The sequence below is a fragment of the Sphaerodactylus townsendi genome, linkage group LG05, assembly GCF_021028975.2.
Source record: "Sphaerodactylus townsendi isolate TG3544 linkage group LG05, MPM_Stown_v2.3, whole genome shotgun sequence".
NCBI classification, from domain to species: Eukaryota; Metazoa; Chordata; class Lepidosauria; order Squamata; family Sphaerodactylidae; genus Sphaerodactylus; species Sphaerodactylus townsendi.
In genome coordinates, this window is record NC_059429.1 from 126240976 (window position 1) to 126303335 (window position 62360).

Sequence of the window (62360 nt, forward strand, 5' to 3'; positions counted from 1 at the left end):
CGTGGAGGGCAGAAAAAAGATGCTTCCTATTCCAGAATCTCAAAAACTTAAAAATCATTGCAATCTACTATGGGGGATTTCTTGATAGTGAATGCCAGTAACTTTCATCCCTAGATATCATATCACCATGGAGGGCAGAAAAAAAGATGCTTCCTATTCCAGAATCTCAAAACTGAAAAATCATTGCAATCTACTATGAGGGGTTTCTTGATGAGTAGATGCCGAAGTAACTCATCCCTAGATATCCCAGCCTTATTGCTTATCACCGTGGAGACGAAAAGATGCTTCCCTGTCAAGTCAAAGGCGAAATCGTACATCTACTATGAGGGGTTTCTTGACAGTGAATCCCAGTAACTTCAGCCTCCTTCCTCATGGAAAAGAAAAAGGCCCAGTAGTCAAAGCTCCCAATGTTTTACACAAAACACCCTTGGGTGCCAAAGCCTTCTCTTGCTTGTGCTTTCTAGGAACTTTTCTCCCAAGTCCCTCCTTTCAAGGCGACTTAGAAATCCTTCACTGACCTGCTGTTATTTGATTTTGAGTCATGTGCGCTTTTCTTCCCCTTTTTACTTTTACTTATTTTTTCGTTGTTCATTATTGTTATTACAAGCAGATTGAACATTCTCCCTCTCCAACTGTGCGGTCTTCTCTTCTGCTTGGAGCGATGCCTGATTTGATCCAAAAGTTATTTTTCCCCTTCCTTTGTGAGAAAAGTGTTCACTTGAAACACAGACACAGCAGATGTGCTGGAAGCATAAAGTAATTGTGTCCACGATCAGTTGTGTTGGTGGATCTTATTAAGAAAAGGCAAACCTTACTCTAGATCAGTGATTCCCAACCAGGGTTCCGAGGTACCCTGGGGTGCCGTGGTAATGCTACCCCTCACTTTAGGCAGCTGTGTCCTTGGGCCTGCCTTCAGACTAACAAAAGAGACTCGTGGCACCTTTAAAGCTAATGAATTTATTGTGGTATAAGCTTCCTTAAGCCGGAGCAGTCTTGTCAGATGCACGTCTTCAGGCAGTGATTGGACCACTCCCTAAAGCTACCAGATGCAATCTCCCCTTTGGCAGAAATGCCTTATCAATAATGTCAAAGGGTGAGATCAATTGTGAATGTCTTTTCTGCGTTTAGGAGGGCCGCCTCTCCTTTTCGAGATCACCTTTGTGTGTCTGCCTCTCACCCCTCCACTTTTTTGAAATATCTGGACATACTTCCAGGCTGTGCCAGCCTCCTTCTCCCTTGCAGAGATACCTTATGTTGTTTCTGCCCTTTATTAATTATTTCTGTGATTAGCCCACCTCACCCTGAGGTCTCAGGATAGGTGGCAATACTTTATTCTATAATTTATACTACTGAGTCTTTTAAAGCAGTGAAAATTTGGGAGGGGAATGGATGACAAAGTCTGCAAAGGATGGATGATTTTAACAAACCGACAAATATGAAAGTCTTTGACCTATAAAATGCTGGATTTGTGATTGATTGAGCCTAGTCCTAGTTTGGTGGAAGGACTGAGGAGGAAATAAAGGGAAGTTATGTAGGGGGTTTTTTCCCTCTCTTCTGTTTCATCCAGATAATTTTATATAGCAGTTATTATCCTAAGCTTTCTCATTGCCATTGGTAAGTGTCAATTCACAGCAGGGATTTCAGGTGCCTGTCTGGGTAGCTGGGAGGGGGTCTCTGCTGCTTGCAGCAGGTAACTGATTTAGGGTCCAATTAAGGATTGGCTGAGGGGATAAATATAGAAAAGCATAAAGGAAATGTGCTGTGCATTTGTCATTTAATTTTTGCAGCCTTTATTGGATTTGGGTTTAAGGTGCTTGACCCTGCAAACAGACAACCCTATGCTATAAGCAAGCTTTGTAAATGTGTGTGTGGAGAAGGGGTGGGAGATAAAACAAATCTGGGGAAAGGAGCTATTTGAACTGCTGTGCTCCCCGAAGTTCATGGGGACAAAAAACAGAAATGATTCCTTTGAAATGTCATGATGACTTAACCCTTCATGTCCCAGTGATAGCTGTAAACAATTAAGCAAGAGGTGCTTCACACTTTGAATAGCCTCTACACAGAGAGTGAGAGACACCATGTTTTTTTATTTCAAGTACCATCACAAAAATGCCCATATGATATATAAGCTCTGATAATGCTACTATCACTCTATCATTGGCATTCCTTTTTATTTGATGATTTTGCACTCCATCCAGCCCTACCCCATATACTAATTGCTGCCCTCACAACAGTTACTAGAGATCTCCCTTATGTCATCTTGAACAAATCAAAAAGAAGGAAGTTTAGTTGTTGCAGAAACAACAACGGTGATAAGAGGCATCATGCTGCTTACCAAAGTCCAGTTTGACTGGTAACAATAATTAGAAGAGAGCAATTATTCCCGCCTATTATGTTGTTATGTTGCTGCTTCCTTGTACCTTTGTCCTGTGCGTGCCTCTCACAGCAGAATTACTAGAGCCATAATTGCAAAAAAAAACAACCCATGCTTCGCTTATTATCGGTACAAATAGTACAGTTAGCTCTGAAAGCCAAAATAGTTCTTCAAGGCAGAGAGAACTACATGATGTAAACTTAAACAAACAGTCCAGCCTTAACAGTATTTACTCAGTGGAATTTCTTTCCATGTTAAAATTGCCGCCCCAAAGGATGCAGATGCAATCCAAAGTTGGCATAGTTTAGGAGCAGATTTCAAGTCAGTTGTCTAGTGTACTACCCTGTTAAGATTCTTGCAAAGAGTTCTGCACTAGCTGAGTTGCGATCTTTCTGGAAAAGGCGTACACACACACACACACACACACATATATACATATGTGGGAGGAGCGTTGGATCAGTCCCTGACATCTCCAGTTAAAAAAATATCAACCAGTAGGTCTTGAGAGACACGTTTCTCTGCCAGTCAGAGTAGTCAAATGATTTTACTTGTTATAACAATGTTCGTAGGTTCATGTTTACAAAAGTTTTGTCCCGCCTTCCCAACAGGAAACACACACCCTTTTATTATTCCCAGTCCTTATGCTGGGTTTGTGATTGTGGCTGGGGAAGAACTTGAACCCAGACCTTCCCAGTTTAAGCCCAACACTCTCCACTACACCGGACCTATACATCTTAATATTCACTTCTGATTTTTAAATTTAAAAAGACGTTGGGTGTATGAAAAGCCTCCCAAGATTCGAATTGCATCATCCTTAGCTTTGTCGTATTCTAGGCAGTTATTTAAAAAGTAAGAGTAGGTTGTTTGGGGTCGTTCACAGCAGGGATGCTAGATCTGTTGCTGTCTCCAGTTTGCAGCCTACTCAAAGGTAGCAGTCATTGGAGCCAAATGTTAAACATTCTGCCCAGATGTAGCCAGACAACTAAAATGTGTCCAATTGCCGAAAGCTAAATATGCATGTGATATTGCATACTGCTTTGCCTGAACATTGAGAGGTGCTATATCTTAGTGTGTAAATGTTATCTCTTGGCAGGATGTACCTCCCGTTGTTTGTACCTGGGAGCTGCCTTCTGACCCCACCCCCTTCTCTCTAAGTAGCCATTGTTCTTTGTCTCACTTTTCACATGGACCTGTATGGAGTCAGACACTTCTACAGGTCCCTCCTGTAGAACCAAATATTCCATGCTTGCACTCACATGACACCAGAATAGTTGGCCAGTTGTACAGGGAAGCGTATTCTTTAGATTAGGATTTCTATCTTTCTTTCAACTGCATCAAGAATGTGAACGGAATCTACTTGAATAAATATAAATTTTACCTTTTTGCTTCTGGGGAGGACTGATTTTTACTGCACTCGATATCAAGCTTTCATGGCTGGGCAAACTTTGCTGTTTTAACTAATGTATCTAACATCTGGAGGAAACTTCTGAAGGTTGATGATTCTTTGAAAGCTGAACAAGAAGTTTAAATAAATGCTTGGGGAGGATGTGCTAGATGGAATCAGGTCATGAGGGATTTACATGTTCTTTGTGAGGTTGAGGATACATGTGCCTACTCGGAGCCATAGGGAGGGGGAACTGCGCCTGGTCCACGCATGTGCCCTATGCCCCTGCCACGCCCACACCATGCCCCCACATTGGCCACACCCCCACGCCCCCTTGGCGCTATGCCACTGTGCCTACTTGAGGCCAAACTGTTGTTATCAGGGGCATACCACCCAGAGGGACATATGGGACCAAATGTCCCCTGGCTATGGCCATTAAGTCATGTGGGGGTGGAAAATTGCCCCACACAACCCTCCTTCTCCCCCCAGGTCCATTCTCTGACTCAATACCCCACACACTGGTAGGGGAGGGAGGCCATTCATATGGAGAGGTACGTGAAAAACTCAGATTTTGAACAGGCTACATTTTTCCTAGATATGCCTCTGGTTGTTATTCAGATCCAAGGGGCTGAACCTTCAGAAAAGTCACTGTCTGCTGCCATGCATACTTGATTGGGAGTGGAAAAGTATGTATCAAGCAAAAGCCCTCTTAGTATCAGAGTCCATTAATTAAGATAGGTCATCTTAGTCTGAACTGTCTATGATAGGAAGAGATGACTGGCAGGGCATTTTAGAAAACTCCTATCCCCACTGTACTTCAATGGCCTTGCATGCCAACATGTGTGGCCATCATAGTTATTGTGGTGCCAAAGAGCTGATAGGCACATAAAGTTGGCAAAACTACAGAACACTGATGGACATTTTTAAATGTCCCCCCAATAAATGTTCCTATGTATAGTACACTAGCACATCAGAGAGAGAGAGAGAGAGACAGCGTGAAACCTCCCTGTGCTAGTTTCTAACATAGAGATTTTTTTAAAGTAGGAGAGCTTTAAAAAGTGCCCTTCCTCACTGCAGCCTGAAATTATACTGTCCAAAAGAGTACAACTTCATTCTCTTTAATATATCGGAGACATAAGTGCTTATGTGGAACTGCCGCTAAAAAATTACAAATGAGTCCAAGTGTTCGGTTTGATTTCAACTAGTATTTCTGCGCACTCAAGGAATTCTCATGAACATGATTTTCCAGACTCTCCCTTCCCATCCGAAAGTAACAGAATTTATGGACATTTTAGGTTTCTCTAGCAAAGGGAAGAGGGAAGATTGCACTCTGTGAGTGGAAGTCCTTGTTCCCACAGAAATTCTACTTGAGATCCAAGTTCTTGTCTCCTGCTTTTTTCCTATATTTTGATTTGTATGTGTATGCATTTATATGCCGCCTCACTCATTAATATTGGCAGTAAGGATAAGAAAATAATTAGTTTAACGTTCATGGGTGTAATGGAAGACAGAAGGGTGGACAAACAATATAGTTATATGTATAAAATAATGATCAAAGCAGCCCATGCAACAATAGCCTTGGGCTGGAAAGGAAAGAAAAAATGGACACTACAGAGATGGCTAGAACATATCTGGGAACAAGTGTCACTTGATATTTTCGATATACTAACCAAAAACAAGACGTGGCAAGATAAACAGAACGAAATTTTGAAGATATGGAAAATATACGTGGACTGGATGAAAGACGCTCGAGTCGACGAAGAAATATGGGAAAAGAGGTGACAGAGAATGAACTTACTGCTGTTTGTGTGACAAAATTATGAAGAAGAAGCAATGGGGGGAGGGAGAAAAGTGGGGAAAGTATTGTTTGAAAATGTATGAAGAAGAAAATTACTATAAACTGTAAAATTCAAATGATACAATAAAAATATTTTTTAAAGAAAATAATTAGTTTGCTTTATCTTTCCAAAACCATGGTTGCACAGTAACAAAAAATGGGAGGAATTGTTCATTGTTCAAATGTATTTCTGCTAGTTTTAAAATATGAGAACTGCTCCAAACTTAACCTATACAGAGTTTCGTAATCCTGTTAAAATTAGGGAATTTAAGTGTGCTTTACTTTGTGCTGGATTGTGGCTCTTACTTTTTGCACTTTCTTTCACGGAAGTGGTCTGCTTGCGTGAGTAGCATCAAATGTCCTTTGGGAACTCATAGATCTTAGTTGTGGTGTTAGATACATTTTTCTGCTTCCGAAATGCTTCAGAAATATTGTTGCAGCCATGCATGAAGTGACTACAAGTAACATGTAAATAACCTGTACCTCTTATCTCAGGAGTCCCTGACTTCTGAAATTTGCCTGCCTGACTGCGTGTTGTTTTTCAAGTAGACGATACCCAGACATGGAAGTCCTTTACCAAACAGGAATGTCAGAGTTCAGCTTTAATTGTGAAGTCATTAAAAAAAACAACCCTTTTTGGATTAGGTGAGTGTAGAGTTTTAATCCTGCCCCCACACCCATCATTTGGTTGCCATTTGGTGGATATTAGCTTTTTAAACAGCTGCATGGCTTAGCTGAAGTGTTAATAGCTGTTAACCCTCTTGAGCTTCTAGAAAGGCAGTTTAGAAATTTAATAAATGAATGCTTAATAAGCCAACCAGTTAGGCGTTCCCCCTTTTGTAGGATTGATTACAAATTGGAAGTCCTTCTAATACATCCTTATTTTTTTCTTATAAATCAGGTGTCATTACAAAAAAAATGAAAAGTTGCTTTATTAAAAAGAAAAATGGGCTGGATCCAAGTGCAAGCAGCAATTATTTGTTTATTTAATATTCTGTCCCTCACTTAATATTCTCCACCTCGTAAAGGTAGAGAAAAATGGAGTACGAAAACCAACTTTTCTCTTCCTTCCCCAGGGAGATCTATCAGCATCTTTTTCCAGCAAATGAAGACTTTTTTGATTCATTGGTCATACTTCCAATCAACGTTCCCTGGAAGCCACGCGGCCCGTATTGGTGATGCGCAGATCGGGCAGCTGTCACCAGGGGGTGTCCTAAATTGATAGGGTTGCCAACTCTGGGTTGGGAAATTCCTAAAAAATTGCTTTCAACTGCAGAGGAATCTTGTGTCAAAAGATGTTGTGCAAAACCTATTGACTCTTGAGTCTAATGACTCTGTGTTGTAAGATGTAGATCTGAATGAAGAATTCTTGTAGATCTAACTTTGTTGCCAACATGAACAGCTTACTTTTGTGGCTGTAATCTAATACAAGCTTCTGAAAGTTGTCATGAAATAGACGAACCCAAACAAGCCCGAGTTAGTGCTCACAACAGCCCACAGAAAGAATACAGATAACCAGAGGCGTAGCTAGGGAAAATGGAGCCTGGTGCAAAATCTTTTTGCGCCACCCCCCAACCCCATGGGCAGCCGCTGTGATACTGGAATCCACCCCCAAACAGTGTCACTTTCAATGGAGCCCATATTCTCCTTTTAAATCCACCTTAAAGGGAGAATCTGGGGTCCCCAGTTAAAACAACATTGAAAGTGACACTGTTTTGGGGTGGACTCTCCCCCACCCTGAAACAGCATCACATTCAATATTTAAACTGGGGACGCCAGGTTCTCCCTTTAAGTTCATGCCAAGGAGGGTTTAAAAGGAGGGTCGCCATGCCCAGGGGTGCAATTTGTTAATGCTTGAAGTAACATCTCAACATTCTCCAGAGGATAGTCTTTTTTTAGGAGACTCTTCCTGAGTATTACCACTTGGGTTTGGTGAAGTTTGGTTCAGGGGGTCCAAAGTTATCGACCCTCAAAGGTGTAGCCCCCATCTCCTATTAGCTCTCATTGGAAACAATGGGGGATGGGGCACCCACATTGGGAGTCCACAACTTTGGACCCCCTGAACCAAACCACACCAAACCTGGGTGGTATCATGAGGAGAGTCTCCCAAAACATCCCTGAATTTTTTGGTATGCCAAGCTAGCCTTAAAACTACTAATACCCCTACAGGCCAGGTAGAAACTGGAAAAACGTAGATCTAACCTAAATTCCACTGCTTCCCCCAGGCACGCGCCCAGTGCAACACGCACCCCCTGTGCCCTTGGTAGCTATGCCTCTGCAGACAACTATTAACCAAGCAATGCCACAACGGTTATATAATCATTTGATTAAGCGTGACTTCTCTGACATCCTCAAATATCTCTAACATCCTCAAAAAACACAAGGAGGAGGAGGAGGAGGAGGAGGAGTTTGGATTTATATCCCAGTTTTCTCTCCTGTAAAAAGTTTCAAAGTAATTTACATTCCAACCCCATGTGTATTAACTGCAACTGACACAATAGAAACATATCCCCTTAAGATTAACATAACTGCCATAGCTATACAAAAGTATGTGGTTATAAAGCCACAAAAATGTCAACCCCAAGCATATTGACAATAATATTTGCATAAACACTGTATAATCATATAGTTTTGTATAACACTAGTGCCTATGTTACTCTGCTACAATCCTTCTATTGATTTTTAAAGGGATATGTTTATAGTGTGATATTATTGTGTTAATTGTAGTTAATACACACAGGGTTGGAATTCTTATCTGTATTTATTATATTTTTTACCATTAGTAATAATGTAAATAATAATTCAAGCCTAGTGGTGCAGTATTTGGTTGTTTTGTGTCTATTGTTATCCTTAGACATAATTGCCTAAGGGTTGGAATGAGTCTATGACTTTATGAATCTATGAGTCTGTGACTCTTGCAGGGCTCACCACTGGTTGGAAATGCGTCCCTCACATTCCACCCAGGCCCCTGCCCGCCTTCTCCCCGACCCAGAAGCAACTTGGCCCGAGTGGGAGGATGGCAGAAAGTGGTCCTCCCCTCTGGGCTCCCCAGCAGCTTTCCCATTGCCCCAAACAACAAGCTAAGCCTGACGGGGAGGGTGCCAAGAAGCCAGCCTTCCCACTAGGCCAAGGGTAGGGAACCTTTAACACTCAAAGAGCCAATTGGACCCATTTTCCACAGGAAAAGAAAACACCTGGAGCCGCAAATAATTTTTGACATTTAAAATTAAGATAACACTATATATAGGGGTTTTTTTTACCTTTTACTCCTCTCATTCTGAGAAGCGCATGGATGCGCCCGCCCTGCTGCCTGCAGGGCGGGCAAGGATGGGTTTCACGCGGCTTCGGGTCCTCCGCCAGCTGCCGGAGAAAGCACCCGCCTCTTACTCCAATAGGAGGCGGGCAAAGGGGATCGCCTGACATGGCTTACGACCCAGCCAGGCCATCATGGGCAGTTGGTATGCGCCTGCCCTACTGCACCTGCAGGGCGAGTAAGTGATGGAACCAATGCGACTTCCATTTCGTGGAGCCACAGTGCAAGGGCAGAAGAGCCGCATGTGGCTCTCGAGCCACAGGTTCCCTACCCCTGCACTAGGCCCACCAGCACCCTTTCCACTGCCCCACCACTAACCCCCCCCCCCGACCCAAACAAAAAGCAGGCAAGGACAAGGATCAGTGATCAGTGATCCCTTTTTAATGGGAAAGGTTTATATTTTATTTTTTAGAGCCTGTACTATGTAACTTATTGAATTTTAACTTGATTTATTATATTGTGCTCTACTTATGTTGTTCACCGCCCTGAGCCCTTAGGGGGAGGGCGGTTTATAAACCGAATATATAAATAAATATATATAAATAAGACTGCGTGGGGCAGAAGCTGGTGTTGAGGTGCACTCCTGGGGAAGGGGGAGAGGGTCCCCCTCCCTCCCCGCCCCCCAGAGCCCATTTTATTTCATTTTAAAATGGGCTTTACGGCTAGTATACTATAGCCCTCTATTTTTGCATTGGATCACTACCATCCCGCCAATAGGTAAGACATTTTATCAACAGACACACCCCAATTTCATATTTGATCAGCAATCTGGGGAAGTAATCGGAAATGTACCAGGCTGTCCACCACCAGGTGGGTGAACATGGGAAAATGTCTTGCCTCCAGCAATATTCTCTAATGCTTAGCCCCCACTCCCCCCCCCCATTATAATTTGCCATTAGGGGAATTCCCACAAAGAACAATGTACTCACGACAGTGATTGGGCCAAATTCCTAGATACTTGTACATCCTAGACATGAAAGATTCATGTGCTACTGGAATAAGTTATTCACTTTTTACACATTTCAGGTGAAAAACACTAGTGTGTATGCAGCAAACATGTTACCATGTAAAATGCATTCAGCGAAAAGCAGTAGAAACCAGCTCTCTAGGAAGCACAGAAATTAATCCAACTTCTAAAGAAATTTTTTAATAGAACTGTCATGGAATTAAGACCTCCTGCAATGAAAATGAGTGTTTGGTTCAGCATGTTTTCTCATAGAAGATTTTACATTTTACCTAGCAACAAAAGAGCACAGAAGTATGGAAAATATTTTCCCCACTGAATTGAATTCTGGCTCTATAATGCAGAGAGGATCTCTGACAATAAACTTATCTCTCCCATAATGCATTGCTTAAGAGTTCAGGGATCTGATCTTCAGCATGTCTATTCTGAATTCAAGAAAGTGGGCTTACTCACAGATCAGTGTGCATAGTAAGTTAATTTATTGCATTTGCTATAAAACGACTACCCTGCCCTTTTTTAAAAAGGGAAAACATTCTTTTTTTAAAAAAATTAATTGATATTTTGGATCGATATATTTACATTAATTTTACAACCTTTTATTACAACCTTAATATCTTGTTACCCTCTTTTTTATCCTCCCTCCCACCCTCCACATTCTTTCTTCTCTTCTTCAAATGTACAGCAGCAGGTTCATTCTTTCAACTCTTCTTTTCCATTTATCTTCCGTAATTCCAACTTCAGTCATCCAATCTGTGAATTCCGTCCAAATTATCATCATGTCCATTTGTTTATCTTGCCATATCTGGTTTCTTGACATTATTCAAAAATGTTCTAGTTGTACTTGTTCCCATACATTGTAGTCGACCCACGCGGTCAAAGTAAAGAGCCAGAGGCAGAGGCCAGCCCGGAGATAACATCTGGGTGGAGATGGCTTGTGGCCCAGGAGACCGGAGGGTCCGTGTTTCCTATTGTGAATCTCCCGTCTGCCGGTTCCTGGCACCTTTTATTGTTATTCTATTGGGGGCGTGTAGGAGGGAGGACTGGGGGGAGTTCCGGGAGAGCGGGAGTGGGAGGTGGGGAGATCATCATATGATGTATGATCTCATCCCCAGCTCACGTCACGGAGAGAAGCTGTCTAGCCGTCTGAGCCTAATCCCTCACCTAGAGGGCAAGACCATTTATCCCTAAGCCCGGTGGTTAAACCAGACAGTTCGCACGACCAGTGACTCCTTGGGGGGGGATGATGAAAGTGGGGGGTGCGATGCGACCGGCAAGGCCGCAGGTCCGTTGGCGTCCCAACGTTCTACTACGGCGCTGCTGGGTCGGCAGTGCACTACTACAATACATATTCCAGCCATTTCTGTATAGGCCATATATTGTTATCTTTTCATCCCAACGCTATTACAGCATGAACTGCTCTTATCATTAATTTAAACATTAACCTCGGTCTTTGTTCTATTTCTTTATTATCAATTATTCCTAGAAACGGTAGGTCTATATTTATCCTTATTTGTACTTTGGCATATTTTTCTTTATACGGCAAGACACATTTCCACCATTGTTTAACCTCCTCACATTACATCCACATATGTAGATATATTGCATTTTTATCCCCACAATGCCAACACTATTTACATTACTGTTACATTATTTTATTTTATTTTATGATTTTACATTTTATGTTTTCATTACTACTGATTGTTTCCTGATTGCTTACTAGACCTATATGACAATCATTAAGTGCTGTACCTTATGATTCTTGACAAATGTATTTTTCTTTTATGTACACTGAGAGCATATGCACCGGAGACAAATTCCTTGTGTGTCCAATCACACTTGGCCAATAAAGATTCTATTCTATTCTATTCTATTCTATTCTATTCTATTCTTTGGACTGAGTCCTTTTATCATATATGGCAATTGCTTCGGGGTTCTGTACCATTTTAACATTAATTTTTTTCTCCAACTCTGCATATTTCTCAATGTTTATCTTATTTATATTATCTATTGTTTTTTGAATAGTATCTTTATCTTTTACACCATCTTGTTTCCATTTTTCCGTAATGGCTCTTACTATGAATTCTTTATCGTCAACCATCAATTTGTATACATCCCCCAAAATTCTCCCTGCCGTCTTATCATATTTAATTATACATTTCTGCATTAAACTTTCGCCTGTAATCCTTGAGACCTTTACCTTTTCCCATATGCCTCTTAACACCAACCAATTCTCTAAATCTCCCAATTCTGTAAGTGTTGACAAAGATATTATTTCACCTCTTTCATTAGATTAGCTACTATATGTATACCTTTGTAGCGATCTTATTGCATTTCTCCTTCATTACCGACCATGCTCCCCAATGGCGCCGTGTCCAGAATGCCTGGCATCCATAAACCTTTCCATTTCTCCCAGATTTCTAATATCACTTTTCGGACTCCAATTAATTTTTGTTTTTCTGTTTTTGAATAATTTGTATATATCCCAAAACTACCTATCTTCTCATTTATCTCATTTTCAAATTTAATCCATCTTTCGCTTTTGTATTCTTGAATTCCCATTAAACTTTTTATTTGGAAAGCCTCATAATACTCTTGCAATTTTGGAATCCCCCAGCCCATAAGTTTCTTTGTCGTATAAACTATTTTGTTCATTACTCTTGGCCTTTTTTGATTAAACACTCAAGATTTAATTTTATTATCCCAAACCTCAAACTGCTTCTTTTTAATCTTGATTGGTAAAGTACAGAATAGGTAAAACATTTTTGGTTTAACACACATTTTTAATGCCATTCTTCTTCTTGTGATGGATAGGTTCTTCTCTTGCCATTCTTTTAGTTGCTTCTCAATTTTCTTTCACATCGTTTCATAATTATATTTAAACATCTTTTCCTTTCTGTTTGTTATAGTTATACCTAAATATTTTATTCTCTTCTTCACCAGTTCCTTTCCTAATATTTTCTTTTCTATATTTATTCCCAAAATTTCAGTTTTGTCCATATTTACCTGCAACCTTGAATATTTCTGAAAATCGTTTAATATTATTTTCAGTTCTTTCAATGTTTCCACTGGGTTGATTGTTATTAATAATATATCATCAGCAAATAAGTTTAACCTTATTTCTTCTTGATTAATTTTGTAACCGTTAATTCTTCCGTTATTTCTAATCCTATCTGCTAAATATTCCATTGCAACCACAAATAGTGATGGTGATAGAAGGCATCCTTGTTTTACTCCTCTTTCTATTTTTAATTCCTCTGACCATCCATCATTTATTCGAATCGTTGCTTTATTATTCCTATACGTTTCTATTATTACCTCTATTAAAAGGGAAAACATTCTTGTAACTTCTAAAATCAAAGTCATAATGAGCTAATTACACCAAACAAACCAGTCTGTTGGTTGTTGTGGGCTTTCCAGGCTGTGTGGCCGTGGTCTGGTAGATCTTGTTCCTAACGTTTCGCCTGCATCTGTGGCCGACATCTTCAGAGGTGTATCACAGAGAGAAGTGTGTTACACACTGTGTCCAGTGAAAAGGGAATGTTTAGTGGGGTATATATTGTCCATGTCCCAGGGTGAGGAACAAATCAGTAAGTGTTTTGGGTGGAACTTGCTATGCAAAGGTATGGGTTACTGCATTGTATTGCAGGTGGGGTTTCAGTCCATTTACACTGGTATTCACATTTGCATTCCCTGCAGTAGCAACAGTATTAGTGAATGCAAATCCTGTGTTTGGGTGGAGTTCATTGTCCATGAACCTAGCATGCCCTTTTGCTTTAGCTTTTCTGACTTTCTCCCTACACATCCTGCTTATTTGTTTGAATTCCTCTTTGGCGATTTCCCCCCTCTTCCATTTCTTGTACATGTCCTTTTAAAATCTTAGTTCAATTGAAAGTTCTTTAGTCAGCCATCCTCGTTTCCTGAGACATCTCCCATTTTTCCTCCTCAGTGTAACTGTTTGAAATTGTGCCCTCGACATCTCACTTTTAAGAAACTCCCAGCCATCATGCACCCCTATCTCTTTTAGTATTTTTGACCACGGAATCTCACCCAGTAGATTCCTAAGCTTACTGAAATCTGCTTTCTTAAAATCTAGAATGCGTGTATGACTATGCTTAGTATCCCCTTTCCACTGTATAACAAACTCCAGGAAAGCATGATCACTCCCACCTAAAGATCCTACCACTTCCACTCCACTCATCAGGTCATCATTATTGGTTAAGAGCAGATCTAAAATAGCCATTTCCTTTGTTGCTCTTATACCTTCTGGACCATGAAATTGTCTGCAAGGCAAGTGAGAAATTTGTTGGACCTGATTGTCAAGGAAGAGTTTGACTCCCAGCAAATATCCTTTATTTATTTATTTATTTATTTATTTATTTATTTATTTATTTATTTATTTATTTATTTATTTATTTTTATTTATTTATTTATTGTTTAGGCTTTTATACCGCCCCATCCTCAAGGGCTCTTGTTTGTCCAGTACTTGATGAGAAATTGCAATATTTCTTCCACCATGTGACAGATGTATAAGCAAGAATGTTTGCATTGTATTGTTGAAGGCTTTCACGGCTGGAATCACTGGGGTGCTGTGTGGTTTCCGGGCTGTATGGCCGTGTTCTAGCAGCATTCTCTCCTGACGTTTCGCCTGCATCTGTGGCTGACATCTTCAGAGGATCTGATAGTAGGAAAGCAAGTGGAATATATATACCTGTTGGAGTGTCCAGGGTGGGGGAAAGAACCATTGTCTGTTAACAAGTGAAGGGTGCAATTAGCAAGCTAGATTTACATGTGTTGGGTGGTATCCACCCATGGGTTGAATGCACTGTATTGCAAATATACTCCAAATATACTCCATACATTGCATTGTATTGCAAATATACTCCACAATGTTTGCATTGGTTTTGATATGACCCATCCACCCAGTTAGATTAATTCAGAACTTGATAATTTTTTAAAAAAATTATACTATAATCTTTAGATCTATATTCTGGACTGGCCTTAAATCAAAAATCCATACCACGTCAGGGATAGACACGGCAAATGTGTATATAATGCTGATAGAACCCCAAAGTTTGAAGGTAGGGTTGACAGCTTTGGGTTGGGAAATATCTGGAGATTTTGGGGTGGGGGTGGGGAGGGTTTAGGAAAAGGAGTGACATCAATGGGGTACAATTCCATCCAAAGGGGAACTGATCTTGGTTGCCTAGAGATTGTAATAGCAGGAGATCCCCAGATGCTCCCTGAAGGATGCTACTCGATTTACATGAAAATCTGAAACACAAAAAGAAACAAATAATGAGGTATGTGATAACAATTGTTTAGACAACAGAAGTGAAGCCTGTAGCTTTCAAAGACATAAAGATCAACTAAGATGCAACAAGAGAATACTCTAATATATTGGCCATTTTCAGGGTTGCTAGGCAACCACATCAATATTGCCCATCTTGGTGTTTTTTTCCAATCAGTTTTGTGAGAGGCTAAAGGGTAAAAGATGGAGGGGAAGGAAGAAAGTAGGAAAGGGCAGAGGAGAAGCAGAAGGGAGGGGGGAGAATAGGAAAAATGGTCAATGAGAGGGAAGAAAGGAGGGAGAGACAGCCAGGGAAGAGTGGCGGATTGGGTGGTGGATAGATTGTTTAGTGAGTCGGAGGGAGAGAAGAAAGAGAAATGGGGGAGGCTATGAAATTGTCAGTAGAAATAAAAGATAGTGTGGGGAGATTATTTTTTTTACTACCATTAATCTGCTGTATTCTCCCCACCACTCAGGGAGATGAGATGATGTACAGCCCTTGATGTGACCTTTAACCTTTGCTCATATCAATGTACTAAATAACAACAAAAGGTTTCTTGGATAAAGAGCAGTGTTTTCCCATTGCAACATCCCTCTCCCTAAAGATTCTCTTAACGTCTTTCAAAATTTGGTTCTTCTTTAAAAAACTAAACTTCAGAAGTATTAGAGAGATACAGATTCATAACAACTAAGAATATCTCCAATTTAGAAGTCCCTTCTTCATTTCTTACCTCTGCCACACACTCCCTCAGTGGAATTTTATTTTGTATTTATGTTATTTACAATGCGCCTTTCTCACTGAGACTTGAGGCAGATTATAGAAGCCAAATCAATTTTAGCAATAGGATGAGGCATTTAATAAACAGTGTAATAGGAATGGGATTGCACAAATTTGAAACAAAGCTGATATCTGAATAAAACATAATTATTTAATATGGCACATTGAACAATGCAGAACATAGTTTAGAAGGCAGCCATGTTGGATTCCCAGCTGGATTCAGGTCCACTAGTACCTAAGAGACTGACAAGAGTTTTGCAGCTTTAGAGAGTCAAAGCCCTGACGAAATATCTGACATAGAGAGTTTAACTCTCCAACATATATACCACAAAATTCTTGTCAGTCCTGGAGGTGCTACTGAACATCAACGCAAAACATAGGACTATATAAGCAGAAACGCAACCTGTTTTCTTGAACCAATCTGTTGTGATCTGTTTTCCTTTGAAAAGTGTCCTCCTGAATGAGGCAAGACATAATTCTGTCAGTCATTTCTGCAATTTAAAAATTAATATGCCTAAAGAGCACCGTGAACTTGGATGGCCCAGGCTGGCCTGATCTCATCAAATCTCAGAAGCTAAGTAGGGTTGTTCCTAACTAGTAATTGGATGGGAGACATCCAAGGAATACCAGGGAAACCACCTCTGTTAATATCTTATCTTGAAAATGAAGGAAAACATAATTTTAAGTTGGATCCACTATTTTTTTCCCTTTCATAGGATCCCAAACAGAGTAAGCAGGGAAGTTTGGAGACCAGATTGCTGCATTGCTTAAGATAAACTGGTTGCTCTTCTCTGGTAAAGAAGTCAACCTTTTGTTCAAATGAACTGCTGAAACTTAGGCCCCTTCCACACATGCAAAATAATGCGTTTTCAAACCACTTTCACAACTGTTTGCAAGTGGATTTTGCTATTCCGCACAGCTTCAAAGAGCACTGAAAGCAGTTGGAAAGTGCATTATTCTGCATGTGCGGAATGAGCCTTAGTTTACTTACCTTGTTACATTAAAAACCCAAAGTTTTTATACAATGTCTGAACTCACAGAAACATGTACACATTTCCTAATGCTTTAATTTTCACCTCTTTGTTTAAATATTGGACATTTTCTGTAGTGATGATCAGGTCATCTATATAAGTCAATATATAAGGAAAAATGTAAGAAAAATGGCCCTTTGTTTCAAGAATATAAGCATTGACCTGCCTTACCTTGTTTAAATCCTTGCTAGAACAGCGTTCTATTTAGTCTTTCATTCCAAGCTCTCGTAGTCTGTTTAAGTCAATATAAGCCTTTTCTCAGTTTGTCCTGCATTTTCTTAGATGATGCAATATTTAAGAGCATCCTAATCGTACTATACTTTACAACTGGTGCAACTGTCTTGCCAAAATCCTCTCCATATTTCTGGAGAAATCCTTTTGCCACTAATCTTGCTTTATATCTTTCCACATTTCCTTCTGCATCTTTTTTGCTGTGAATTCCCATTTACATGCAATTGCTTTCTTGTTGGATGATAGCTTTACCAAAGTCCAAGTTTTTGTGTGTGTGTGCAATGCCTCCATTTCTTCCTGTGCCGCCTCTTTCCATTTCCTGGCTTCAGTGGTTGCCAGTTGCTTGACTTCTTTCCAACTTGCTGGTTCTCAGCAATGTTGACCTCACCATGTAGGACAGTTGCGGAGCTGGTACTCCTTTTTGATGTGTGATTAGCATCTGGGTTGTTCAAGAATTTGGTTTGTTCTCTATATCCCCTCTACCACATCACCTGTTACATCCTCATCCATACCTCCCCCTTTTGTTGCACTTCTTCCACATTCGGTGGTGTCTCCCTCTTTTTGATCAGAGTCAGGTTTCACAGTCTGTGATGTCAGTCATTGTCTCTCTGGTTCTAACTTAAGGTGTCTTAACAAGTGGTTGAGATGTTCTTAAAATGATTCATTTCTGATCAGATTGCTTTCTTTTGTTAAAACAGACCTCATGTCTAATTGTGGCTTTCTCTGTTCTGGTATTCAATACTCTGTATCCCTTACATCCTGGTGCATAGCCAGCAAAGATGGATGGCTCTGTTCTGAGATCTAGTTCTTGTCTTCTTTCTTTTGCCATGTATAAAAACATTTGGCTGCCAAATACTCTAATATGCTGCATATCTGGCAGTCTGCCATGCCGTAGCTGGTATGGAGTTTTTGTGGTGCCTTTTGTGGGTAATCTATTTGGGAGATATGTTGCTGTGACCATTGCTTCTGTCCAAAGTCTGCTAGACAATTTTGCATCTGTCAACAGGCATTTGGCATCTCCAGGAGATAGCTTAGTTTTCTCTCTGCAACCCCATTCTGCTCTGGTGCGTGTGCAACGCTCCTTCTGTGCAGAATTCCTGTGTATCAAGAAATTCTTGTGTGTGGTGTGAGATGTACTCACCGCCATTGTCAATCTGAAGTGCCTTTGGTTATCTCTCAGATTTGTTGGTTACCATCGCAATATATTTCTTTAGCGTTTCTCTTTTCTTTCAATTTCTAGGCTACACAGTATTTTGAAAAATAATCAACAAATATTAGAGCATATTTGTTTTCTCCCAATGATGGTGCATTAAAAGGTCTACAATGTATAATGTGTATAATGTAAGCACAGTACTCTAATGCCTCTATTTTCTGTTCTTAGTGGAAAAGAGGGTTTGATACCCTTCACTGTAAAACAGTCTATGTACTTTCTTGTGTTATCCTGGTCACGTGGATTTACTTTGATTCCTGTGGCAAGGTTCTCATTTTGTAATTTAAGGATCATCTTTGTATCTGAGCACTTCGGGGATAGGGCGGTATACTAAATTTTAATCATCATCATCATCATCATCATCATCATCATCATCATCATCATCATCATCATCATCATCATCTCTATGTTCAAGTCTCCTATGCCATAGTTCCAGACTGTTTTCTTCTGTACAAATCTGGGCTGTGTTTGACTGTGATCCTGAAAGACTCAGTTAATACAGACCATTATTTTCAAATGCTTGTGCGTAAAGTATATTGTTTTAGTTGCTGTGCATCTGTCTTTCTCAAAGCATATTGCAAAACCATTCCTATCTAGAGCTGACACACTTAGCATATTGCAGTTTAAATCTGGTATGTTAGTACATTGCTGACCTTGTATTCAACTGTCTTTTTGGGTAAATTAAACTTTAGATATCCACTCTCGGATCCATGAATTCTCATAATTTCACCATTTGCTATCTGAAGTGTTCCATTTGTAATTCTAAATATTATTTTCAAAAAATTCTGAATGAGCGCTTGTGCATCCACTGTCAATGATCCATCTTCCAGACTCTAATCTATTTTTTCTAACACTAAGTACCTTCTTGTTTTGTGCAACAAAAAGTGTTTGCTCTTTAACTTTTTTCTTTTTATTTTTGCTCTGGCTTTGTTTTTCAAAAGCAGGCATTGCTGTCTTTCAAGTTGCAGGCTTGATATAGCTATGATTAACTGATTTATTTCTCTGTTTCTTGCAAATTGACCACACCTATCACAATTGAAGCAGCATGGTAATTGGTTCCTAAGCTTGCCGCTCCCTATACTGTTCTGAGTTACAGCATAATTTGATACCTTTCAATACAATCCTACACATAGATCTGATCTCTCAATTATCTCACATTCTTGTTTAAGGCAGATTCTTCATGGGCCTGTAAACCAGTGGCACACCAGTATAAATGATACAGGTGGAGCCCTGGGGCCATTCACACACTTCTGTACAAGTGGCCACAGCCTGCGTTTGAACATGCTTTCCCTTCCCTGAAGAGCTATGCAGGGAGGAAGGGACATGCCTCTGTGGCCATGGCAGCGCCTAGGGATTGGCGGGCAGGAGGTGGGTCCCTTCCTCCCTGCGGAGCTACAAAGGAAAGGGAAGGGAAGGTAAGTTCATAGGACAAATGGAGGTGCCTAAAAGCAGCGCCGCCAGTGCCATTTGCATGGTGCCAGCAAAAACGCTCCTGTTGAAAAGACTCACTCATTGAGTGAGTTTCAAAAGCAGTGTTTTTCCGCCGGTTTGGGGGGGAAGCATGGCACTGCCTCATTGTGGAGGTGGCAGCTGTGTGAACAGCGTTCCATGGACAGTGGTTTTATCATCCCTGGGGCACTGTTTTCAGCCTGTGTGGAATCCACCTAAGTCTTGCAGTAGATTCATCAAGTGTTAAATCTTCTTTCCCCTCCAAAACTGAGCCAAACGCATCAAATTTTTCAATGAGACACCACTAAAAAGCCAGTTTTCTGTTGTTCATTAAACTCTAATCCTGTTAATTTTAATTTATCAAATACTGTTAAAACATTATTAATGTAAATTTCACAGCCTTCCCTGTCACTAACTGCTTTATCCAACGGTTCTGTGTTTTGTAGCTACTCTGGACAAATGTACATTCTAGCTTTTGCAACATTTGTTTCACAGATTCACACTCATTTACACAAATTAGCTGAGTATCATCTAGAATGCACACATTCTTTTGGTAGAAATCGCATCCTGCAATTCTCATTTTTTAAAATTTCTTCTTCACCTTCGTTAGATTTGGGGATTTCAATACATTTATAACTTTGTTCTGCCCTTATACAGTGGAACCTGGGTTTTCATTGCCTTCGGTTTTCATCGGTTTTGGTTTTCATTGATTTTTTCAGTGAAAAATTTGTCTCGGTTTTCATTGATTTGCCTCGGTTTTCATTGATTTGCAGTTAGGTGCAGGAGTTTGTGGAGAAAAATCACCCGGACAAAGCTGTTGCAGGCCGTGTCTGCAACTTGTTTAATGACAATGTCTTGCCCCATTTCAGACAAATCTTAAAGAGGCGTCAGAAACAGACCTCTTTGGACAGCTTTCTGGTGCAACATTGGTCCACTGGCTCTGAAGCTGGTCCTAGTGTCATTGTTTGTTACTGTTTTCAGCATTAAACACTATGTTTATTCACCTGAAAATGTGTTTTTGGTATGTTTTTTGGAGTGCCTAGAATGGATTAATTGGATTTACATTGATTCCTATGGAAAAGTTTGCCTTGGTTTTCATCGGTTTCGGTTTTCATCGATTCTTTTCGGATGGATTACCCACGAAAACCAAGGTTCCACTGTAGTTACAATTATTCTTTTTCTCCACGATAATTATTCACAGTCAGCATGGGAATTCGTTGCATAGTTCGCTTTCCTTTGTCCTCTGTTAGGAAATTTGTAAGGGGCGCTATTAGAACAACAGTCTTGATTCAACTTAACTCTGTGCGTCTTTCAAGGTAAAGGCCAGGGCACCATAACATGAAGGAAAACAATTAATTTTAAATTGGATCCTTTCATAGGAAACAGAGTAGGAAACAGAAAACACTGCAGAGTCACTATAAGTCAACTGTGACTTGACAGCGCTTTACATACACCCACACCACCCCTTATACAGTGGTTCTAAGAATGGAAAGAAGCATAACTTTAGATGAAATAAATAAAGGTAGCTGATTATTCTCCCATTCATGTTCTCTCTGTCTTTGAAACATCTGATCTCCTCCAGTTTCTTTTGTGGATGACCTGTACCCTCTACATTTTCACTTTTTTCTTAGGTTTGGTCTTTTGGCTGCGTAGCATTAGGTTCTTAGGTATGAGCCTGGTAGAAGACAGAGCAGCTGCTCCTGTTTCATGGCTGATGGATGCACTTCTTTAACCAGAGAGCAGGAACCTCCCTTCCCAGTTCAAAATACAATGAAGAAGAAGAGTTGGATTTATATCCCCCCTTTCTCTCCTGTAGGAGACTCAAAGGGGCTTACAAATTCCTTTCCCTTCCCCCTCACAACAAACACCCTGCAAGGTAGGTGGGGCTGAGAGAGCTCCATAGAGCTGTGACTAGCTCAAAGTCACCCAGCTGGCATGTGTTGGAGTATACAGGCTAATATGAATTCCCCAGATAAGCCTCCACAGCCCAAGCGGCAGAGCGGGGAATCAAACCCGGTTTCTCCAGATTAGAGTACACCTGTTTTTAATCACTACACCACTGCTTGGTGATTACCCCATTCCTCACTAAGCAGTGACTCTGGACCTGTCACTGGTGGGAGAACAGCATCCTTTCGGTCCAAAAGCCTGACCACTGAGAACACTGAGAGCAGAAGATCTGCACTTGGGAGAACTTCACTGAGGCGGATTCTGCATGGGCCATATACAGTGGCATGGGGCCGGTAAAAACACCATTGTGGGGGAGGACTTTGCACTGCTGCTGCTGCTGGAGCACAGCTGCAGAGGCATATCCCTCCACAACGGCATTTTTCTGACTCGCTAGTTTAGCGAGTCTTTTGAAAAATGCCATTGTCCACCCGGTGCTGAGTGAACAACACTGGGTGGAAGGCATAGTTTTTTCCGTGCCGCTGTAGTTCCCCTCTTACCTCCTCTCAGCTGTTATTGCATCGCTTCTCAGCCTTTTGGCTAAGATCAAGTGTAGCTTCCATTGCTTTGCAGAGGCTAGGGGACACACCTCCTGGCCTCCGACCCTGGAGGCGTCACCATGACCATGGGGGCATGTCCCCGTGGCTCTGCAGAGCGACAGCAGCTGAGAGGAGGTAAGAGGGGAACTACAGCAGCAAGCCCCATGCAAAGGCTGGGGCCATTCACAGGACAGCGAGGGAATGGTCCCGGGGGGTGCACCTGCATCAAGTATGCACAATCTGCCTGAGATATGCTTTAAAAAGATGCAGTGGGAAAGTGGGGAAATGGATAGTAATGGCCATGAGTACTGTGTTCAGTTTAGGCACCACAGTTTAAGAGGGTTGCAAACAAGCTGGAGCATGTCTAGAGAAGGACAATGAAGGTGATGAGGAATCTGGAGTCCAAGTCCTATGAGGAAAGGCTGAAAGAGCTGGGTATGTTTAGCTTGGAGAGGGCACAACCGAGCGGTGATCTGATAACCACCTTCAGGTACTTGAAGTACTGTCATATAGAGCATGGCGCAGAATTGTTTCCTGTTGTTCCAGAAGATCGGACCAGAATCAACAGGTTGAAATTAGGTCACAAGATTTTTTCCAGCCAAACATTAGGAAGAACTTCCTGACAGTTAAAATGACTCCTCGGTAGAACAGGCTTCCTCAGGAGGTGGTGGGTTCTTCTCCTCCTGTGGAGGTTTTTAAGCAGAGGCTAGATGGGCCATCTGACCACAAGGCTGATTCTGTGAAATTAGGCATGTCGGGACTGTGAGCTACACTAGTATATTACTGCAGCGAAACCTCGGTTTTCGGCGGTAATCCATCAGCAAAATCCGAAACCAACGAAAACCGATGCAATTATTTCCATGGGAAATTTCCATAGGAAGTTAGCAGCGAGGTCACGTGGGCACGGTGACGAAGGCGGCGAAATCTGAGGCAACCAATGAAAACCGAGACAACATTTTCACGGAAAAAATCGACGGAAACCGAAACCGACGATAACTGAAGTCAACGAAAACTGAGGTTTCGCTGTACCTGACAATGTAAGTATGCTGCAGACTAGGTAGCTGCTATTAGGGTTGTGCATCTGGATATTGCACCGTCGAACCATACTCCCACCCCATCCCTGGAAAAATAATTTCTGCTTTTTTCCGAGGAAGGGGTGTTTCAACAAAAGAAACCCCTCCAGGCTACCTGGGATACAGCTGAATAGCCAAAGCCTTAAAAAGCCAGAAAGTGTTTTGCCCTTTTCGGCTTCTAGCTATTCCCAATCCAGCCAGCAGAACTGTGTTAAGCGGCCGCCTCTCAGCTGATCTCTTTACTCAGTTCCCTCCTGCCACCTCTGAAGCTGACCCCTGGGTTCAGCTCTGTAGCTTATAATTTTTTGGGTGGTTCAGCATGGTGTTTGGCTTCTTCTGGCTTTTTCGAACATTTCCAAACTTGAAAAATACGGATTTGTAAAAATGGGGCCTACTTGCAGTTTCTGCATCACTAAATGTAATGTTTAAAAGCTCGTGCTTTGAACATAAGAACATAAGAACTAGCCTGCTGGATCAGACCAGAGTCCATCTAGTCCAGCACTCTGCTACTCGCAGTGGCCCACCAGGTGCCTTTGGGAGCTCACATGCAGGAGGTGAAAGCAATGGCCTTCTGCTGCTGCTGCTCCCGAGCACCTGGTCTGCTAGGCATTGCAATCTCAGATCAAAGGCGAATCCAGATTGGTAGCTGGGCCGCGCCATAGATCGACTTCTCCTCCATAAATCTGTCCAAGCCCTTTTTTAAAGCTATCCCAGGTTAGTAGCCATCACCACCTCCTGGCGGCATATTCCAAGCTTACCAATCACGTTCGCGTGAAAGAAGTGTTTCCCTTTTAGTAGTCCTAATTCTTCCCAGCATTTTTTTTCAATGAATGCCCTCTGGTTCTAGTATTGTGAAAAGAAGAACCTCTCTGTCAACATTTTCTACATAATTTTATAGACTTCAATCATATCCCCTCAGGCGTCTCCTCTCCAAACTAAGGAATCCCCAGCAGCTGAGCCTCCTCATAAGGGAAAGGTGCTCCAGCCCTCAATCATCCTCGTTGCCCTTCTCTGTGGCCTTTTTTTTCTATCTCTTCAATATCCTTTTTTTTGAGATGTGGCGATAGAAGACTGAACACCAGAGTACTCCAAAGTGCGGTGGCACCCGCGTATTTTATATAGGGCATGACAATCCTTGCAGTTTATTATCAACTCCTTTCCTAATTATCCCCAGCATAGAGTTTGCCTTTTCACAGCTTCTGCCATGCATTGAGTGGACATTCCCATGGAACTATCGCTAAGGCGTAAATCCTTTCTGGTCTGTGACTGATAGCACTGACCCTGTAGCGTGTATGTGAAGTTTAGTTTTTTTGCCCTATGTGCATCGCTGCCATTTTGCTACATTGAACTGCATTACGACTTTCTGAGCCTCACCTAATTTATCAAGGTCGGCAGAATCGCCGCTAATCCTTTGTGGTTCTCACCATCCTACATAATTTGGTATCATCTGCAAACTTGGCCACCACGCTACCTACCCTACTTCCAGGTCATTTATGAATAGGTTAAAGAGCACTGAATTTTATCTGGATCAGCAGGGGACACCGCTCCTACATCTCTCCATTGTGAGAACTTCCCATTTATACCCACCCTTTGTTTCCTGTTCCTCAACCAGTTTTTAATCCATAGGAGGACTTCCCCTCTTATTCCTTCATTGCTGAGTTTTCTCAACAGTCTCTGGTGAGGAACTTTGTCAAAAGCCTTTTGGAAATCCAAGTAGACAATGTCTACTTTGTTTTAGCCCTGTTGGAGTTTTCTGTTTGTTTTCAGATTTATGCAGTCCGAACCCTATTACATTACTCACTGGATGCCCCGTCCTGTGGACTCTACTTGATTTACATTTTGTAATCCTTGGATTTCAGCAAGGAAAGCAGAGTATAAATAACCAAATAAATAATGATGATGAGCTTTTCAGTAAAAACGTTTCACACTGTGCTTTCAAAACACTTCCCCTCTCCCTCTAAAGTGACTTTGACGGCAAAATTAGCAGACCCCCAAAGGCAGGCAGTTTCATAGATTCCTACATTTGGAAGGAGCCATACATGCCATCCAATTTCATTTTCCCACTGTGGGCCTTTCACATGCCAGAGACCTGCACATACTTACCTCAATAAGTGTGATCCATTCAGAGGCGTAGTCCCAAGGGCGGGGGGGGGGGGAGGGAAGTGCGATGCACTGGGTGCATGCCCCTGTGGGGGTGTGGCAAGGGTGTGGCGTGGCAGGGCAGGGCAGGGCAGGGCAGGGCAGGGCAGGGCAGGGCAGGGCAGGGCAGGGCAGGGCAGGGCATGGCCTGGCCTGGCAGTTTGATGGGATCTGGCAAGTGCCAGTCACACAATCCAGTAATGAAGGAGTTAATTGCTGCATGCTAATTAGTTTGTGAGGTCAGAAGTCAGTGACCAGGTAATTGATACCCATTGGTCAGGCAGATCTGGTAATGTGCTACATGCCAGTCTGCAGGTAGACATTGGATGTATATTCTTTGTTACACTCTGCACGTGCTCAGTAGTTTTCTTCTTTGTTAGCAACGTGATAATCTAAGCAGTGAGCTGGCTAAATTAGTAAGACTTTTCTTGTTTTTCTCTCCCAAGTTCCCTTACCCTTATTCTTAGTAAGTAAACTTTATTTCAGTAGAAGCAACTGTCTGTTGCCTTCTTATTGCATTAACTCTGTTTTGCAAGTCATATTTTACAACACCGTTTCAGGGCAGGGTGGGGGCGGAGGATGCATCAGTGCACCGGGTGCTTTTTCCCCTTGCTACACCTCTGGATGCATTGGAACATATACATATGTGTAACATAGGTCGGATGTGTGTGACACTCTTCCATTCGCACAGAGTGCCTGCCACCCTCCACAACCTCTCTCTTTCAGGTTCAGTGTATATGGACTTCAGGACATCGCACGCACCGCTCTTCTTGTCTCTCTTAAAGTGCTCAGAGAGCCGTGACCATTTCACACCTCGGGTCCTCTCCCTCACTCGCAGAGACATCAGCAATTGGGATAACCCAGCCCTCACTCACTCAGAGTGAATTGGGAGCTCAAACACTGTTCTGTTCTCATGCTGTCACCGTTTATTCCTGTCCTATATTACATGTAGACCAGGGTTTCCCAACCTTTTCGAGGTCAGGGTACCCTTGACCTCACTCTTCATATCTCACGGTACCCCTGCCGCCACCCTCCACCTTCCCCTCCCATTGCTCATGCTTGCCACACCCCCACCTTCCCCTCCCAGGGTGAAGGGTAGCACTGAGGGGGGGGGGGTGGCTGCTGACCTTGTGGCAGGCCCTGCCCCATGGGCCAGCTCCATGTCCTTGCTGGAGCCGGTGGGAGACACCACAAAAATGAGGGGGGGCGGTAGTGTTGCCGCAGTACCCCTGGGACATGCTCATGGCACCCCAGGGTACCAGGGAACCCTGGTTGAGAATGGCTGATGTCGACCAAGCTATTACCTTGTGTTGATATTGAGACACACAGCCCATACAGCTGAACAAAATAAGGAGTTAATTTTCATTTATGGTACCAACCTAATTCTTTGGAATATCTGGCCATGCTACCGTCTAAAGAGACTTTTCAACTTTTGAAGAGAAGGCTATTTGACCAGGAACATCAGATCCTACTTGAAAAGGCTTCCAGGACTTGCTCTCCTTTAGCTCTGGGTATCACTTGCATTGGTAATAAGGGGGCTCAATACCTGCACCAGATAACCATGCCCAGTCTCCGTAGAGCAATGATGTTGGCCCGTTGCAATGCCTTTCCATCAGCCGTATCAATAGGGAGATTCACTAAAACCCCTTACCACCTAAGGCTATGCATAAGCAACGGGAACTGTGTAGACTCTATAGACCATATTTTACTTTATTGTCCACTCGACGCTGTACCCAGAGTCAAATACCTGTCATCCTTGCTACTCAAAAAAGAGTATGCATCTGACTTACAAAAGATTCTCTTTCTGTTGGACAGTCCCAGTAGTGATGCAAACAATGCAGTGGCCAAATTTTTGGATTTGTACATGAAACAGCGCTCTAGGAGCAAATCCTGAACATCAGCCTCTTTTCCTGTAAATTCATTTTAGTTTCCCTCTATTTGGTTAAGTGGACTTGTGTATATAATATTTTTATGCCAATAAAGGTTCTTTGTTGTTGTTATTGGTACCAACCTAACACTGAAGAAAGCGAGATAAAAAGTTACGTTTCACTTCCATTGAATTTAAGAACTGTGATCCTATTCCAAACAATTGGGATCCTTCGTTACAAACTATTTTCAGCCAGCTCTAAGCAGTTCTTCACAGTTTCATTCCACATTTTCATTCTTTCCCCTCACAACGCCCTATCTGTCAACGCCCTATCTGCCAACTCCCAATTGCTGTTTTTCAGCTCTAACATTCTGGGGCTTTCCCCACTGACAGAGTTGAACTGGTTTCTACCTAGGTTTGCCTCAGTGAATCCCCACTGCCACCGAGCTCAACATTGTTTTGTCTCAGTCCCCCCCCCCCCCGAACTGCAACATCCTTGTCGCAATTATGAACTACACTTTTCTGTCGGAACAAAGTTGATACCGCTTCAAAGCTTCGAAGTGGGGAAGCATCAAAATGACACCTCATCCGTTCAACCAATCACAAGCTGCTTTTGTAGCATGCGCAGAACGGGAGAGTCATGGCGGGCAGAAAGCGCATGTAACTGTAAACTGTAAACTGTAAACTGTAAAAAAAAAGAACGCTCCCGTTTCCCGCCATAACACAAGCACCAATCACGATCGAGGAGCGAAACAGGCACCAAGATGGTCCCGCCCACTTAGCTCGGTTCCAGGGGGCCAACTCAATTCCTGTGGGGACAGCCTGGAATCGCCCTCCACTGAAGGGAGCCGAGTCGACCTTAGCTCCCTTCTGTAGTGGGGAAAGCCCCTCTGTCAGGCTCTTGCAATCAGTCTTAGGGAGAGGTGGAACTAGCTTGTTTATCACCGGGGGAAGGGTATGGGTAGAAATATTTGCTGGATACCTCTGCAGATGTGGTAGTTCGAAGTGACAATCTGAGGCTCTGCATAGAATCATTCTGGAATGGCAATTTCAGAGAGGGGAAGACCTGGACCCACCAAAACATTTCGGGACTAGAACGATGTAGTTCCATCCACCTCTACTGAAAGCTTCAGTTTCTAGTAACAGAGTGTGGGACATTCTGATTTCTGTTCAACTTAGTTCAGTGATGGCGAACCTTTTTGAGGCCGAGTGCCCAAATTGCAACCCCAAACCCACTGATTTATCACAAAGTGCCAACACGACAATTTAACCTGAATACTGAGGTTTTAGTTTAGAAAAAACAGTTGACTCCGAGGCGCGCATTACTCGGGAGTAAGTTTGGTGGTAGTCGGTGGCTTTGCTTTGAAGCAACCATGTAACTCTTCCAACGGGTGAATCACGACCCTAGGAGGGTTTACTCAGAAGCAAGCCCCATTGCCAGTAACCGAGCTTACTCCCAGGTAAAGGATCATGCTTTAGTTCTTTGCATGAAAATAGTGGGGTTTAACAGCGCTTAACAGGGTTACCTACACTGCTTCCCCAAAACTAGATGTTAGGTTTAATGCTAATAATCGAGCCCAGCGGCCAAGGCCAGCCTATATGTGGAGGGGGGGGGCACTCTTCGCGTGCCCACAAAGAGGGCTCTGAGTGCCACCTCTGGCGCCCATGCCATAGGTTCGCCACCACTGTCTTAGTTGTTACGTTCTTCACTTAACTCAACAAAGGATGTGAGGTGGCCGACTGGTTCCAATATAAGTGCTGCTTCAGACTTCCTTGATTCTATTTTGGTAGAATCCTGCTTCAACCCGCATTCACCATGTTGTCGCTCCAGCCATTTCCCCCCCCCCAAGCCTATGGTTGTGTGATGAATATGTCTTGAGCAGTATATTCACAATCGCACAACCACTTTACGTCACCACAAAGTACCAATTAGCACAGCTTGCATGCAGCCCCTGTTGCCAGTGCGCTGTGCACATCAAACGTTCTCACCATGCCAGGTAGACCTGTGAATTATCCCTTCAGTCCTATTACTGATTATTATTATTAATTTAACTTCGATGCCGCCCCTCCCCTCACAGGCTCAGATTCAGCGTACAGTAAAATGTTTAGACTTTTACCCTTAATAAAATTTTAAAAATTTATTCGCCCATATTTTTTTCTGCATTCCAGCTTTCCCAATGCAGCCCCCCCCCCCCAGATTAGCCGCTTATCCATCACTCTAGATCACAGGTGTCAAACTCGCGGCCCTTCAGATGTTATGGACTACAGTTCCCATCATTCCCTGTCAGCATGATGCTGGTAGGGGATGATGGGAACTGTAGTCCATAACATCTGGAGGGCCACGAGTTTGACACCTATGCTCTAGATGGCAATTGGACACAGATAAACTTTGATTTTATTGTATTGTCGAAGGCTTTCATGGCTGGATTCAACTGGTTGTGGTGGGCTGTGTGACCGTGGTCTGGTAGATCTTGTTCCTAACGTTTCGCCTGCATGAAGATGCCAGCCACAGATCCAGGCGAATCGTTAGGAACAAGATCTACCAGACCACAGTCACATAGCCCGGAAAACCCACCACAACCAGTTGACTCCATTCATTCTTTCTGCTATTGTTGTACTTCTGTGAATTTCATGAACTCTTTACTGTACTCTAGCAGATGCCACGTGAAGGATCAATACATTACAAATATCTGTGAAAGCAGCTTGAAACTGTTTCCGCCTGCTGACTGCTTGACACATGAGGCGCTCCACATCTTTCCCAGATGTTCTAGGGATGGAGCCAAAACTCTCAATGGGAAGTAGCCAACCTGATTTATGCGTTACAATGGCACATGATGCACTGGTTGCATGCAGCTGTTTTCAAGCAACTTTTAAGTAATGTTTGGAGCATGTGAAGTGGCCGATATCACACTGAAAATGTTGTTTTTTTGGAATATAGTCCCAGAGGTGGGATCCAGCAGGTTCTCACAGGTTCCCAAGAGTAGGTGACTAATTATTTGTGTGTGCCGAGAGGGGGTTACTAATGGGTGATTTTGCCACATGATTTTTGCCTTAGTTATGCCCCTCCTCTCAGCAGCAGCGCGCAGAACTTGAAGCAGTCTAGCAGGAGGTGCACCGGTGTGCATGGCAGCCTGCGCCTGCGTGCATTCATTTCCCACCCAAGGACCGGCGCAGCGGCTGCGTCCTTGCCACAGCCCCGCCCAGGAATGCCCCACCCCCAGAATGCCTGGCCACCCCCCTGTCGTGCCCCAGCCAGCCCCATTGGCGCTACGCCACAGTTTGAATCCCACCACCATGGGAACCTGTTACTAAAATTTTTGGATCCCACAACTGTATAGTCCTATCCGTGGAATGCCAGCTAGACATAATCAAAGAAAGTAGAGAGCAGCCTCAGATGAGCAGGCAAAAAATACCTGCTCACCTCAAGGCAATGAAGAAGAAGAAGGAGGAGGAGGAGGAGGAGGAGGAGGAGGAGGAGGAGGAGTTTGGATTTATATCCGCCCTTTCTCTCCTGTAGGAGACTCAAAGGGGCTTACAATCTCATTTAGCGAGTCTTTTGAAAAACGCCGATCAGGGTATAGCTCAACGGTAGAGCTTATGTTTTGAAAGCAGAGGTTCCAAGGTTTGATCCCCAGCATTGCCGGTTAAAAGGGTCAGACAGTAGGTGATTTGAAAGACTTCTGCCGAGACTGCTGGTCAAAGTAGACTAGACCAACTGGATAGGTCAATGGTCTGACTCAGTGGAAGGCAGCTTTGCATGTTTATGAGAAGGATCTTCGTAAGCCTCAATCTGTTAGGTCTGTTAGCCTGACCTGTCCCACAGTGTACCTTCTGTCATGTTTCCCCAGTACACACGCACAAGGTCTGGTTTCGGTTGTCGAAGTTCACTTCCAAAAGTCAAACACCAAAAGTTCCTAAACTTACAGTGGTAAATCCCAGGGCAATACAAATGCAAATCCGGAACTTAGGGCCAAGGTCAAGACAATAATTCAGAGCAGGCTCTACAAGGCTTCTACACAGTTACACTCTTTCCAGCTGCTTATAAACACTACCATGAGGGCCTGCATCTGTTGGCTTCCTCAGACCTGCTCCTGCAAGTACTCATCCTCACTTATGTCCAACCACTTGCTTGTTATTGGTTTTTTATTGTTTGCTTTTGGTTTTAATATTGTCGCTGTTCTTTATACTGTGGTTTTTAATTGTAATCTACCTTGAGTGGGAGTTTGAAGTGGTGGTCCTAAAATATCCTAAATAAATAAATAAGCACAAAAAAACTCAGAGCTCCAAAGACAGTATTTTTTAATAAACCAAACTGTTGTTAAAGTTAGTGTAGTTCAGTTAGTGTAGTTCAGTTACTTCAGTTAGAGAGCCAGCATGGTGTAGTGGTTAAGAGCAGGTGCACTCTAATCTGGAGAACCGTGTTTGATTCCCTGCTCTGCCACTTGAGCTGTAGAGGCTTATCTGGTAAACTGGAAATGGAAATTACCAGCTGGAAATTAGGAACTTTTTTTTACAGTAAGAGTTTTTTACAGTAACAGAGAAATTATTAATGCCCCGCCCCTGGAATGCCCGGCCACGCCCCCGTCATGCCCCGCCCAGCCCCATTGGCACTACGCCACTGTTTGAATCCCACCACCATGGGAACCTGTTACTAAAAATTTTGGAACCCACCACTGGGATGAGTTTCAGCCAATCCAAACTCAGGAAATGGAGGCTGCCCGTGCATGCATGAAAGAAACTATGGAAGAGCTCGTGGTGCTTAAGCGGGGCTTATGAGAAAGCCCAGGGCTTGTGGGGAACCATCCCTCACCGGCCCTGACTCGAGTGAAGGAATGAGACGGGCAGCAGTGGGGAACTACAAGCAAGGTGAGAAGCCCCGCAGCAGGTATGCTCCCCGGCTAAGCCGCAGAGCATTTAGAAAGTGTAAAATCAACCTTGCTGTATCTATCCACATGGGAGCCAGGTGCAGCCCTAAATACTGGATTACTGTTCTGTATTGATATGGTTTGCCCTGCACAATACAATACAAACATTACAATTTCAATACATTTTTATTTTTGATTCGCAGTTTACTGTAACAAGCCTGATCATCAGGATCATTATAATACATTCATATAATATGCTTCAGAAATCAAGGAAATGAATAGGAGGATCAGTTAATCCTTGTGATCACATTCCAGCTGGAAATGTAATCAGCAAAATCATTGAAAATTATATATACACACCCCAATACCAAATCTAAACTGTTTCAAAAACCTCACTATTTGGCGTCATTAGTAATAAGCATCAAACCTTTTATATTTCTGGTAGCAAAATACAGACAATTGGCACAGGACATTGTACTCTTCTTTCCATAACAGATCAACCAAACATGGGAGGAAGAAGATAAAAAATCGCATATATCAGAGGGCACAGTTGGTTGTCGGAGTCCTCTCTCGTTTTCCATTAGACTAAATTTGCAGGGAAGCTTGAAAAGTTCCTAAATTGAGAAGCATCCACAACAAAGCTAGTCGAATGCAGCACATTCACAATAACATCTACTGGGACGCGGAAGGAAAACACCCACAACAATGATGACACCAAACGACACAGTCCTGGGTCTCCATGGCAACGCAGACAGCACCTGCATCACCCGGGACAACCTGGGATGTTACATGAAGAAAAAACTGCCTGCAAACCTACACAATAGACATCATATATGACAAAATAGTATATAGAGGTGGGTATAAAAATTATCTGCCCCTTTATATGTCAGCATCAATAATCAAGGACAGGAAAGGGCAGTAAGGGATATTGGTTATTGTCCTTTTGATCTTGGTTCCTTTAAAAGAACCTTCCAAAGCATTTTCATGAACATCTGTTCGGCCCGTTAGTCACATCAATAGTACCTTATGATTTCTCCTATCAATGATCCTGTAAGGATCTAATAATAGGGCCATCTGGTTACAAATTCTCTTTCCCATCTCTAGCCGGAGATTATCCACAAGCAATGTGCCAGTACCATAACTGAGCCAGGTACAGGCTAAGAAACAGGGCTTTCTACCATTCGGCAAAATGCAGCTCCTCTCAGACCACTCTTGAGGTACATTTAAAGGGTAGCAAAGAGATTTTTTATCACCATGGGAGTGGAAGGTGTCATTTGGATTTTCTGTCTCCTGCACCACAGCATATTGTATCTTCCACAAAAGTGACACCATCAAAGTTGGTTTTCTTTCTTTTTTCATTAAGACTTTAAAGACATACATATCAAGGAACAGTGCAAACACAATCGATAAACCCATTATTGACTTATTGTGTAAAATAGAAAAGAATGGTTTGTGGTTTTGACGAGTAGAAGAAGAAGTAAATAGCTATAATATAGAATGGCATGAACTTTTAAAGTCAGAATAACTAAGGATTAATTTTACAACTGTAATTAGAGAATAAGTAGTAAATGTTTAAGTGTGTTCATTTTTGATTCAGTCAAAATCAGGAGTCTATTTTCAAATTTCTATTTTTTCCTATATATTTTTTGTGTATTTTTCCTTCCTTTTGTTTTTGTTTGGTTTAGGGTTATTTGTTTTCTCTTTATGAGTGTGTATGTAATATCCACCCAAGTTGTGAAATCACTGGCTGTTCTACTATCCTATCTTCAAACGGAAAATTGGTAGCTGGCCAACATCAAGAGTTTTATTTCTTGGGAAAGCGCCAAACTGCCACTTCTTTGAGAGTCTTAGGGGCTGAGCCTGCCTCAGTTTCCTTAATCTTAGCTCCGGCGTTAAACTAAAACCACCACGTCACAATTAATAGGAGCTGTTTTGATCTGAGACACACTGTGAGTAGAACTCATTGCTGTTTCCAAGGAATGTCAGTCTGCGCCTTTCCAGCTTTCCAACATCTGAAGCAATTCTGCTAGATATCACTTGACAGGTGAAATGATGGTGGAGACAAACAATTTCTTTGCTGTCAACACTACCTTGTGACAGCAAAGACCTATGCCAGTCTGCTATCTTTGATACATATCACCTGCTGCCCATTTCAGCCACCTGTCCTTCCCAGTTCAGCCACCTCAGCGCCCCTATAAACCCAAGAAACCTGAGATGAAACAGTGGATGGAGAAGGCACTCAGCTGCTACCAGGAAAATGACAAAATCAACCCTTCTGTTCAGTCATCAAGGGCAAGAGGTTGGGTACATTTTCCAAAGAGGTCTCTTTGTTTCTGTGGTCTGTAAAGGCAAACTACCAACCTAACCTGTCCATGACTTCATTGAGGATGTAGGTGGACAGGTACGTCAAACTCGCCAAGAGATGACAATCTGCCCATGGTAATAGAGTCTTCTTGGTACTCCCAATAACCAAAGTACCAGTTAAACAATTTCAGATGTCCTAAGCCCTTTGCGTCCATGTTAAAATCACCCACAACAAAATCCAGATGACTCTGAACACAACTCCAATTGTCGTTTGTTGTTGTTTAGAAAAGTGCACGTTATAAATTTACTTCATGTGCATGCATCCCAACACAATTTTCTTTCTCACATCATGTACCTCTCTCACTGGTGTGGTCTTAATTTGTACATAATGGAAATGTACCAGCCAACTATCCTGTTTTATTTGCATGATAAAACACTGTATTTCTGTCTACGCTGGGAATCAGTTAGGCAACCAGCATCACACAAGTTTAATACGGTAGGAAAGTTGACACACATGTTAAAAATCTCTACCTTTGAAATTAATGGCATTGTTGGGAGGTAGATTTGTTTCGATTCTCCAGGAAAGCAACCACACACTGATTTGCAGTTTAAAAATTAAAAGATGTTCATTTGAGGTCACAGGGGAGACTACCTCCCACAAATATTTATTTATGATATTTGATTTGTAGGCTACCCTTTTAGTATTATTCTTTTGTTATATCCTATGCCGCTTCTCTGTTGTACATTCAAAGCGCCAAATTTATCACCACTGTCTTCAAGGGGAATGTCCTGAAGGTCACTGATTCTTTCAGGTCACTTCGTGCTGCTTCTGGAATGGTTTTCGTGCAATACGAATGATCATTTCAGTCACACGTCCCTCGGTGAAAGAGGACCCAATTGCTCAAGTCTGTCTTTTCTTGAAACAGAAAATATCAAATCTTTTAGGATGTTAGGAAGAAAAATATCAATGCTTTTGGACATTGGGAAGAAGAAAAATAAAATCCCCGGATATTTTAGCTGGGCGTAGTGTTGCTCTCTCTCTCTCTCTCTCTCTGTGTATATACACTCACACACAAATGTATATGTGTGTATACACACACACACACACGTATTATACGTAAGCACACACACACACACATATACACAGAGGTGGGATCCAGCAGGTTCTCACCACTTCCTGAGAGTGGGTTACTAATTATTTGTGTGTGCCGAGAGGGGGTTACTAATTAGGTTCGCTTTTCCACCTCCACGCCCTCGCCTCCCCGAGAGGCATACTGCCTTTGAACTGGAAGGTTCCATATAGCAACTGCGACTAATAATGTCACTCCCTGAACTGGGTTAATCCCTTTCAGGTACAGCAATTCATGGATTCTCAGCCTTTGGTACCTTTTATCTCACCAGTCTCTATCAAAGAACCTGTGTGTTTCACCATTGCTGTGTTTAGATTTGTGAGTTAGGGCATTTTCTATAATGTGATGATGATTTAGAAATGACCTGGTGCAAAAAAAATGTGGTGTGGTGGCTGCCCATTGGTGGGCATCCAACTCAGGTTTTGCCCAGGGCTCAGGTTTGCCTAGGTACGCCTCTGCCCCCTTTGCTGAGGGGGGGCTGGTGAGGGAACCTGTTACTAAAATTTTTGGATCCCACCACTGTTTTTGTGTGTGTGTGTGTGTGCGAGGGTCTGTCGTCAGCCATTATCTATATATCTAGGTATCTACACACACAAGGAAAAGGGGAGGGGGGGTTCTTGTCAGCCATTCTATAGCTATGTGTGTATACGCACACACACTCATATGCACAAACATAGATAAGTACACAATGGCTGACGAAAGACCCCCCCTTCCCCCACTCGTCTCCTTTTGCTCCAGGTCTCCCCTCAAACTCCGCGTACAGCGGGGCGGACACCGCCTCCCTCTGCCCCGCCCTCCCCGCCGCCGCCGCCAGCTGAAGGGCATTTGGCCGATTCGTCTCGCTCGGCGGCGGCCGAGCCGACAGGCCGGGCGTCACGTGACCGCCGCCCGCCCGCCCGCCCGCCCCTCCCTGTTTCCTCGCCGCCTTCCCTCCCTCCCTTCTCTCGCGCGCGTCGCGGACCCAGCTGCGCCTGCGTGACCCCACCCCCCTCGCCGTCTCTTTCTCCCACGGCCCCCTTCAGCCCTCATTCTTCCCCCCCCTCGTCTGTCTGGCCTATAAAAGGCGGGGCCGGCGGGGCGCTCTTCCCGGAGTCCGCGGCGGAGGCGGCTGAGGTAAGAGTGAGGTGCGCGTGGAGGAGCGCGGCCGCCGGGCCTTTCGCAGCAGCAGCACCAGCGGCGCCACCCCCCCACCCCCATCCCGGCCTCTTCAGCCTCGACTCGCCCGCCGCCGCCATGAGTTCGGGGACGCCGTACCTCGGGAGCAAGATCAGCCTCATCTCCAAGGCGCAGATCCGCTACGAGGGCATCCTCTACACCATCGACACCGACAACTCCACGGTCGCCCTCGCCAAGGGTAAGGCGCGGGGCGGGGGGGAGGGGGCGGCGGCGGGGTAGCCCTTCGAGGGGAAACGATGAGAAGAAAGGAACCGAGCGGGGGCGGGGGGACGCCTTCGGGGCCTTCCTTTGGCTCTGCCGCCTCGACGAGGGAGGAAGAAATGGCAGCCCTTTCCTTCCCACAGGCCTCCCTCTCTTCCTTTCTTTCCTTGAAGCGTTGCGGGAGGGGGGGGGAGAGAGAGAGAAAGCAGCTGGGCCTAGAAAGGGGGTGTGCGCGCGGCCTGTATGGCTTCCCATACACCCCCCCCCCTCCAGCGTCATTGATGCCCATTCCTTTTAACCAGATGGGGGAGGGGGAGCCCAGTCGGGCAGCTCTGGGGAAGAGGGAGCCTATGGCCCAACCCCCCCCCCCCGCACTGCTCTTACCCTCCTCCTTCCCGTCTTGTCGCTTCTAAAGGGTGTCTTATATCAGGAGGCTGTGGGGGAATTGTGGAGGAAAGAATTAACCCTTTTTCTTTTATTCTCCCATTCCTATGGGGTTGGGGGGAAGTTGCATGGCCCTGGGGGGCGAGGAGGTGCCCCCTCTGGGGGGGAGTCAGTCTGTTTGGTCTGCAGTGAAACAACTAGATTCGAACCCAGCAGCACTTCAGAAGACTCTGCAAAGGAAGGCGACTGCAGACCACCTCTGCTTTACTCACTTGCCCCCGAAACTGTAAGGTCTCCAGAAGCCGGCTGTGACTGGGGCTGCTCTTTGCACATGCACCAAACCTTAGAGGCTGGCAAGGTTTGCAGGCTTCAAGCTGCTGCAGAGAGTCAAAGTTCTCTTTGTCTCAGCTTCTGCTCTTGAAATATTATATGGTGAACATCTGTATGGTGTTGGTGCTCAAATCTAGGCTCTCTAGACTTTATGGCTCTTAGTGTCTTTCCCTCTCTCCTGTGTCCTGTGGATTTACAACTCTTTGCAGACATCATTGTGATCTATAGTGGGGGAACAAAAGTGGGTCTCTAGACCACTTTCCTCTACTACCGCCACCTCCTTTAAAAAGCCTTTAATGGGAGAAGGGTGTGTGCAATGGAGTAGCTACTCCCAACAGCCAAGTTGTTGCCTCCTTACATTTGTAAGTGTTCAGTGCTTTATTTGATTTGCTCCTCTGTTCTCCCTTGTTCAATTCACAGACATTTGGTTCCAGGGGACAGAGTGCCAGAGTTGTAGCTTCTCTGAATTATTTTAGTTTTCTACATCTTTTCACTCATAACAGTAGGGAAGGGTTTTTCAGACTGGGATATCCAAGCAAGGGTCCTGCTGAAGGGAGAGGATATAGTTCAGGAAAGGAAGGGTCTATGCAACATCCTATTTATCTCACCACCTCATCTGCTTTGTTCTTGTTCTTCCTTCCTGTAATGCTGCTAATTAGCAACTCTCTATCCTGCCATGTCTTGTTAACAAATAGTCGGGGTGAGAGAAAAGAGTAATCTGTCCTCCTGCCCCTTAGCCTGACCCTCTAAGTCTGTAAAGATGCGCACTTCTTCTATGTTGCATCCACTTTCAGCTTAAGGGGTTTAGTAGTAGCAAAGGGGAACCTCGCCACTCTAAAAACTTAGGAGGGAGAAGTAAGTAGGTCATCATATTCCTTTCACTTGCCTTGCTTTGAAAGCCAGGAGGATGGCTCCTGGCATTTTTGTTTTCATCCTAATGGGGAGGACTGTAAGTGCCCTAGGAAGTATTCCTGCAGCCGGGCTATGGGGCTCAACAAATGCACCTACTATGCTCCAGGTATACTTATGAGGATTTTTTTGTTTTGATCACTATGAGGTGTCCTAGATGGCTGCACGTCATGTGGAAGTTCTGGGTGGGCTTTGGTCTTTCGTAAGCCTTCTGACAGTTGTAAATGGGGAAGGGACGCCGTGAAGCCCTGCAAGTCTCCTGCATGCGGGATCAGGAGTCTCTGGAGAATCTGTCGTGTGTGGCCTTTCTTAGCCCCAGCCACCTTGTTTTGGGTTCATGTGTTAAGGAGCAGAGGCAAAATGCCCTGTTGCTGGTTTTTTAGGTAGCAGGATGAGAGCCGGTGTGGTGGTGAAGAGCAGGTGGATTCTAATGTGGAGAACCGGGTTTGATTCCCCACTCCTCTACCTGAGTGGCAGAGGCTTATCTGGTAAACCAACTGTGTTTCTGCACTCCTACATTCCTGCTGGGTGACCTTGGGCTGCTAGTCCCATTTCTCTCTGAACTCTCTCAGTCCCACCTGCCTCATAAGGTGCCTGTTGTGGGGAGAGGAAGGGAAAGGAGCTTGTAAGCCCCCTTCAATCTCCTTACAGGAGAGAAAGGTGGGGTATAAATCCAAATTGATCTTCCTTGTGTGTGTGTGAGGGGCAGGGGATGCCCATATGTCCTGGCTTTGGGGGTCGTGGTTAGGTGCGAATTGACTGCAACCTGCCAGAGCAGTGGACTAAAGAGGGTGGGTAAAGCCAGTCTTGTGAGTGGCAGAAATGCTTCTGTTAGCCTGCTGCTTTCATGAGTCAGCTTTTGATGTTTGGCAGTGTGGAGCCAGAAAGGGTGGTTAGTAGCTTGGCAAACGTTTGGAAATTCAGTGTCTTGCCAGCTTAATTGCTAGATGTCCTCGCCATGAAAAGGGTGGGATGGTGAGCTATCTGGTGCTGTGAAGCACTCTTCAGTTTTTCCACCAACTTCACGAATAACACAGCCTCTTATTTAAGACGAGATGGCAGGACCATATGTATGTGTTAACAGTTCCTGTGCAAGGGCATAGAAACGTTGAGATCCCCAATGCTGCTTTTTGAAAAGAACAAAAATCCAGTAGCCAGGCAACAGAAGCGCACAGGGAGGGCGAAGGGAGCTGTTTGTTGCAGCCTGTTTTTCATATCTTATCTTGTCTCCCTGACCCAGAAGGCAGATAGCAGCAGCAGTCAGCCATTCATTTGTATGGCTCCGTGTATTCTCTAGTGGACAGCCCCACCCAGCCCACACCTGTGATATTGCCTCAGAAGGTCCTCAGTGCTCTCTTCTTGCCTCATTTCAGCTCCCTACAAGAAACAAAATAAAGGCAGTTTTCTTGTGTTGTTTCCTGTCTGCTCTTACAACTTGCTCTCTTTTTTGCCATCAAATTGCAGCTGACTTACTGGAGTAGCAGTGGCGTAGGAGGTTAAGAGCTCGTGTATCTAATCTGGAGGAACCGGGTTTGATTCCCAGCTCTGCCGCCGGAGCTGTGGAGGCTTATCTGGGGAATTCAGATTAGCCTGTGCACTCCCACACACGCCAGCTGGGTGACCTTGGGCTGGTCACAGCTTCTCGGAGTTCTCTCAGCCCCACCTACCTCACAGGGTGTTTGTTGTGAGGGAGGAAGGGCAAGGAGATTGTAAGCCCCTTTGAGTCTCCTACAGGAGAGAAAGGGGGGATATAAATCCAAACTCCTCCTTCTCCTGTGAACACATAGTGTTTTCAAAGCAAGAGACTAACAGAGGTGGTTTGTCATCGCCTGGCTCTGCCTAGCAATCCTGGTATTCCTTGATGGTCTCCCATCCAAAGACTAACCAGGATGGAACCTGCTTAGGTTTCTGAGATCTAGTGAGATCAGGCTAGTTTGGGCCATCCAGGTCAGAGCAAGTTGATAGACTTTCTCATGCCACTCTGGTTGTGATTAAATTGCTGCCAGTGTTCTAGGATTCCTGGGTTCCCTTTCCTAAAATAAAGAGACCCACTATTTATCTTCAGTCTTTAAACTTTTGTTTCTGAAACAGTGAATGTATGTGGGGAGGTGTTCATGCTGTATAAGAACAGAAAGTTATGTTACACCTCAGAGTTCAGAAACTCGTTCTGCTCAAGTGGTTTTGAGCCCTCAGTTAAATATAGAGGGATGTAACAATCACATGAGCATTATTTTGAACAAAACACGGAATGAAACTACAATGACCCCACCAGAATATTCAGTTCTTCAGAAATACGACGCCTTTGTCTCCAGTGTGGATGGTGACAGGAGCTTTGACCCAAGGGGGGTGGGGTAGGGTCTGCCTCTCACAAGCAAATGGGAGTGAAGAAGAAGAGGAGGAGTTTGGATTTATATCCCCCCTTTCTCTCCTGTAGGAGACTCACAGGGATTACAATCTCCTTGCCCTTCCCCCCTCAGAACAAACACCCTGTGAGGTAGGTGGGGCTGAGGGAGCTCGAGCCCTCCGGGGAAGAGGCGGCCTATAAATCTAAAATATAAATAAATAAATAAATAAAATAAAAACTGTGACTAGCCCAAGGTCACCCAGCTGGTGTGTGTGGGAGTGCACAGGCTAATCTGAATTCCCCAGATAAGCCTCCACAGCTCAGGCGGCAGAGCGGGGAATCAAACCTGGTTCCTCCAGATTAGAATGCACCTGCTCTTAACCACTACGCCACTGCTGCTCCTCTGTAGCTACTGTAACTAAGGTGGAGTAGAAAGCTTCCAGTGCTGTTGTAATAGCAAAGGAAGCCTGCTGGTGTTTTCATCATCTGTGTGAAAGTGGCCAAGGTGTGTATTTCTTAGAACCAGTATGGTGTAGTGGTTAGAGTGTCTGACTAGGATGTGGGAAACCTTGATCCAAATCACATGTTCTCAGCCTAACCTACTTCACAGGGTTGTTGTGAGTATAAAATGGAGGAGAGGAAAATGGTGCAAGCCACTTTGTATCTCCCATTGGGGAGAAAGGTGAGATATAAAGCTAATAAATAATGAAAGACATGGAGTTGCCGAGCACAAACCTAATGGAAGATTTTTGTAAGGAAGGGTCTCCAGTGTAGATCTACCTTCTACTAAGGTGTTAACCTTATCTTTATCCATCCATAACTTTATTACTCACCTACTGATGTTATAAATTTTAAACAAGTGTTTGGAAGAATTATTTCAGTGCCAAATGGTGCGAACCATCTTCCTGAGTGGTGTAAGCAGGGAGCAGTTTTTTGTGTTCATCCTCTGATTCTGTGCATGTCACAGTTTGGTTAGCACAAAGCTAAAGTGGTTGTCCTTTTTAAGTTTCATAAATATGCCACACAGTTTTATAGGCTAAGCAGGTTATGAATGATGCACAGTACTAAAGCAGGATGGTTGATAAGAAAGTACCAATTTCAGATACTGACATTTCGGGGGAAATCGGAAGTATTACAGCCACTGTGCTGTCCTGGTTCTTCCCTACCCTTTTGCAAAACCACCTCAAATGTTGACCCAGCAAATATTACTCCTTGGTGAACATTCATTTCTGCATTGAAGCAAATTTCCTCCCTCCAGTATGAACAGAGACTGAGACTTTGACCTAAAGGGAGGGCTCCATCTCTCACTCACAAGCAACTATACCGCAGCATCCTTGCTGGTGTGGCATAGTCAATCCCAACGGCCTTGTAGTGATTCTGCAACAGCTGCCTACCAGACAGAGGATGTCCCTGCTTCTCAGACCTTAGTCTGTGGTAAGCAGGGTGTTTGTAGGTGTAGCTGCCTTCTGTTTCTTAGTGAGGAGAGACCAATGTCCCCTGAGAGCTGAGGCTAGAAGAAGGTGGCTGAGGCAGTGCTACCCAACTCCTGTCTGAGAACAACATGTTCAGTAGGGAGGAGGCTATCCAGTGTTCCTATCAGCCAGAAGACCAGAGGCATTCTCGAACCTGTGGGACCTGAAAGCAAAACTTGGAAAGATTTTTTTTTTGCTTTCCAGGCCACTTGCAGTCGTCTAATTTTTGTCACCAGTTTAGGCAAGTCTCTTTGCTGCACGGTAAAGGGAAAGGCAGGGAGCCCCGTGGAGCAGTGCTGCAGCCCTTCTCACAGCCTCTGTTCAGTCCCTGTGGAAGAGTCAGTTTAAGCCAGGTGGCCGGCTCAAGGTTGACTCAACTTTCCATCCTTCCGAGGCAAACGGACAGAGCCAGGGGGACTGCCCCCAGAATGCCTTGGAATGCTCTTGCCACGCCCCTGCAGAGGCGGGGGTCTGGTGCGTCACGCCCCCAGCCCCCTTGGCATGATGCCCCTGGAGGCAAATGAGTGAAATGAGTACACAGCAAAGTGTGGATGACTGGGGAAGGCAGTGGCAAACCACCCCTTAACATAGTCTGCCTAGTAGATGCTTAGTGAATGTTGCAATGTATCATCCCCCCCCCCCCCCCCGTTATGAATGACCTGGTGCTTGCTTAGGGGCCTACCACGTCCTTTTCTGGGGAAAAGCTAAGAGCAGGTGGCAGCCCTGATAGACTTGGCCTTTCCCTGGTTTTTCTGCTTTCATGACTATTTGTGGAGCCAACCTGGTGCAGTAGTTAAGAGCGACAGACTCTAATCTGGAGGCCCAGGTTTGCTTCCCTACTATTCCAGATGACTGGTGGCGGGCTCTTATCTGGTGAACCGGATTTGTTTTCCTGCTCTCACACGTGAAGCCTGCTGGGTAACCTTGAGCCAGTCACAGTTCTCTCAGAAATCATACAGCCCCACCTACCTCACAGGGTGTCTGTTGTGGGGAGAGAAAGGGAAGGAGTTTGTAAGCCGCTTTGAGACTCCTTGCGGGAGAGAAAGGCAGGGTATAAATCCAAACTCTTCTTCTTCAACCCCTGCTTACAGTACTGCTGCAAACACGCAGGTCCAGTGACAGTCCTGAACTGTGAATCTGCTTACAGGACAAAGCTTGACTCCTAATTCTGAAGTGAGCCTTGCCTCAGGTCCATCCCTTTCTGCCAGCGGTGGTGCCCCTGGGTTGACCTTTTAGGGATGGCTGTTGTTCTTATTTTCTGTAACAGAAATCCAGAATTATGACTAATGCTGGTGCTGTGTTGAATAGGTGCCTTGTCCACATGTCCCAAATATGCATAGTATAATAGGGGCAGAAAAGAAACTGCAGCAGCTGCTGGCGCAAGCCACTCAAATGACTACCTACATTTCACTTATCAGGAGCGTTGATATCATAGCCCAGGGGTCTGCAACCAATTGACCATGCTGGCAGGGGCTGATGGGAATTGTAGACCAACAATATATGGGGAGCTGCAGGATGCAGCTGTCTGTCTGGCTAGGAATCCCAGCTTCTTTTAAAAGGCAGGCTAGCTCATTTTGTGAATTGGGACTGGTGTCTTTCAAGCAGGAAGGAGCCTGGCGGTTTTCTAAGCAGGCCTCTTGCATGACGGCAGCACGATGCTTGTTCGGTCAAGTACTAATAAGTGGTTTTTTCTTCACATGCCAAGTTCGCTCCTTTGGAACCGAAGATCGTCCCACGGATCGTCCTGCCCCTCCGAGGGAGGAAGTCTACGAATACATCATCTTCCGTGGCAGTGACATCAAGGATATCACCGTATGCGAGCCTCCAAAAGCACAGCATAATTTGCCTCAGGATCCTGCTATTGTCCAAGTAAGTGGCTTTCCACCGCAGCCATTGGGTCTCGCAAAGTGAACTCTCCCAGAGCTTCTGGCAAGATGACAGTGGGCCCTAAATATTCCTGGGGATAAAAGTCCACAGCTTGTCTTGGATAGATCGTTACGGCAATTTAGTTTTAGCCCAGGGTAACTCCATTATTAATTAAAAACAGTAGTTGGTTTTATAGCTCTCTAGTTGAAACTGGGTCTATATAAATCCACATGCTGCTTTCTAGCATGAGGTGGCATTGGCCACTTTTGTCTTTAAACGGCACGAAGAAATTAATTGAGGCAGTTAGGTAAATGCCCTCTTAGCTTCTGCTGACGGCCAATAGCAATGTCTGCCTATACCCCTTTAGTCTTAAGTTGCAGGCTTTTGTAGGGAGCCAGGTGACAGCATCTCTGAGACTTCCTTACCTTTTTGGAGAGCTAGTCAGCTCATGAGCCAAATTATAGCTGGGATCTGGCAGAAAGCACAACTGGTTCTATACACCTAAGGGGGGATCTTGCTGACTGTGCTTCTTAGACAGTAATCCCCCTTACTCGTCACATTGCCAGCTGCTGTTGAAACGAAGGGTTTTCACAAGCACCTTGTGATCCCACATAGGTCAGCGTCAGAACTCCACTGGGCATGTTCAAGGCATATTGATGTGCTTAAAGCCGCTCTTTAGATCTCTGCGTGTCCCTGCCCAGCCTTCAGTTGGCCTCAGACATTTCCAATACGTATGGAACAAGACTGGCATTGACACTGGAAGTCCCTGTGGAGTCTCAGTTATGTTCTGCTCTTTAGCAAGAGCATTTTCTTGCTGCTGGAATGCGCATAACCCATAAAATATGCCTGTATATTTGATACGCACAAATCTGATTTTTGACCATTACTTGTTAATGGAAACAGACTTGAACCTTGTTTTTTTTTTTGTTTGCTTGTGTAATTTCTGGCATATGTAGTTGCCTACTCTGTATTGAAATTATGGGGCTCGCAGCTTATATTCGAGTCTGGCTTCCAGCCTGGCTTTGCAGCCTTTGCTGGCACTGCCAGAGCCTGTTGGTTCTCCATAATGTCTTTGTGACTTTAGACACATCTGGTAAACCAGAGGTGTTTCTGCACTCCTACATTTCCTCTGGGTGACCTTGGGCTAGTCACAGTTCTTTGGAATTCTCTCAGCCCCACCTGCCTCACAAGGTGTCTGTCGTGGGGGAGAAAGGGAAAGGGGTTTGTAAGCCATCTTAAGAATATAAGAACTAGCCTGCTGGATCAGACCAGAGTCCATCTAGTCCAGCATTCTGCTACTTGCAGTGGCCCACCAGGTGCCTTTGGGAGCTCACATGCAGGATGTGAAAGCAATGGCCTGCTGCTGCTGCTCCTGAGCACCTGGTCTGCTAAGGCATTTGCAATCTGAGATCAAGGAGGATCAAGATTGGTAGCCATAAATCAACTTCGCCTCCATAAATCTGTCCAAGCCCCTTTTAAAGCTATCCAGGTTAGTGGCCATCACCACCTCCTGTGGCAGCATATTCCAAACACCAATCACACGTTGCGTGAAGAAGTGTTTCCTTTTATTAGTCCTAATTCTTCCCCCCAGCATTTTCAATGAATGCCCCCTGGTTCTAGTATTGTGAGAAAGAGAGAAAAATTTCTCTCTGTCAACATTTTCTACCCCATGCATAATTTTATAGACTTCAATCATATCCCCCCTCAGACCTCTCCAAACTAAAGAGTCCCAAACTAAAGAGTCCCAAACACATCTTGAGTCTCTTTACAGGAGGGAAAGGTGAGGTATAAATCCAAACTCTCCTTTTCTTCTTTTTCTACTACTATCTGTCACTGTATTCTTTTGGACCAGCTGGCCAAGATGGTGTGGTCACTGTACTGAAATAGCATCAGTCCTGTATGATTGGCCAGTGTTGAAAGGTGATGTTGCGAGTAGTTCTGTAGTTGTGTGGTTCATTGGGTGTCCAGCAGAGCTCTATCTTCTCTGACTTCTGTAATCCATGTCAGTGGTGGTGAACCTATGGCACGGGTGCCAGAGGTGGCACTCAGAGCCCTCTCTGTGGGCATGCACAGAGTCCCCCCCCCCACACACACACACACATCTAGGCTGGTCTGGGCCACTGGGCTCGATTATTAGCATTAAACCTAAGACCTAGTTTTGGGGAAGCAGTGTAGGTAACCCTGGTAAGCCCTGTTAAACCACTTATTTTCATGCGAAGAACCAAAGCGTGATCCTTTACCTAGGAGTAAGCTCGGTTGGTGGCAATGGGGCTTACTTCTGAGTAAACCCTCCTAGGGTCATGATTCACCCGTTGGAAGAGTTGCATGGTTGCTTCAAAGCAAAGCCACCAACTACTACCAAGCTTACTCCCGAGTAACGCACGCCTCAGAACCAACCGTTTTTTCCTAAACTAAAACCTCAGTATTCAGGTTAAATAGCCGTGTTGGCACTTTGCGATAAATAAGTGGGTTTTGGGTTGCAATTTGGGCACTCAGTCTCGAAAAGGTTCGCCATTACTGATCTATGTGATAAACCACGGAGAAAGGTCATCTAGAGGACTGGAACAACGTTGGTTTGCTGATGCAGAGTTCTGTCTTCGCAAATGTTGGACATCTTGAACAAGCGTTTTGATTTAACAGTAGACTGGATAAGGACCAGTAAGCTCAGTCCAAATAAAAATAAAGGACTGGTTTTTTTAGTAGTACAGTTGATTGCGGGATTATTGCACTCCCTCTTAACAGGCTTGCTTGCTGTGGATTAGTGTCTATAGAGAAGAGATTTTTGTGTGATGCATAGCTAACTTCACATGGTGTGGAAGGTGCAGCTAAACCACAGTCACCACTGCCCTGAGCACATCCAGGTTATATTGCCGCAATACACTTTTGTATGGGCTGCCTCTGAAAACTGTCCATAAGCTGCAGTTAGTGCAGAACACGGCAGCGCAGTCTCTTGCTGCTATGAAATGTAGGGAGCATCTGGCCCATTTTGAAGTTTTTGCACTGCTGGCGGATTTCTTTCAAGGGCACAATTCAAAAAGACTGCTGACTACCCTACAAGGAAAGTCTTAGGGAGCTGGGTATGTTTGGTTTGGTGAAGAGAAGGTTAAGAGGTGACATGATAGCCATGTTTAGGTATTTGAAGGGATGTCATGTTGGTGAGGGAGCAAGCTTGTTTTCTGCTCCTCCAGGGACTAGGACCAGGAGTAATGGGTTCCAGGTGAAGGAAAAGAGATTCCACCAAAACATCAGGAAAAACCTCCTGACAGTAAGGGCTGTTTGACAGTAGACAGTTTGACATTCCAATTTGCCATGCTGGCAGGGGCTGATGGGATTTGTAGTTCATGAACATCTGGAGAGCTGCATGTTGCAGACCCCCGGCTTAGAATAAACTCTTGTCTTTCCCAAGTTCTCCTGTGTCGGTACTTCTGTCTGTCCTTTTTTTACCACCTGTCTGAATCAAAACATTGATGATATACTTTTTTCAATTGTGTACAGTTGCTTAGAGTTGCAGCTTAAAAAGTAATATTCTGGTTAAAACCAAAAACCCTGGCAAAAAAAGCAGGCTTTGTAACTCCACCTGGAGACCTCCAGTGAGCGGGGTGGACACACTTTTGGTAAGGAGACCATTCCACTGATAGAAGCCATGATAGAAAATCCTGGTCTTTAGTTGATGATGGAAAGGCCATTTAAGGGTCAGGATAGCCAACATATGGCTACTGGGTCGCCTTTTTCTTGCCCACCTTTTACTAAAAAGACTTCCTTGTTGATCCATCCCCTATTGGTTTTTGTGTGTTACTTGAATGGTGGAACTTGCATTGGGAACACATGTTAACAGTTGCTGGGTATAAATACTTTCACTAAATCAACTGTCATTTGTGTAAACGTGCCACATGTCAAAATGGCCGATCTGGGTTCGTGGAATGGGGAGGGCAGAAGAGCAACTCTCCGAGCCTTGAGTTAACAGCGCTGTCTTGCTTTGCAGTCTTCCTTGAGCTCTGCCTCGGCGTCTTCCTTCCAGCCGCATGTGCCTTACAGTCCCTTCAGAGGCATGCCTCCCTACAGCCAGCTTGCTGCCAGCTCTTTGATTAGTCAGCAGTACGCTGCGTCCCTCGGTCTAGGTGAGTAACATGGGGCTGGCTCTTGCTGAAATGGACAGCGTGTGTCTGGGGTGTGGCTTTTCCAATGGCAGGGCGTGGCTCAAACTGAATGCTCCTCTGTACAAAAACGTCTCTCCGTAGTCATTGAAAGGCTCTGGCCAAGTGTTCTCCCTGACTCGATGCACGGGAGTTCTCTACTCTCTCTCCTCGGTCAGCCTTCTGTAATGTGATCCTGTGTTCGTCGTCTGGCCATTTTGGAGAGTGCTCGGTGCAAAATATGCAAGGCTTCTTGGTGGCGAATGCCGGGTTTCATAGCAGCCCGCGCCTTGTCAGGATTAAGGTTTTGTTTTGCTTGTTAAATGACATGGCAAATCTCCTTTAGCCGTCGAAAGGGTATAAATGGGTTTTATGAACCAAAGCTTGTAAAAAGTAATCAGTCTTTAGAGAGGCTGCTCAGGGTGTGTGGAAGGCTGCGGATGGAACAGAGGTGCTAATTCCAGTTCCATCGTAAACTCTGTGTGTGGTCTTGAATAACTGCAACTTTTCAGCCTTGACTCTTGAGCTGCGAAACAGGAATAGGGTGATGGCTTCCGAACCTTAGTGTGAATTAGAAGAATTGTATTACATGTCCCCATGTGGTATACGTTAGAAGTGTTCATCCGGCTGTTGAACATTATTCATTTCTAAGTTGCTGATTGACGTAAATCAGAAAGTGAGACAGATCCTACTGCCTATGGGTATCTTTGGCCTTTTGTGCACTTTTGGTCTCTTTGGGTCAAGTGTTTATTACCTTTGGGTCAGATGGTCAATTGTCCACATGTTTCCCCCTCTTCAGAACTCACCACGCTGCCAATCAGAGAAGCCCCATCATTTCCAAGAGCAGGCAAAGTGTGACACCCCCCCCCCCTCCCCGGGCCTGTGCAGGGAAAGTGGAGCAGGGCAGTATGCATTTTGCTTCCTTTGGCTTTTCCACCCCTTCCTGCCTTCCCCCACCACGCAAGAGCACTCTGCCAGCATTTCCAGGGGATCGATAAGAGCAATAGGTCACAGAAATGGCCTTTAACAAAAACCATAAACAGGTAGCAAACCACCTCCCAAATCTGGAAGCGTTTTCCTTAGGGGGCAGGGAGAAGGGCAGCTAGACTTGGAGGCAGCGGGGCACCTCCTTTTGTGTAAACAAGGGAAGGCAAGGAGACCCCACTACAAAGCACACAGCCGTCCCGAAAACTATAAGTGCACAAAGGGCCTTGTACTCCCTCTTAATTTTTTTGTTCAGATTTGTTTTCTAAAGTGTCTGTTAATGTTGACTGTTGAGCCAGTGCTGTGACCCGGATGGCCCGGACGAGCTATATTTTTGGAAGCTTTGAACGGTTTGCCCTGGTTAGCATTTGGATGGGAGACCCCCAAGGAAGCCCAGGGTTGCTGCACAGAGGCAGGCTATGCCAAACCATCGCTGTTTGCCTCTTGCCTTGAAAACCCTCACAAGTCAGCCGTGACTTAGCAGCACTCCCCACCGCCACTGAGCCTAGCGCAGAACATTCTTCTTCTAGTCACTCAATGGGGCTTTCCCCACTACAGAAGGGAGCTAAGGTCGACTCGGTTCCCTTCAGTAGAGGGTGATTCCAGGCTGTCCCCACAGCAACTGAGTTGGCCCCCTGGAACCGAGCTAAGTGGGCAGGATCATCTTGGTGCCTGTTTCGCTCGTCGATCGTGATTGGAGCTTGTGTTACGGTGGGAAACAGGAGCCTTCTTTTTTTTTTTTACAGTTTACAGTTACATGCGCTTTCTGCGCGCCACGACTCCCCCGTTCTGCGCATGCCACAAAAGCGGCTCATGATTGGTTGAACAGATGAGGTGTCATTTCGATGCTTCCCCACTTCGAAGCTTCAAAGCAGTATCAACCAAGGATTTCACAGTTCTGAGGGGGGGGGGGGGAACTGAGACAAAACAATGTTGAGCTTGGTGGCAGTGGGGATTCACTGAGGTGAACCTAGGTAGAAACCAGTTCAACTCTGTCAGTGGGGAAAGCCCCAATGAAGACTTTCCTCGTTTCCGGTCAAATTCTGCAGAGTCTCAAAGCTGTCTAGCGCACCAGCTCCTAAACGTCTCATCTCTTTCCCCAGTCTGTCTGGATGTCTGTTCAGCCGGGTGTCTCACTGGTGTCCCTCTTTGCTTTGTCTTCTCCCTTCTATCTTTCTAGAGAAATTGGTAAGCCCTCCAGCATCAGCCGCTGCTTCCAGCCCTAGCACTTCTTCGTCTCCCCAGCCGGTTTCAGAGCCTGACTTGTCATCAGAGCCACACCTGCTGTCTTCTAAGGGTAACAGCAGCTTGAGGACTCCAAGTATTTTGAAGAACTGCATGGTGTTTGCCAAACATGTTGTCTTAACCCCTCTCTTGCTCCTGAACAGAGTAACGTTGGCAAGGATTCAGGGTTCTGTTTCTGAAACCTTCCGCCGCAGGTACCGGATCAGTGGATGAAGAAGGGACTGAGTTCCGGACAGCGATTATAACCATGCAGGACTAATTAAAGATAATAAAACTGCAGTGTAGGAGAAATGAAGGGGAGCTGGAAGCCGCAGAGAGTAGCGGAGTCTTAGCCTCAGAGCTTCTAGAAGACTTCGCCTGCATATCTATGAGGACCAGAAACCATGAAACGTGCTATGGTCAAGTTGCCACCCTGTTTAGGAGATCATGCCAGCTGATAGGGCATACATAAAAGAATGTCTGTGTTTTGTTTGCAGGTTACTCGTTCCGAGAACTGAGCCAGCCAATATTGTTCTTATGTTATGGCAGATCCATCCCTTAGATAAGACACCCGGAACAGGTCTGAATCAGACCTGTAGTTGAGCGTTCCCTCTTCACAGTTGTTGCCCGGTTTCAAAGCTCTGTTCAGAAGCTCAAAGCTATACTTCAGCTTCTGCCAAAAGCCAGAGCTATAAATTGGAAACAAGTCACGTAAGAGAAGGCAGGAAGAGCAGGAAGTCGTTTTATGCCGTACCAAATGAAGTCACCTTCCAAGGCACTGCAGGCTCATGCTTTGGGCGGCTGCTTGGCTGTTTTCGCTTAAGCCTTCCAAAGTTCTGTATTTTCATTGCCACAGATCTCTAGGTAGGCTTGTAGAAACATTCAGGTCTGCTTATTTTGAGCATAAAAGCTTGCAGTTCCTTTGACCTTTTCAGATCAGGAGGTCTGTTGAAGAGTTCACTTAGTAGTCATAAATGACATGAGTTGTTGCCCCTCCCCCCAAGGTTTTGAGCAATCTTAAGATTAATTTGAGACCACAAGTAGAACATTGCCGAAAAGTTTAAAGCAGTGGTGGCGAACCTATGGCACTCCAGATGTTCATGGACTACAATTCCCATCAGTCTCTGCCATCATGGCCAATTGGCTATGCTGGCAGGGGCTGATGGCAATTGTAGTCTATGAACATCTGGAGTGCCATAGGTTTGCCACCACTGGTTTAAAGCAATGGTGAATTAAACAGGTTTTTTTTTTACGGGAAACTGTTTCCAAATTTTTCCAGACTCTCTAGGGCAGGGGTCTGCAACCTGCAGCTTTCCAGATGTTCATGGACTACAGTTCCCATCTGCCCCTGCCAGCATGGCCAATTGGAGAAAACAATTGGAGAAAGAGAAAACTCCAGAGAATGTGTTGGAGTCTGCACTGGAAGGAAAGAATTGATGACATTTTTCTCCCCTGCCACTGATGGAAATGTACTTGCAGTGATGTGGGTGGGGGGTGGAATGGCTGTTGGGATGCAACTGAGACAGCTCAATTGCTTTGTTGCTTTACCAGGCAGTTAACTTGTGCAAGCCCATAACATAGCAAATCAGGAGAACTTTTTTCAAGCTCAAGTGAACACTTCAAAGACCAGGCAAATTCACTGAAGTGCCGCATGGTAGTATATGATCTGCTCAACCTGTTTACTCTGTGAAGCAACTACAAAAAGATGATGTAATCAAAAGCACCAGCTGGACTTTGTGCCTCTGTATCTTGAAGTTCATGGATCCAAGGAAGAATTTATTCCACAGATATGTTCAACGGGTCTGTGAGTTGGACAAAGAAAGAGATAGCTGCATCTAAAAAGTTAACCAAAATGGTGTGCTTGCATATTTGTGATGTTCTGCTTCCAAAATGCAAGGCTTTTCAAGGTGTTAAAATGCCAGGTCCTTTACAATGCAGTAGAAAATAGTGTAGGCTACTGTTGAGTGGCTGGAATATGAATACTGGGTCCCTGGAAAAGATATGTTGTGCCCTTCATGGAAACCTGGCCACTGGAGATGTGGCTGCATAGTGGAAACAAATGTACTGTAGCAATTGGAGCTCAAGGCAATGTGCCTTTCACTTGGTTTTGGGACAGTGTTGTCTAACGTTGGACATAGGAAAGTAGGCCTGTTTTAAATCTCTGAAATAGACACAAACTGGTCAACTGTGTCTGTACTTTGAGCCAGGAAAGATCAAATTCTGTACCTAAACTGAACGACCGTTCCATTGTTGGTTGTGCTGTTTTTCTGCTCTTCAGTTGCTTTGTTTGTGTGCTTCATCCATATTGGTGTAATTGCGTGTGTCGAGAGCAACTTTGAGGCACAAAATAGATGGGAAGCTCTTAAACAGTAAAACGCCAAGTAGGCTCTTCTGAGCATGGCTGCGCTTGCCTTGCCGTGTGTGGTGGATCATTACTTGCCTGGTTTGATGTGAGGTATGGTTTGGGGCCGAATCCCATCAGAACTTGCTCTAGACTTTGCACATGTGGAAAAGCAGCGGATAAATCCTTCTGAGGAAAGGCACACTGATACTCAAAGCCGCTTAATGCTCATGATTTGCCCCAAATCATGCATATTAAAAAGATCCTTGGATCCTAGTCTTTTCACAAAACTACAGCTGTTGGGAATATTACCTTGAAGGACATTAGGAAAGACTCCAAACTGAAGTTACAGATGCAACGTTTCTGGGAAACTGTTTTGTTTTTCCAGCAAAAACAAATGCTAAGGGGAAATTATCAAGCCTAGTTTTTTTTAACAGCATGAAATTTATCATTTGTTAGCGTATGGAATTGTACCGATTTGGCATATTTATAGAACCTTAACGGTATATATGTATATAGTCCCATCCCAAATGGAGGGGGTGATGGATTTGCCCTTCCTGGGGCACTTGCCCTGGTGGAGGGGCAGATGCAAAGGCAAGCTGCTTCTGCCCTCCACATTAGTCAAATGCAGCGCACAGAGTTCTGCTACAACATCCTTGCATCCCCACCACAGCTGGCATAGCAGGGGAAGGCCAGAACTATGGCCAGGGGAGGAGCTGAGGCTAGTTGACTTCCACCCAGCTGTTGCCTCAACAACAGCAGTGCCTGGGGCTTTGAACTGATGCCACTGAAAATGTGGTGTAAGTCCATTAAGCAAAAGGGGGAGTATTTGCAGTGGTCTCGTATCTTTGCTATACTAGCAGCGTACTTGGATATTTAATGGAGAAAACACCAAATGCTTCAATAGTGTATTATATTAACTGTTGACATTTCGTCACATTTAGCCAAAGTTTCTTATAAATATCATAGATGTGTACATCATGCTCAGGAGTTACCATTAACTGTAGAGTGTCTTTAAGCCTTTGTGTTACAGGTTGAGTAAAACATTGCCATAAAAACAGAAAATTTATTTGGAGTTCTTCAGTACTGCTCAAGAGTTCCAATTTTCTATAGAGAAAAAGGGAGAACTCCTTGGGGTGGGGGGAGAGGAGGTCGGTTTTTCAGGCTTTCGCATCCTTAGCTGCAGTGCCAACATGAATGCGGAAAATGGTAGCTTAGTCTATTGTGCTTTAACAAAAAACAGATCCTGCATTTGCTAACTGTGCAGTCTATTTTTCTGACTTCTCTTGACAAATCTATTGGAGGGCTCCTTGAAGCATTTTATGTGACTGCAATATCAATTAAGATGATGTCGATAGATTTTTATATTTAACAGAGCCTGCTGTTCCGTGAACCGCAGTAAAACCAAACTTGTTGATTCCATAAGTGTCTGAAAACTCCTACAATATACTTCCAAGTTCTTTTTCTGGAAAATCTTTGTAGTCTGAAGTCAGGATGGGATAAGGGGGCGGGGGGAAGTGCAAAGGCTTGTGAACCTGATTGGCCTTAAAGGCTGGAGAGTAGTCCCTTAAATCAGGATGGCAGTATCTTTTGGCACTTCTTGGTTTTCCCTGCAGGCGCTGCTTTTGCATCAGTTCATTCAGTGCGTAAAAGTCCCATGGTGGAACAGGCAGTTCAGACGGGTCCCATCGACAGCCTGAATCCCAAAAAGACTCTTCCGGTCAAAGTTGCCCCTGCTATCCAGCGCAACACACGGCCAATTCCGCAGAGCAGCAAGACAACTGGTACAGAACCCCCCCCCCCCTCAGAAATGTGTTCCCTTTTTAGTCATTTGTGTTCTGCAGTCTGTTTGACTTTACCTCTGCTGTTACCTTTCCAGCCTCGTAATTACCTGGTTGAGTGAACAGTCTTTCCTATTTTGCCCTAGATACAGTTGAGCCCGCACCTGTGCAAACGCAAGGACAGGTGAATGATGAAAATAGACGGCCCCAGAGGAGGCGATCAGGTACGTTAAACTGACAGTTAAATTTGGAGAATTTATGGATTCCTAACCTTCCTGTGTGTAGCTTCTGTGGTACATGGGATTGTACAGAAGAGCAGGAATTATGGGTGGTCTGGGCTGGTTATCCCAAAGGCTCGAAGAGGCATGGCAAGTCATAAGAACATAAGAACAAGCCAGCTGGATCAGACCAGAGTCCATCTAGTCCAGCTCTCTGCTACTCGCAGTGGCCCACCAGGTGCCTTTGGGAGCTCACATGCAGGATGTGAAAGCAATGGCCTTCTGCGGCTGTTGCTTCCGAGCACCTGGTCTGTTAAGGCATTTGCAATCTCAGATCAAAGAGGATCAAGATTGGTAGCCAGAGATCGACTTCTCCTCCATCAATCTGTCCAAGCCCCTTTTAAAGCTATCCAGGTTAGTGGTCATCACCACCTCCTGGGGCAGCATATTCCAAACACCAATCACACGTTGCGTGACGAAGTGTTTCCTTTTATTAGTCCTAATTCTTCCCCCCAGCATTTTCAATGAATGCCCCCTGGTTCTAGTATTTAAGTCATTCTGCATTGAGAAATAATTGAATAATTGAAAACAATACATAGCGATCCATAAAGCAGTGAAGTCTCTACAGCATGTCTTTGAGTTGAAGGTGGATTTGCCTTGCTTCAGTGGATTTTGTGGGAATGACCTTTCCAGCTAACTGTTTCAAAAACTTTGTGAGGGCAACTTAAGGCTTTTCAGGACAGCTGCTGACGAACAGAAGACGTCAAGCCCCACAGATGGGAGGGGAGTACTTGAGAGTCCTCACTCCCACCCAGCTTAACAAACCCTAGAATATTCTTCTGGACATATTTTAGTACATGAGTTTCATATATAAGATTTGGATTGCAAAGGCTTTAGTGTCGAAAGGGAGTTTGCTAGGGAGCTGGGAGTTTGCTAGGACCACTTCTGCAATAGAAGGGTAGTGATTACCTTACTTAGATACGAGGAATGCTTTGAGTGCAGTCTTGACTTTCTTTGGACCACAAACCTTTTTTTTATTTTTAAACCCCCCCCCCCCCCCCGGGTGTATAACTCTTCTTCCTCTTCAGGCAATAGACGAACCAGGAACCGTTCCAGAGGGCAAAACCGGCCAGCTGCTGTGAAAGAGAATACAATCAAGTTTGAAGGTGACTTTGACTTTGAAAGCGCAAATGCGCAGTTCAATCGGGAGGAGCTGGATAAGGAATTCAAGAAGAAACTTAACTTCAAAGGTCTGTAGCTCTGGTTTACATCTGACAAAGTGGATGCCAATTCAGTCTTTTTGGAGCAGGCAAAAGGCGTCTCCAGTGGGAAGAGTAATTGCCTCCTCCGTTTTTTTCAGATGACAAAGTTGAGGCAGGCGAGGAGAAGGGCGACCCTACTGTGGCTGCTGAGAATTGCGATGGCAACGCAGATGAAGACCTCCTTGGGCCAAACTGCTATTACGACAAATCAAAGTCGTTCTTCGACAACATCTCATCTGAACTGAAATCCAGGTGACCTTGAATCTTCCGCCATGGTCTTGTTTTTAAGCATTAGGATTTAAAAACAGTCAGAACTACTTCCACCTAGTTCTGCGGGCAGGCATGCGGATGGTTCTCTAAACCATCTTTGGCATGGCCTTACGAGAATACAGGATTGCATCATGGGGATTACGCAAAGTTTGAAACATGGACAGGCATGTTGTATAGAACACAAAAAAGAAGTTGATCACGGCAGTGCTGTGGCCATGTAGCAGGTTCCTCTCCTCCGGGACAAAAATGTGCAACTTGCGGGGGACCACCAATTCACAGCAGTGTAATTCGTCTTGTTTTGTGTAGCTCCAGGCGAACAACATGGGCTGAAGAACGGAAGCTGAACACGGAGACATTTGGCGTGTCTGGCCGGTTTCTTCGGGGCCGTAGTTTCCGAGGGGGGTTTCGTGGCGGAAGGGGATCCGGTGCTGTGAGGCGAACTCAAGCGACGTCCAGAGTGGGGACGGGAAGGGTGTGAACCTTTCAGGCAAGTGCTGAAACTGGAATACTCCTGAGTCCCAGGCCCCCCTAGTAAGTCTATCAATGTTCATGGTATAGAGACTGCCCAAGTTGTACCCCTTGGGGGTTTTTTTATAAATGTTCATCCAACCAAGGCAGCTGTAATCTGCTTCTGTTTTCTTTCCAAATTAGTGAAATGCATATTTGTAGATGAGTTCTGTCATGTCTTTGTATTCCTTTCTGTCTTCAAGGAGCTCTTGGTGGCCTAGACAGAAGATATTCATTTCTAGACTCCTCTGCTGGTTCTGGATAGTGGCTTTTTCTGCCGTCATGAATAGCAGAAAGTTACTCTGGTGCTAGACATAGGGCAGAGCCTAACCAGCAAAGTGTAGTGTAGTGGTTAAGAGCAGGTGGATTTCTGTCATGTGTCAGCCTAGAGTGGCCTTTCTTAGCCCTGACCACCTTGTTTTGGGTTTATGCATTAAAGAGAAGAGGCAAAATGCCATATTCCTGGGATTTTTAGGTAGCAGGATGAAAGCCAGTGTGATGTAGTGGTTAAGGGCAGATGGATTCTAATCTGGAGAACTGGGTTTGATTCCCTACTCTTCCACCTGAGTGGCAGAGGCTTATCTGGTGAACCGGATGTGTTTCTGCACTCCTACAGCCCCACCTGCCTCAGCAGGTGTCTGTTGTGGGGAGAGGAAGGGAAAGGAGCTTGTAAGCCACCTGAAGTCTTCTTTCAGGAGAGAAAGGTGGAGTATAACTCCAATCTCTTCTTCTTCAAAGGGGATGCTTGTATGTATGTGAAACTGGAATGTATGTGTTCTTCCTGTAGGTTCTCCCACATACTGCAAAGATGTGTACATAGGAAGGAGGGATCAAGCTGGGGAGCTGCACCTAAATACGGAAAGAATGGAGCGCCATGTTCATATGCTTACATTCTGAAGGCACTGTTGCTCTGAGTCAGAACACGGTCGGAGCACAAGAGTGGTCTCGAAAGTGCGGAATCACCACCTCTTCAAGGAAACTTTTTTTTCCTTTTCCTTTTTTTTTAAAAAACTGCAAGGAACTTAAATGTGCTGCTTTGAGGTTCCAAAGGCTGCTGCAGTTGATCCACGACACCCATTTTCTCATCTTCGGAAGGAGGAGTTCTCAGTTCTTCAAGAAGCACCAAAGCTCACTTGAAACCAGCATCTCCGTGTTTTGTTTTTGTGTGTGTGTGATCCTTTCCCCCGAGGAACGGAGATCTTGCAGGTCTCCTCCTGTTGTCTCTGCCCCCCACATCCTGTTCTTGAAGATTATTTTCGGTGTCTCGAAATGGAATTGTGGTGCAAAACAAAAAAAATTGTGTGAAGTGAGGTGATGGGGAAGGTGTTGATCATGTCATTGTGGGTTTGCCGTTAGAACTTCTCCGGGGAAAGCTTGGTGGCAAACTCGCTCGGAGTGCTGGTCACCCCTCAAAAGGAATGCTGTTGAATTTTCTGAATGGCCCATGGTAGGTCTCTCTCTTAGCGGCTGAATGAAAAGCACTAAAGCCGAGCCTTCTGCTTTAGGACGGCTGAAACCGTAGGATGCTTATATAGTTAACACTTTGAGGAGATAGAAATACTTAAAACACTACCCCTTTTTTCCCCGGCGAGGGCGAAGTCTTTGCCTCCAACATTGAACTCTTTCCTGACAAAAAAGGCTCGGAGAGGCTGTTCATTTTGTGCCGGGTTTCCAACTCGGGGCATGGAGGGGCCGGGGGGAGAGTGAACCAGCATGCTCAGTTCTTCTACTCTCTCCCCCCCCCAATGTAAATAATTTTTTTGGTTTTTTTTTTTAATGGTGGGGAGGGAGTGCTTAAAAGGGTTTGTGCAGGGATTGTAAACTTTTGCATGAAAGTGGAGGTCAGCCTGTAGTAATAGGCCCGTGTCCTTTATTAGCTTGTAGGAGCATTTTGTGGAGAGGCTTCCAACGGACCCCATACCCTACCGCCCCCCTCAATGGCTCGCCTTACTTTTCTCCCCCACCCCCTTGGTATTAAGTTGCTGTAAAAGTAAAGGGGGGGGTTATTTTGTAGGCCTGCATCACTAAGGATTGAAATATTGTGGTGGGGCTGCTCCTGGAATCATTCTGAATAAATATGTAAATGTTCGACACTTCCGGTCTCGTATCTGGCTCACAGACGTCTCTGAGTAATCCCGCTTGATCCAGAATAAATGGGAATATTCCCAGAGAAACTGCTAAAACGTTTTCACTAACCGCGGAGAGCAAGCTTCTGACGTTTGCTTTCTCTAAACAATTTAACATGCTACAGTGAGCTTGCTGCTACTTTTTTGGTATGCGTTGTAATCTGTCTTGAGTGCTTAAAGGTGGGGAAAAACCCAGAAAAGAACAGTTTGGGACTGTTGGATGATTTTGTGGTTTGGCATACAAGCACAGTTCCATTCAGGCTTAAAGAATTTCACCATTCTTCTGGAAGGCCAGTCTTGTTTATAATTTTGGCTTATCCCGTTCTTTAAAGGGTACAGGCCTGTCGTATACATGGTCACACTCTTCTTAGTTTTCAGAACAATCCTGAAAGCTACAACAGCCGAGTGGCTAGCCTGAGGTCCCCCCGTGGCCTTCCTGATTGAGTTTTGATCATTCTGGCTCTTGAGGTTGAACTTGGCACAGGCTGTTTCCTGATAGTGTTCTAGCAAGGTCTTCCCTCCCTGGCTTTTTCGTTTCTGGACAAGACGGATGGGATCTAATTTGGAAAACAGCATGTCTGGGGAGTGACCATGTCGTAGTAGTTAAGAGGAATACCAAGATCTGCAAAACATAGGCCTTTTCCACACATGCAGAATAATGCACTTTTACAGTTGTAAAATCCAGCTGCAAAGTGCACTGAAAGTGGATTGAAAGTGCAGAAGGGGCCTCAGATTTGAATCTCCATTTTGCCATGGAAGTTTGCTGCAAACATGAGCTCCCAAAGGCACCTGGTGGGCCACTGCAATAGCAGAGTGCTGGACTAGATGGACTCTGGTCTGATCCAGCAGGCTCTTTCTCATGTTCTTAACATTGGGCTGTTCAGACACTCTTGGTCAAATCTCCCTCATAGGGTTCTAGTAAGAATAAAATGTAGCAGGGTAGAATAATGCAAGCTGCCTTGGGATCTCTATTGGGGAGAATAGCAGGAGAGAAATACAGTAAATAAAATAGTGCCGTTGGTCATCTGAACAACTTTTGCAATGATTTGGGAGTCTTCTCAATACTTATGGATTATTAGTAGTTTGTTGGTAGTTTCTCTCTGCCCTTGGATTATTTGTAGTTTCCCCACCACTGGAAGGGGAAGAGGGGAAAATAACTGGTTTTAAACTATGGAGCCTGTGTATATGCTTTCGCCACTAAAGTGAATTGGCTGGGATGGAAGACGCACACAAGGGTCAATCTATACTTTAGAACAGTGATGGTGAACCTTTTCGAGACTGAGTGTCCAAATTGCAACCCAAAACCCACTTATTTATCTCAAAGTGCCAACGCGGCAATTTAACCCGAATAACCCCCTGCTGTAGCCTCCAACAAGTCCCGCATGCGCCATTGTGCACCTCTCTAGCCTCTCTGCTGCCTCTGCCCCCTCCCCCCTGGGCAGCAACCACCTGGAGCACAAGCACCAGACCCGCCAGCTGAGTCCTCCGTTCTCGCTGAGGTGCACGCAATCAAGTCCAGCGGCCCATGCCAGCCTAGATATGGGGGGGGGGGGCAATTCCCCCCCACATGACAAACTGCAGTGTGCCCACAGAGAGGGCTCTGAGTGCCACCTCTGGCACCCGTGCCATAGGTTCGCCACCACTGCTTTAGAAGATGCCTAGAAAACTACTGCTCGGACTTTCATGGAGACAGTATACAAAAGCAAGTGAAAAGGCATAAAGGCTGCAAGTCAGTCATGGCAAAGTTCAAGGAATTTAAGGTCTTGTCTAAGCAAGCACACGATTACCTTTCTCCAGAGCCACCACAACTACAATGAGGCTGATAGTACTCTACCTGGACTGATAGTAGCTCTACCTGAGGAACTGTTCAAGGTGGAAGAATTGATTGAAATGAAGTAACTCTATATAATTATTAAATTTAATTATAAATAATTAAACTGTTCCCCGTTTCGAGGCAGAATAGGTGTTCCTAAGTTGTCATTGAGTCTGGTGGGCCCCTTAGCCCTTGCCTCATAGTAGCTGGGTTATCTGGAAGACTGAACAATGTTAGGAGTGCTGAAGGACAGCAACCAGGCTAAGCAAGAGATTTAAAATACTCCGTTGGAGTTGCCAGGCACCTTTGCTCTTAGCTAAATGCTTTAATACCTGCTTGCATAATCCATTTTTTAAAAATTTCCAAGCCGATTTCTGTCACCTAAATTATGGGTACTGTAGTCCTGCAAAACGGTGTCAGCTATCATAGTTATGTCCCGTTAAAAGTTCTTGGGCTGGAGCAAACCCATGATGGCCAAAGCTGCTTGACCCTAATTTGTGTCCCTGGTCAGTCTTGCGTATTTTTTAAAAAACATAATTGTATTATGAAAGGAAACTTATGTTTTTGCTGATTTATATTAATTGGGGGTATATTTAATTTCTGCAGAGGGATTCACAGACAGGATGAATTCTCTGTTCTGCCCACAGACTAATACTATCTTTTCATCTGGCCTCCTGATTTCATGCCTAAGCCTTACTAGACTGCAGAGATTTGAGTGCTGCTAAGAAAGCTTTGCTTGGCGTGTTATTCCAGCACCAACATTCACTATATCCACAGTAACAACAAGAGCAGCAGTTCAGTTTGGAACACTGCCTGTGGGCCTTTGTAAGAAACTCAGTTCAGTTGGGCATTTCATCCCACTGTTTACCAGCTTAGTCCAAATGTTGAATACAAACATGATGCCATTTAGCTTTAAGAAAGGTTCCTCCAGAAGCTGTGCTGCTCCAGAGACTAGGACAAGGAGTAATGGATTCAAGGTACAGATAAAGAGATCCTACCTCAACATTAGGGAAAACTTCCCGACAAGGCTATTTGACAGGAATACACTGGCTTGGAGGGTGGTGGTGTCTTCTTTCTGTGGAGGTTTGTAAACAGAAGCTGGATGGCCATCTGTCAGGAGTGATTTGAGGGCATCTTCCTACATCAAAAGGGGTAGGACACGATGGGCCTCGTTATCTGTACCAACTCTATGATTCTAAGCCAGCCATTCTCAACCAGGGTACCATGGTACCCTGGGGTGCTGTGAGCATGTCCCAGGGGTACCGCGGCAACGCTACCGCCCCCTCTCATTTTTGTGGTG

The 62360-nt window shown here is 44.6% G+C and overlaps 1 protein-coding gene across 2 annotated transcripts; it reads left to right on the forward strand.

The window, feature by feature from the left end:
* Positions 1-36706: 36706 nt before the first annotated feature.
* Positions 36707-59214, forward strand: LSM14B (LSM family member 14B). 2 transcript variants are annotated; one of them, XM_048497143.1, is made up of 10 exons: positions 36708-37073; positions 44241-44404; positions 48384-48519; positions 50699-50815; positions 54700-54867; positions 55011-55088; positions 56171-56332; positions 56443-56596; positions 56921-57101; positions 57909-59214. In XM_048497143.1, the coding sequence occupies exons 1-9, from the start codon at positions 36953-36955 to the stop codon at positions 57090-57092; spliced, it is 1272 nt and encodes a 423-aa protein (XP_048353100.1). In that variant the 5' UTR covers positions 36708-36952; the 3' UTR covers positions 57093-57101; positions 57909-59214. The 2 variants fall into 2 exon arrangements, with proteins under 2 accessions (XP_048353101.1, XP_048353100.1); XM_048497144.1 differs by lacking the exon at positions 50699-50815 and having other exon boundaries at positions 36707-37073.
* Positions 59215-62360: the final 3146 nt, after the last annotated feature.

What these genes read in the sequence shown, in the direction of transcription:
- LSM14B (XM_048497143.1), top strand. Translation starts at nt 36,953, where the DNA reads ATGAGTTCGGGGACGCCGTACCTCGGGAGCAAGATCAGCCTCATCTCC. An exon ending in AGGATCCTGCTATTGTCCAA is followed by an intron (nt 44,405 to 48,383) that starts GTAAGTGGCTTT and finishes CTTGCTTTGCAG; the next exon opens with TCTTCCTTGAGCTCTGCCTC. An exon ending in GAAGAAACTTAACTTCAAAG is followed by an intron (nt 56,333 to 56,442) that starts GTCTGTAGCTCT and finishes CGTTTTTTTCAG; the next exon opens with ATGACAAAGTTGAGGCAGGC.